At 34.9% G+C, this 72,089-nt stretch overlaps 5 protein-coding genes across 5 annotated transcripts; 3 read left to right on the top strand and 2 right to left on the bottom strand.

Annotated features, from left to right (window-relative positions):
• Positions 1–18,032: 18,032 nt before the first annotated feature.
• LOC101964962 (olfactory receptor 4S2) lies at positions 18,033–18,986 on the bottom strand. The gene has a single exon (XM_005329944.2). It carries the CDS (start codon positions 18,984–18,986, stop codon positions 18,033–18,035), a length of 954 nt encoding a protein of 317 aa, XP_005330001.2.
• Positions 18,987–36,126: 17,140 nt separating this feature from the next.
• On the top strand, positions 36,127–42,513 carry LOC101971421 (olfactory receptor 4P4). The gene is made up of 2 exons (XM_013360595.2): positions 36,127–37,025; positions 42,483–42,513. Exons 1-2 carry the CDS (start codon positions 36,127–36,129, stop codon positions 42,511–42,513), a joined length of 930 nt encoding a protein of 309 aa, XP_013216049.2.
• Positions 42,514–49,348: 6,835 nt separating this feature from the next.
• Positions 49,349–50,257, top strand: LOC101970838 (olfactory receptor 4C11-like). Its single transcript, XM_013360594.2, has one exon. It carries the CDS (start codon positions 49,349–49,351, stop codon positions 50,255–50,257), a length of 909 nt encoding a protein of 302 aa, XP_013216048.2.
• Positions 50,258–59,719: 9,462 nt separating this feature from the next.
• Positions 59,720–60,649, top strand: LOC101964673 (olfactory receptor 4C11). The gene has a single exon (XM_013360593.2). The coding sequence runs from the start codon at positions 59,720–59,722 to the stop codon at positions 60,647–60,649; it is 930 nt and encodes a 309-aa protein (XP_013216047.2).
• Positions 60,650–67,615: 6,966 nt separating this feature from the next.
• On the bottom strand, positions 67,616–68,551 carry LOC101970560 (olfactory receptor 4P4). Its single transcript, XM_013360592.3, has one exon. It carries the CDS (start codon positions 68,549–68,551, stop codon positions 67,616–67,618), a length of 936 nt encoding a protein of 311 aa, XP_013216046.2.
• Positions 68,552–72,089: the final 3,538 nt, after the last annotated feature.

Here is a 72,089-nt window from a genome sequence, read left to right as displayed (position 1 = left end):
CCTCCAACAGATATTACCTGTTGCTTCCTTCTAGTCTAGAATCCCATCACTACAATTACCTAGAAGCACAGATTTATGGAAGCACTTTTATCTATATCTATTACTAAGGGTCTCTTTATACTCTCTTCACCAGTAAATTTTTGTTGCATTATTGAAGGAAGTGTCTTCTGTGCTGTCATCAAAAACACAAACAATAGGGCATTCTCTGGTCATAGATTCTAACCTTCTCATCACTTTGAGACTTCTAATACTTTCATAATAGTATAGCAAAGTACTTCTTGCACCTGCACTTCATTTTGTTGAGGGCTACTGTTATTGGACATAGACAGTCTTCTAAATGGCAAAAGTGAAATTAAGGTTTTTAATTAACTACCTTTATATTAGGAGTTTAACCTCAATTAGTTAAATGGACCATATATAATCACAAGTTGTATTTACCCTCAATATCTATTCACATAGTGAAATGTTACCTTGGTTCAAATTTACACATATTATAAAAATCTTGCAAATTTCTCATTTATATCATTTTCCTAGGACAAGGTGGTGCTCTCTTGCTTGGACCTTCCTGAAACTTTGCCTTTTTAGAGTCAATAAGGGGCATGTAAGAATGCTCCCAAGGAAAACAAATAGCTATCATTCCATGAAAAGATGTTCCAGTTAGGTACTAGCATGGTGGTTGGGCAAGGGAAGACCTTTCTCTGTCAAGTGAGAGGAAGCTACTTGTGATAACTTTAAGGATGCAAGTTAATTTATGAGAGCATAGTTCTCATTTTCCTCCACACAATTGTTCCTATTTAAGTCCTCAGATTCCTAATCTTTTCCCATCGTAACACAGACTCCAAACAAAGAATGTGATGATATTTTACATACGGTCTTCTTTGCATCTTTATTAAAAAACTGGAATTGATTTAGAGTTAAATCTTTGTCTTTAGGAACAGTGATAACAGTAGATATGGAGCTCTGTATTGCATGAATGTCCAGAAGTCACACTGGAGTGTATCTGGGGGGGGGGGTATCTAGACTGCACCCGCTACACGTTCCTTTTTATGTTTTCTTTGTCTTGAAATAAGACACAAGCTAAAACTCTTGTCAACTGGAATCTACTACTGTGCAAACCTTACAATAGCAGAAATAAAGTGTAAATTCTGTGATTAATGATGAACACTTTGAAATGGATTTTACCTTAAAATTCACAGAATCTGAGAAAAAAACATGTGACATTTGTACACATGCACTATAGATCACACTGGAATTCACAGCTTTCCAGATAGTGAAATCCATAGCTTTCCATTACCACACAGAGAAACAAATTATAACTTCCTTATGTCAATGATAATGATATTTGTCAATGTTTCATAAATATGTGATAAATACAATCCCAGTGGGAATCATCCCAAGATTAAAAGATTGTTTTAGGACATTGAATTTCCTAGAGAAGTTCTGTCACTATTCCAGTAGTAAAAACATAATAATGATTTAGAGTATAATTATAAGAACTGAGATTACCACATGCATGAGCACGCACACACAAACACAAATAGTTGAATCTGTCTCACACACACACAGAGAGAGAGAGAGAGAGAGAGAGAGAGAGAGAGAGAGAGAGAAAGAGAGAGGAGTCTAGTACCTTCTTCTGAATTAAGAAAAATAAACAAATTGAAGGTCCATAATAAACATGATGAGAAAATAATGTCTAAGAAAGGAAAATCATTTGGAAGAGGGAAATGTCAGGCTCTAGAGGCAGATGGGGAACTCTTAGTAGAGAACACCCGAAATCAACATGAGGAAGGGCATGAAAATACTGGATTGAACCACAAGTATTATTACAAAGGCAGAGAGATATAGACACTCAGCAGGAACAGCAACAGGGACTTGTATTTGTATTTGTACCTACTGCTGTGTCTCTTCCTCTACATAAAAACAGCTTCTTCTCAACCAGTGTATATGCTCATATTGTGTATTCACCTAAGGAACTAATTCTCCCATCCCAATAAAGTACTATACTATATGCATAATAAGAAGGTAACATTCTTTTAGGACTTTAAAGTCAATACAAAAGGGAAGAAGGATTCGAAACCTCCATTCATCTCATGTCATCTGAGACAATTTCTTGCTCCACAACTGCTTCATGGCATTTTTCAGTTCTGCATTCCTCAGTGTGTAAATCAGAGGGTTGAGCAAAGGTGTTCCAATGGTGTAAAACTCAGCTATCAACTTATCTATGGGGAAGATGGTTGCAGGCATTTTGTATATAAATATGAAGGGTCCAAAGAACAAGATGACCATAATGATGTGGGAGATGCACAAGAGAGGGCTTTTCTCCTCCCTTCTGCACTGTGGTTTCTCAGCAAATGCAAGATGAATACATACACATTTCATTAGGTGAGTGCATGGTCCAAGTTTCCTCATGTCATTACTTTAGCTGCCTGGAGATCTTCATCCTCATCCTCATGGCTGTTGACCACTATGTGGCCATCTGTAAGCCCCTGCACTACATGACCATAATGAGCCTCTGGGTCTGTAGTGTGTTGGTGGCTGTGGCCTGGGTGGGGTCTTGTGTGCATTCTTTAGCTCAGATTTTTCTTGCCTTGAGCTTCCTTATTGTTGTTCTAATGAAATTTATCACTACTTCTGTGACTTGGAACCCTTGTTGAAGCTCACCTTTACAGACACATACATGACCAACCTCCTCCTGGTGTCCAACAGTGGGGCCATTTGTACAGTGAGTTTTGTTGTGCTGATGTTCATTTGATGGTGGTAATAATCAGCAAGTTACCCAGCAATGTCCCTGAGTATAAAAAAAAAAATTTTACAAACACTATTTTCTTCCCAACAAGGTCCTATGTCTAAGCAGAATGAACTCAGTCACATTATTGTCCAGATGCAGGTTTTCATGAGTGAAGAAAAGGGGAGAGTGTGAGATGGTTTTTCCATGAAAATAAAGAAATTAGTTCACCATGTGCCACATAATGTTATGGAATATCTTATGTTGAAATAAATGTTCTTCATCAGAGAGATTCTAGTTATGGTTTATTAAAAAGTTACCTCAACATTTTATTCTTCAAATTTCAATGACTACTTCATAAGGTCATTATTGGTCTGAAATAAGCTTATTAGTGTGATACATTCCTATAGTATTCTTCAAACATAAGCTCTTGTTAGCTTTTTTGTGACCATTTTTGCCCAAACAATGAATGGTTAAGTAAGGCATGCTATTCCTTTTAAGATGTTCTTCATTTCTTCCTGTTTAATAAATCTTGACCCATGGGGTATTACTCTACACTTAGGATATTTTTGATGTCCTTGCAGCCTCACGATGTAGATATAAAGTTACTCAATCTCTCTTACATAAAATGCCTTACTTGAACTTGTATTTATACATGACATATGCATTTTATACATTGATACAAATATGTTTTGAAAAAAACATATAATAGGCTATATTCTTTTCCAACTATGACTTTGTAAAAAGAGGAACAAGAAACAATGATAATTTCTAAATAATCTGCTGCTATCTTGAAATATCTTTTTGACATTTTGCATGTGACATACACTAATGGACAAAATTAGTGTTTTTTCATAGCAATATCTCACATCAATATCCCAATTTGTATCCATCTTCTAATTTCTGGAAAATATCCCATATCTCTGAGTCTCTGAGATTACATTAAAATGAAGAGGCTACTGTATACTGTTCAGTAGTTCATGTTTTCATGATTCAAGTACTTAGCTTATGATCCAAGGTAATTTAGAGGGATGTCATCAGGAAGCTGGTGTAGGACCATATCATGCTAGTAATATCTTGCGATTTTTATTATCTGGATGCATGAAAATATTATCAGGACAGAGCAAAGGCTCAGAAGAAGAAAGTAGATAGATCTTTACAGAAGGGAGATAGTGGGATAGATAGTAACTAATTATTTTGTTCAATTTATATTCTGTCCTGTGAAAATTTATGATCATATTCAACTAAGATTCTTTTCCCCCAAAATATTTTATTTTTTAAATGATGAAACATGTCATCATAGGCTACACTTTTTCTAGATCTTACTTGTCGGGATGACATTATCACAAAGAACTCTGTATAGAATCATAGCTATACACTGAAATGTGCTGTGTTTAAATACATTATGGAATATTTTCCTGTTCAATTGTGATCTTCCCAGTCCTATCCATTCCTTCAATACATTATATTTAGAGCCATTAGGTGGTCTAAGCACAGAACCTTGTAATTGTAATAGATTCAAAGTTCCATTCATATGTGTATTTTCTCTTTTCTGTAGTAAATATTTTTTTCCTCAATTAGTTTGAAACATATCATTCTTCCTCCAAATTAAAAACATTTAAGAAAATGTCTAATCAACTTATCTACTTTATGGTGCCAATAACAGAAATAAATTCTGTTTGAAATGTGTGATCTTTATCAAGAATCTTAAACTGCAAGGAAGAGTCTCTGAGTGAGCTCACGCTTGTCCAGCGAGGAGGTCCACAGAACATGATAGAGGAGAGTGTGGCTGTGGAGTTGCTGATTAGACCTCTGGAGACCAAGCAGGAAGCAGGTCTGATTTTATTGTGCAGCTACCATGTATATATACTCAGGCAGTAGCTAAGAAGATTACAAGCAGCTGCCAATGCAATGTCTGCTACTGTCCTTGCAGCCACAAATCAAGAAGTGGGCTGTGGAGCAAGCACAGGGACTGCAACACATGGCCTCACACCCAGGGCTGTGCCTGCGGGGCAGGCGGCCACTCACACGCCTAGCACAAGGGGAGTGGCCTGCCAATCAGATGCCCTTAACATATGCTAGGAATGCAGTACTTCATGCACTTGTCCCCACAAGTCTTGACAGCTACATAATGAAATAAGATCCTTCTCTTTTATTCATTTAAAAGAACTATCTATCATGAAGTAATTGTACTCAAATATACGGTAGTCATTGGAGGCCAGAAAATATAAAAGGATCTTTTGTCTACAATAGTTCACGACCTTAGCCATTCCTTTAACTGTATAATTTTGGTTTGTTGTCAACCATATTAGATTGTCCAAATTTACAAAAGGTTATTCCTTTATATAGTTCACCAGATATTTTAAAGATAAATTAATAATTAATAATGCTGATTACTAACATATTGTGAATTGTGGGTCTTCATTAAGATGTTTAATATTAATTTAAACAATGGTCTCATTTCTTCCTAGAATGCTTTTCCATTTCCAGTAACTTCAATTGTCTCAAAATGTTAGGATCCAGCTTCCAAGTAAACTTCTATAGGTGCCACAACTATATTTTGACAAAAAAGGAAAGAAATTTAAATAAGATTGATCTGTTGCTCTTGAAAGCCTTTCTTCACAGTTCACCTTATAATTTTATTCACTATGCTTACATGCAATTATGTGTGTACTTCTTTTACTTCTTTACCTTCATGGATTAGAACCTTGGAAAACTATGGATTCTCAGGATTTTATTCTTCATAGAGCCAAACCCCAATGTTTTAAACAATGTAGTAGTTAAGTAAGTAGTATTTAAAAATGAATCATCCTCCATTATCTCTTAAAATGAAATAGTATTTATGTGGTTATTTTGTTACCATTCAGATTACAAAGCCTTTTATGTATTATATATAGTAAAGTGACTAATATGTTCTTTATTTATAAAGCTAGAAAAAGATTGTTAATTAAAACAAAGACTGGTATTAATTTTTTTTTACTGTTACAATAATTTTTTAAATTTAATTTTTACTGGATCTTTTTAGTTATACTTGATAATAGAATACACTGATATAATTATAAAAGAATGAATTATAATCTGTTCTAATTCAGTCCCTAGGATTTTATCTTCCCCTCTCTCACTCCCTTCCCCTCTTCCCTTCTCTTCTCTTACTGATCTTTCTGTTATTTACTTATAGTCAGATTGATTTTACATAAGTTGGGGAATTAGCTCTGTCATTAATATCTATAAATTATCTGTGATCTGCATTAACACCATGCTACAACAAAGACACTGAAAGTCTGCCCCCATGGAAATTGTTCTCTTAAGCATTTCTTGAAGAAAAACATGAATCTCTGGTTCACAAGGGGCACAAAAAGAACCCTGGCATTTTTGTATACTGCAGCTGCTGATCCATGGTTTGTGCATGGCTGTGTGTATGACCTCTGTGTGATTGGGCCTGTGTGCGTGTCTTTTTTCCCAGAGAAGTGTTAACACCTTTCTTCAGATTCCCAAAGGAATCAAACACAAAAATAGGTTACAATGGGTAAAGGCAAGAGAACCGATTATTGTAGCACATCTTCTTGTAATTACCACACTTATACCTCAACATTTCAAACAAGATGAGGCAACTTAGGAAGGCTATACTGATCAAATCAAGAGTGAAAACACAAAGCAATGGAGAAGAACTGAAAGAAAAGCAACCAAGACAAAGTGAAGACTAGAAGAGAGTGGGATAGAGTGTCTGGTGGCTCTTGCAGTGCTCCTAGGTTGCCTTAGAGAGTCCTTAGCAAGAAACAGTGCTTTCTATAAGGACTCTCCCCCCACCAACCTTCCCAAGTCAATTACACTAGACTTTTGTCTTTGGAAGAATCCCTCTAACTTTCTTTGTGGAAGTTGCCTTATCCTGGGAATATTAACTGGCTGTCTCAATTTCTTTACTTTGTAAAGCTTGAAGTATGACATAATTGACACTCCTTGAGCTTCTCACTGTATGCAATTTAGCCTCATGACTCCTGCTATCCATCAGAGATGCCGTGGAAAATAGCCTGCACTGAAAACCAAAGGTTATCATAAAATTTAATATTCACTACCTATACTCTCTATATCCTGTTTCCCCAACTGTTATAAAATTAATATTTAATTATTATTCTTTCTGAACTTTCCTTGACAAAAAGAAAGAGCATCGTGGAACACTAAAGACACAAATGGACAGACAGTGAAAGAGAAGATTTCTATCCAAATATTTTCAGTAATACCCCTATCAATATTATCTTTCGTTTTCATTATATAAAGTTAAAATGAAGTTTTTACCCTCTTCATTGTCAGGCTACGCCTAGAGCAGGCCACGGTCCTATTCCTGATACAATGTGGGAAACGGTATCAATAAAGATATCATTCAATCTTTGGTGAACATTTGCCATTTTATGCCCAATATCTAGATGCTGCTATGGATGTATCTAGTCTGTGTCAGGGGATACAAAATTGAGGTTGTGAAAAACTGTCATAGTAAGCTTTGATTATATCTGACATGTGTCTGATTTTCATCTTTGAATAACTAAAATCCTTATTTTTCTTCAACTAACCACAGCTTTCCCATTTTCTGAATATAAGATTTGGGCATGGTCATTTCCCAAGTGTGAAAATATGGCTTTTGCGTATTTGATCAGAAAACATGTTCTTCAGATTTTAATGACTGGCTCAGGTATCTTTTGGCAAAAAAAAAAAAAAAAGAAAAGGCAACATTTTTCTTCAAATCACTAAAAACACCGTACATTTTTCCTATTAGAATTTCTGAGAATGCAAAGCCAGCACTTCTGTCAATATTACTCAGAGTAAGGAGGCAACAAAGAAGGAAGTCAACTTGGAAAAAGAGCAGAAGGAACTAACTCTATTAATACAATTTCAATTGTAGAGTTAACCTATTTCCAAATAATGTGACTATTTTTAAAAAATACAATTTATATATATAAATTGTACTTTATATATATGTATATATATTTTTTTCAGTGCTAGGGATTGGCCCCAGGGCCTTTTTTATGCTAGGCAAGCACTCTACCAACTGAATTATATTCCCAGCCGTACTTTATAAATTTATTAAAATGAAATAAAAAAGCTAACCTACCCATCCCAGGAACTAAAATATTACCAATATTTATACCTATTTTTATATCTTCCTTATTCTGCCCACTATCTCAAAAGTGATTAATATTATGAATTTTAAAATGTGTATTTATCTTGATGTTTAGAAATAAAATATATTTGTCATATGTGTATTTTAAAATTACATGTTTTTGAATTTTAAATACTTTAGCATACTGTATGTAGATTTTTAGCAATTACTTTTATTTTTATTCAAAAACAAATCACTAAAGTTTGTATTTGTTTTTGAATATAGTTGTGGATTCATTTTCACTGCTTTAATTGATATTCTGTATTGTTTATATTATTATTTCAAAATGTGTGTATTTCTTATCCTATCAATGAACATTTGACTCCAATGAATAGTATATGGTGGACAATTTTGAACATATGTTCTACAAGGGCAATTCATTGGTTGTAGATTACTTGAGTATTTGATTTTATAAAATACTATAATTCATATCCACCAGAGATCCAGAAATACAATTTAGCTTATGTGGCAAAAAAAGGAGAGCTGGAATATTTGAGAACTGACTTAACTTATACACTGAAAGACAGGATTAAGTAGAAAAGTGTTCTATTTTTTCTTGTCATTGTTTTAATTGGAAAGCAGACAAATAATGTCATCCACAAAATAACCTAAGCTAATATTTTCAATGTCAATTTCAAAATATCAATTCTTAGTCATTTTATTCTACCATATTAGAATACAGTGTCTTGAACACTAAAATAGGCTGATACCCTGAGGAAAATATTTTCCTTAAGGCATAAAGAGAAATAGATTTATAAAAAAAATTTATCTATGCTCCCATATCTACATTATAGATGACTTGAAGAAGTTAGCAGAGGCATAATAATGAAGAATCTCATGATATTTTATGAAAACTTATAGTTCCTTTTAGTTTGAATATAACCTGGACTCACAACCTACCCAAATAAAATAAAATCTCCCAGGGCCTTGGGTGTGCTAGGCAAGCACTCTACCAACTGAGCTGTATCCCCAGCCCCCATATCTCCTATTTTTAAAATGATAATGAGATATAACATCATTTGTCAGCTCAGTAAATAAATGAACTTCCAGAACTTTGAGTCCTAAATGAATTAAACAGCATCTAATGGCAAAGTGTATTTTCAGTGAATTTATCTTATAAGAAAAAATTCCGAAGAGTTCAAAAAGGCTATTAATAAAAAAGATTTACATTTACAGGATGGTCTCTGGGGTGGCATTGGACCACCCAGCAACCCCCAATCGTGAACACATACTTCTTGCTTGCAGTTCTCAGAATAACTGGAATGTGCTGAAATGGAACATTTTGAGCTAAGGACTTTGTATCTAGATTAGCTCAGGTTTGTTCTTTCTTTTTTTTTTTTTTTTAATGTCTGAAAACACTTTCTTCCTGCTAGGTAAATATCTGCTGTGGTATAGGACCTAGAGAAGACTACTTTGGGGGTCCCTCAGCTGTAGTTCAACAAGAGACAGGGGTAAGATCCCATCTGCCCTGTGCAGCTTTTCTGAGCCTCTACAACCAGCTTGCTGTGAACCCTGGGATTTTACTGCCCCTTGCTGGCATCTGGGATTAGCAAGGTCTCTTTAGTTAACTTCTTTCTTGGGTATTCTGTCTCACCCGACCCAGGTAATTGGTAAAAATTGCCGTCAGAGGAACAGTAGGCTGGTGCATTTGGACTCCTCTTCCTGGTGGTTGGCATAGTGATGATACTGCTACCTGCCATTCAGTAGGTGTCCCCCCTGGGATTGGTAGCCAGTGCAATGAATCTGCTTCAAAACATTCATCCTATATTTAAAAACCTACTGTGATATGTTAGAAGTTTGATAAAGGTTTTACATGCCAACTATTTGTTTAGGGTGTCATTTCTTGGGGTCATGAGCTATCCAAATGATAATGATGTATTCTTTAGATCAGCCCTATTTACAGTAACTTAGAACCCTAGCCCCTGCTCTGGTTGTGAAGTGAGGAAAGGAAAAGAGGATTTCCCAAGGTGTATGGCAATCTGAGGTCAATAGCTTCTTCCAACATGGATTCTTGGTCTTCCAGGCTGATGCTATTTTTTAATTTTTCAGAAAGTTGCTGCCAAACCATTTCCACACTAACAGGGACTGTTGTTTATAAATTCCCCAGTGATAATTCCAGCAGCCAATGTCTTTTTGGCAAGAAGTTTGAAATTGAATTCTACTACTGGGCCCAATTCTTTCACCAAAGTTGATGTTCTCTGAAGTCATTATGTCAGCAAACTGTGTGGTGTTTCTGCCTGGGGGTGGGAGGCTCACCTATAGTGATCAGGCAAGGCAATATTCAGAAGGGACCATGTGGACATGTTCACTTCTAGGATCCAAGTAAGAGAAACTTAATCAGATATACAGTTAACACCATATTCAGTGTTCTTCTGAATGGTGATTTAATCTTTTATAGAAAGAGAACTTAGTGAATTTTTATACACAAATAATATTAACATGAATATCCAAGATAAACTCTTGATAAGATATGTGATTTTGCTAACATTTAGATGTGATTTATTTCTGTAGACTTTGTTTCCTCATATGACATGAATAAATTGGATATATTATAGAGGAAAAATGATCAGAATAGATGCACTTTAACTAGTCCAGGGATGCATGCCAGTCAGTAGTCAGTACTGATTGTTCCATTTTTAGCTACTGTGATCATTCACTTATTCTGAGTTAGAAATAAATGCTGATTGTCTTTCTGGTTTTTTTTTTCAGATGATATAATTATTTTGAGAAGTTGACTTGCTGGATGCATTCCATAAAAAGATTAGACAATGTAACTGGACTCATTTTCCAGGGCCTTTTTCCAAACTGAAGAAGTATGTTTTGGAGTGTTCTCGTTTTTCTACACAGTCATTGCTCTGGGAATCCTCCCCATCATGCTGACCATTTTCATGTGGAATCTGTTGAAAACACCCATGTACTTCTTCCTCAACTTCTTGTTATTGATGGGCATTTGTTTCCCCTTCTGTCACAGCACCCAAGATGATTGTTGACATTTTAGCAAAGAACAAAACTCTCTCTTCTGTGGGGTACATGCTGCAAGTCCTTGGGGTGTATTTCTTTGGTGGCACAAGAATCTTTATCCTTATAGTAATGGTTTGTGACCTTTATGTGGCCATCTGAAGCACTATATGACCATCATGGACAGGGGGAGATATAGTAAATATTGTTGGGGACCTGGGTAAGTGGATTCTTCCATTCTGTTATCCAAGTGGCTCTGGTAGTCCACCTAGCCTTTTGTGGACCCAATAAGATCTATCACTACTTTTGTGATGTCAGCACTGTGCTCAAACTTGCTTGCATACAAATTTATATTATTAGTGTCATTGTGACAGCCAACAGTGGTACCATCACTCTGGGGAGTTTTGTTAGAGTCTGTAAACAAGTCAAGATGGCACCTGGCATTTTGCAGAGGGAGTGGTTTGTGAAGTAACACCAGCGAGCCATTAAGTGTGGAGATTCCTTATTGGTTGACTGCTGTATCTAGTTTATGTTAATGAAGATAAGCTGTGTGGAATGTATATATACCCCTCTGGTCCTACAATAAACGGCTCTCACTCCTGCTGTATCAATGTACATAAGTTGTTTGTCACCCCCCCCCCCGCCTTCCCCTCCCTCCCTGCAGCAGATGGTGGCCTGTACAGGGAGTCCCGGGACACTCGGGGGTAAGTGACAAAAAAAAAAAAAAAAAAAGCTGCCCATCCCTAGATAGGACGGGAGCAAATCTGCTCGTCCCTAGATAGGGCGAGAGGAAAAAAGGCCATTTCAAGAAAATGGAGAGGTTTAATACAGTATGTTTGTGTCTTGTTTTGTCTTGAAATGTTGTATTGTCTTTGTGATGAAAATATGCAAGGGGTGAGAAGTAAATTGATAAGGGAAGAGGCACCCCTGTGGAACCAAGAAGTTAGGTCATGTGTTGATAGAAGCCCAGGAACTCTAGTCAGAAAGAAAAAGAAAGTTCAGAGGAGGAAGGATTATCAGGAAAAAAGTTGCAGCAAAAGGCTATTGCTGAATACTTTTCGTTACAGGAGGGTGCGTAAATTGGCATGGCAGCAAGGACTTTCCAAGCAGTGGCAGCTCTTGCTCCCTGTGCCCAGAAGCAGTTTGAGTCCAGGACACTCCCCAGGGCCATCTGGGGCTGCCCAGGACTGGAACAGTCGGCAGAAGACGCTTCCCTGATGTTTGGTCATTTTCAATGCCAATAACTAAGCTACAATGGTTCTTAGTTATTGCTGCAGCTGGACTGCTGCAGAATAACAGGGGGCGGGGGTGACGAACAACTTGTGTAGATTGATACAGCAGGGGTGGGAGCCGTTTATTGTAGGACCAGAGGGGTATATATACATTCCACACAGCTTATCTTCATTAACATAAACTAGATACAGCAGTCAACCAATAAGGAATCTCCACACTTAATGGCTCGCTGGTGTTACTTCACAAACCACTCCCTCTGCAAAATGTCAGGCACCATCCTGACTTGTTTACAGACACTAACAGAGTTTTGTATTTTTACTCATTGCCTATAGTGTCTTTCTGGTGTCTCTGAGAAAGTAGTCAGCAGAAGGAAGGCACACAGCTCTGTCCACCTATGAAACCCACATTGCTGTGGTCATCATTTTTTGTTTTTTGGTCCTTGTGTGTTTGCATACAAGCGCCCCAATATTAACTTCTAGGAGGATAAGATAGTGGCTCTATTTTACACCATTATCACTCCCATGCTAAATCCTATGATTTATACAAGAAATATAGAAGTAAATAATACTATGAAGAAACTGTGGGGCAAGAAGGTGTTTTGGACCAGTGGCAAATGGTTGGGAGTAATAATTTAAGCTGAATGATCTTAAATTTTGTCACTCTTGCTTATATATAGTTCACAATGAACAAAATAATGACAAGACTAGATTTTCAGAAGAACACATGACAGAAAAAACATTAAAAACTAGAATATCACTCATCATTACTTAATATTAATTTTGTTATTTCTTAATCAGATGCTTTTCTAAAATATCAAGATTAAAGAAATCTTACTAAGCACAGAATCTCAGCATCATTATCTTTTCCTCAATTTTATCTTTGCTATTTTCTTTATATGATTTTAAAACCTACCCTAAGATACTTGAAGTTGTTTACAGGGTTAAGAAGTTTTCTGGTATGTATTAAGCAATTAATAGGTACTTAATTTTTGAATAGATATCTGGAAAACATGACAAATTAGCTAATGCATTTTGATAGCAGTCCTACAAAACACAATCACATTTCATTCCAGTAATCTTGGAGTGACTGCAGAGGTGTGAACAGCATATCAAAATAATAAAACTAAGCTTAAAGACAAAAGTTTGGTTATTTATTTAGACTGGACTTTCTTATCTTATTCCACCTGTGTGTTCTCAAAAGACTTATAGCAGACAAATATGTTTTTTCTTATGCTAAATTCTTGTGCCCTGATGATAGATTTCTCTTTCACATAAACCATGCATGACCTGAGATTTTTTTTTTGTGTGTGTGTGTATGGATAAGTGTATCTCCAATTGTCTCTCTGCTTCACTGTAATATCCAGCAGTGTAACAGTATACATACTGGTTCTTCCTACATTTGTATTAGAGGTTGAGAGAGGGATGGAACTATCACTCATGGATACCTGAGGGTTATAGCTCAGCTGTAGAGTGCTTGCCTAGCATGAGTGGGACACTGGGTTTGATTCTCAGCACCACATACAAATAAATTAAAATTAAGGTCTCTCAAAAAATATTAAGGAACATGAGTGATACCTGATGTTGGTGTATTCATAGAATTAAAAACAAAAATATCTGGATTATAATTTATAATAAATTTATAAACCATGCTCTAGAAACATACGATCCATTGTTATGGTCCAAGATTAGACATTGTAGGCAATAGATCCCTTTGTCCCATAGATCAAGTTACCAAACCAGGCTGGTGAATAAAATCACTTTACAATTTTTCTGACTCAATTAAGCTAGGATTAGGGGTCTTACAAATATTTGTGTTCTGAGTAGTTGTTTCTAGTAGCTTTCATATAGTTGATGGAATATCTGAATACTTGCACTTGGATTTGATGATTTTGATATTCCTAGAATCAGGAAATTTGGACTGTCCTCAGTTTGAAGAAGTATGATCAATAAGAGCTTTTTTATTCTATTAATACACAATCATAGCACTGACTGCCAGACTGATATTGTTATACCATTTCTGTAAATAAATGGGAAATTATGACTTCTTGTAAACTTTAAATGGAAAAAAAGACAAACATTCTCATTTTCCAGAAAAGTAGTTTTCTTAGTAGTAAAAAATATGAAAATTTTTCTCCTCATTTCTAATTGCTAAAGTTTATGCTTCTTTTCCCAGAATAGCATAAACAAATGTAAATACATTTCTAAGCAGTACTCAATGGATTGTATAAACAGATTTCGTGTTCATTCATATTTCATCTCTTTTTTCATATAAACATATCAATGAAACTAATATATTTATCACATTTTTAGGTGTCTCCAGAATTAAAGTACTTTGTGGTTTCTGAATGAGAATTCCTTAAATAGTTCAGTGTTTTAACGTAGTTAGTTCGTATTTGGTGATCAGCTGTGAATTTGATTTGACCAGAAGAGGAAGATAACTCTGCTATTGTATGCATGAGGGAAATGAGGTACATGAAGTATTACTGGGCCCACTATGAGTCTTAAATTAAACCCAGTCATTTCCAATCTAGGTCAGCTGAACTCCAGCTTACCTAGAGACCCATGAAAGAGAATTAAATGTTTTTTTTTTGTGGAAATTATGAGTGTCAGGGTGGACATTACCACAGCGTTTCTGAGTCTGTCGATCTAAGGAGAGTAGTATCAAATACTTGGGCAACTAAACCACTAATCTGCATCCTCACCCCTTTTAATTTTTGAGACAGGTTCTTGCTAAGATGCTAAGACTTTCTCAGTCAAGCTAACAATTTCCTAAAAAAGGACACAAAGACCAAAATATGACTTTTTATAATTGCCATTGTAAAATATTATGATGTCAATTATGTCTGGGGTCTAGAAAGAAAGAATAAGTTCCAGAATTTAAGATCTGGGAGAGATTTAGAGATCATTTGGACAAGGTCTTTGTTTACAGGTTCAGAGAAGTGAAGAAATGGAGATTTACTTTTTGTTGTTGTTGTTGTTAATGCACTGAATAGTATTGGTATGGGAAGTTTGAATCCTTCAAAACTTTTGTGAGATTTTATTTCTAAAATTGGCTTATCTTCTGATTTTCTTTTGTTGGTGATGCAGGAGCTCCTGTAATTAAACAAAAAAGCATTTTTAAAAGACTTCTTCCATTTATATGTTTAAAAATTGGAGAAATAATCATAGTAATAACTCTCACACACAAGAAAACTCTGAGGAGATTTTATGCCAAATATCAATTGCTAATATGGTCTTCACCAGTTTTTTACTTCATCTGATGGATTTTGTGTTAGGTCTCTTTTTATTTGTAATAAGTTGCTTATAATAACCAACAGCCCTCAAATGTCTGGGTATTCCCTTGCCCCCAAATACCATCATTTTGGTGAATAACACTCTCTCAATCATTTTTTCCCCCAAGGGAATCCCTGTGGCTTCATACCAACTGTGATGACCCATAGTTCTGTTCAAGTTTCTAACAGATGTTCATGGAGACTGGCCCCCATCAGAAAGACGACTACTTCTGTGACATGTTCCCCTTGCTGAGCTGAGCTGACATGAGGCTCCTGCACATGACAATCATTACCACCACAGGGATGATGTCTCTTTTGGTATTTGTTGCCTTTGTAATTTTTGTACCATTGCCCTGTTCACCTTGAGGACCTGCTTCTCAAGTGCCACCATCTGTGGCTCAGACATCACTGTTATTTTCTTGTTTTCTTGACCCTGTTCTTCACTATGTCAGGGTTGATTCCACCAGCGATGACACAGTGTTTGCTCTGTTCACACCATTATTTCCCCCTTGCTCAGCCCCCTCATTTACACACTGAGAAATACAGACATGAAGAAGGCCCTGAGAGATTGTGGGGCCAAGACAAGCTGAAGGTTATTGAAGTCTCTGGTGTTGGCGCCCTTTGCCTGATCCTGTTCCCTATCCAGAATCAATGTCATTAACACAATAAAGATGGGATGTGCTGTCACCCACAATAACAAACTTTGAAGAGAGAAAACCCCTGGCCACTCTCTTTCTGTTGCTTTGATTCTCTGAGATTTTACAAAAGAGAAGTAGATCAGAAGACCTCCTGGTCCCTCCTAGCTCTGACATTCTTCCACTTATTCTGTTCTTCCCGAGTCCTCACATATGGGCACTATAACACTGTTATCAGAGCAAAGTATAAGAACTGTATTTATGTCCTGCTTTAGAAACAAATATCTACATGGAAAAACCAGCTTATGTTGGGAGAGGTACTAACTTCTTCCATTCATTGGTTTCATTGCAATAAAGAAAAATGAAAGCAATTTTGAAACATGAGTATGCTTTTTATTTCAGACCTTTCAGTTAACAACATGTATTTCTAATATAAAAAATGCAATGTAATTTTACCTCTTGCATATTACTATTGGACGTTGCCTTATTTAATTCTTAGTACCCTTTAGGTGATATATTTCATTAATTAGAACTTGAAATTTGAAGATTAACATCTGTTTCTTTTGAACTTTCAAATTTGTCACAATGACAATTCTTATACGCTCATTTTTTCACCTTTTTGTTGGTGCATTGCAATTGTAGTTAATAATGGGATTTATCGTCACACATTCATACATGTACACAATATAACAATGCAATTTGGCCAATATTACTCTCATCGTTTACCTTGGCTCTAGCTCTCATCCCTTGATCCCTTTCCTCCATTCATCCCCCTTTGATTTTTAGAAGATCTCCCAACACACACTTTTTTTTTCCTTTGTCCACTTTGGCTTCCACATAAGACCCTTCACCTCCTTTCTGAGTTTAACTGATTTCACCAAACATGATGGTCTCTAGTTCTATTCATTTTTTTCTGAAAATGCCATGATTTCATTTTTCCTTATAGCTGAATAATACTCCAGTGTATGTATGTATATATATATATATATATATATATATATATATATATATATATATACACACACACACACACACACACCATATTTCCTTTGTCCATTCATCCATTGATGGATACCTAGGCTGCTTTCATAGTTTGGCTATTGTGAATTGTGCTGCTATAAACATGTGCATGCATGTAGGATGATAGTAAGATGACTAATTCTTTAGGGTAAACACTGAGGAGTTGTACGCTCATTTTAAGTCATTTTATAAGTGTTTAAAAGAACTCTGGTTTTGAAAATGTACAGCATGGAAAATTTCCCAACCTGTGTAATGTTTTGAAATTAGAAAAAGAAATGTAATGAATAAATGGATATTACTGGGGTGCAAATTGTTAATGTTTACATAAAACGTGGAATTTTTATTATAGCTTTCAAACTATTCAAATTTATGTCCTTTTAAACTATTCAAATTAATGTTCTGATCCTGGATTAAAAACTGGGACAAGTCAGTCACATGGGTGCCACCTGTAATCCCCATGGCTCAGAAGGTTGAGGCTAGAGGATCATGAGTTCAAAGCCAGCCTCAGAAAAAGAAGGTGCTAAGCAACTCAATGAGATCCTGTCTCTAAGTAGAATACTAGATAGGACTATGGATGTGGCTCAGTGATTGAGTGCCCTTGAGTTCAATCCCAGGTACATACACACATAAACACACACAAAAGATCTGGGGTGAGTCTGAGTTTTCAGGATTCTTTTTCATCTCCTTCCCAGGAATCACAAGTCCACCTGCCTCCTCCCACAGGGACTGACTCAGAAAGATAATTTCAGGAACAGGTATAGCTTTATAAAGTGGCTGGTGAAAACTTGAATACTCTTTTATATGCTTTACTTACTGGTCTCTGTGAATTAAAACAATGCCATCTACTACCTTCCCAGGGACTTGAGACAATCAATTATTTAGTGTAAAGGCATAAAACAAAAGGTTTTATAGAGAGAAGTTATCAAATGTGTGATATTTATTTATTATGCTGTTTTGCAAGCTCAGCTCAATTTTAGCTCTTTGTTCACTGACAGCATAACACAGGGGGAAACATTCAGTTTAAATTATTACTTCCAACTATTTCCCACTGGTCCAAAATACCTTCTTGCCCCACAGTTTCTTCATAGCATTTTTTACTTCTGCATTTCTCAGTGTGTAAATCAGAGGATTCAACATGGGAGTGATAATGGTGTAAAATACAGCCACCATCTTATCCTCTGAGAAGGTAGTGTCAGGTCTCATGTATATAAAAGTACAGGGACCAAAGAAGATGATGACCACTGCGATGTGGGAGCCACAGGTGGACAGAGCTTTGCATCTTCCTTCTGCCGACTGCTTCCTCAGAGTCACCAGAATGACACTGTAGGAGAAGAGCAAGATCACAAAGCTCCCTAGACTAATGGTACCACTATTGGCTGTCACAACAACACCAACAATATAGGTGTCTGTGCAGGCAAGTTTCAGCACAGGGTGGACATCACAGAAGTAGTGATCAATCTCATTGGGTCCACAAAAGGGTAATTGGACTACCAGAGCCACTTGGATAATGGAATGTATGAACCCACCTACCCACGACCCCAACAACATTTTACTGCACCTCTCCCTGTCCATGATGGTCATATAGTGCAGGGGTTTGCAGATGGCCACATAACGATCATAGGCCATTACAGTAAGGATGAAGATCTCAGTGCAACCAAAGAAATGTCCTCCAAAGAGTTGCAGCATGCACCCCACATAAGAGATAGTTTTGTTCTTTGCTAACAGGTCAACAATCATCTTGGGTACTATGACTGACAAAAAACAAATGTCTACAAAAGACAAGAAGTTGAGAAAGAAATACATAGGAGACTTGAGCAGGTTGCCCATGCAAACTGTCAGCATGATGGTGAGGTTTCCCAGAAGAATGACTGCATAGAAGAATGAGAACAGCACAAAGCAGACCTCCTCAACTTCTGGGTTCTGGGAAAGGCCCCAGAAGATGAATTCAGTTACATTGTTTATTTTTTCCTTGGGATGAGTCCATGAGGCCATGTTCCCCAGAGACAAATTACCTGAGGAACACATGAAAAGGAACATAATCATTTATTTTTAATTCAGAACAAATGAATAATTCTTGTAGCTGACTACAGAAAATGGGTAGATACTCCTGATTGGTATACACACTTGAAAATGAGTTGCATATTTTCCAATTTTCTTGCTTCTATATTATATCCATTTTTTTCCACTTCAGATAAAGAAACAATGTCCAGAGAGATAATATAAATCACCAGAGTCTCACTTGTTACCAGGTATCTTCCGTCCTTCACTCTTTATTAAGGTTTATTTACAAATTTACTTTTTTCTTTTATTTATTATTGATGCATATTATTTATACAGAATTGTGTGATTCATCATGGCATATTTGCATTTACATGAAAATATAATTTGATTCAATATAGCTTTTATATTGTATAAGGCAAACTAATTTTGAAACAACATCTATTTGAAAAAACAGTAATGTTTGTACAAGAAAATGTTTCTCTTTATTTTTGATGCATAAGTAAAAACATATGTCCTCCCTTTCCTTGCTGAATATTTCCATGCCTATTCACAATATCCACTCATGAGTTCTCAAATATTCGAGACTAGAGACTTTCACATGTTCTCCATCCTATGAACCTGGATCTTGACTAGATGGCTTCATAAGGGCTTTCTTTGACCCAAAGCTCCAGATATGATGTGGGTTCATAGAAAGAGAAACAATATTATGCAAATTAGATTTTGATATGATGCTGTTGTAATGTTGCTACATTGTTTAACTTCTCCTAGCTTCCATTATCTCATTTGTGAAATGTCAGAGTTTCAATCTCACTATCACTTATCACAATAGTATTTATTTCTACCATGAAATTAAATCACTTCTATAAGCATGGATTAGTCAAAACACCATTTGTCTCTTAACTGGATTAAGGTGAAAGAAAGAAAAAGGTCATATTCATTCCTTTAATGTCCACTTTTTTATGTATTCATTCTTCTGATATTTCATGATATTTTTATGGTAATTGCATTAGATTTCCCAGTTTGGGAGAATTCAGTCTTTCAGGAAGATATTGCCATTGAATGATAATTAAAAATAATTTAAGAAGAGGAGAAAGTATAATTTAAATAGATGAACACTCAGTGATGGAATTCCAGGTACTTTAGTAGAGATTACTTGTATGTTTTAGTGGAGACATGTATGTGGAATAACTGTAAAGGGTTTTTCTAGATTCTTCCTCAAATCAAGCCAAGGGCATAAACTGTTCCTCTCATTCTAGACTGTGCTACTGAGTTAAAGTACAGCCTTCAGATCTTCTGAGTTTAGTGTTCATGACTACTGAGCTGTATGCTGGGAGCCCACCCATTGCCTGTTGTGCTTGGTACTTCCAGCCTGGGGAAATTGCAGATCAGTGTTCTATTAAGTCTGTGTACTGGATTCAGTAGTCATTACAGTGCTGCCTTCTCTGGGGAATTACAAAATGTTGATAGTAATTACAGCAATGGTAATAGCAACAGTGTAATTCAGATTTGGGATCAGGCACATTCTCTACTTTTACATGTTCACACTCCTTTAGTTTTTCTATTGATTTTAAAAACAGCCTCTTCTCTACTAAGAGATCCCCTCAGTTTAATGCATAGCAGATTAGTCTTGGCAAATATACCTTGCTCAGTTCCCTAGAACAAAACAGGCACATACACACAAGCTGGAGAACCATTCCTCTACTATCTAAAACACAAGGTCCTAGAGGAAACCTTATCGCTCCTTAAACCAAACCACATCCCAAAGATGCTTTCCTCCCTAATTTGAGCATTTGAAACCTGACACCACAGTATTCTTTGATTTGATTGTCATTTGTCTATTTGTGGTACTCATGACACACTATCTCACAGTCATGTATAGAAAACAATTTATCTTATCATCATCTTAGTAATTTCATTCTCTTTACTTCAGAAAGCAGTGTATTGCAATTTTTTATAAATTCTAGCAGTTTAAATGAACTCCTCTTTCCAACATACATTCTGTATGTGTTTTAAAAGAAAAAGAAAATCTCACCTGTGTTTTCCAGTGATTGAATTAGCTTTATTTTTTAATCTCCTCCTTAGATAATGTGGGTGCAGCAGATCAAATTAAAGTAAGAGTGATACCCGAGAAATTGCTTTGTGAATGGTTAGGACCAGAGAATCCCAGACACCTTAAATTCAAAAGCTGGTAGAAGTCAACATTTGTTGTTCCTGGTTTTCTTACTTACTTAACTCTGCAGTTTCACAGTACCTTTGACAATAAATTTTCTTCTTTCTACTTCTTATAAGCCCTCCTTAAGGAGAATGCAGTAAAATGATAATGACCTTGGGGAAACCTTTTCCCCAACGTCTTCTTCCATAGTCAAAACCATATTATAGACCTAATGATGAACTTTAATTTCCTGGTTGACAGGGAGACTGCAGAGGAGAGAAAGGAGAGCAGGGGAGGTGTTAGGAGATAGAGCATGGGGAGGGGTATGGTCCCTCAGCCCACTTAACATCTTCCTATGGGGAGAAACTGGGCCATCTTCTGGTTCAATGAAGGAAGCAAGATGACCACAAGGGGAATTCAAGATCCTACAGGAAAACCCCCATATTGGGCTTATAGCCCTCTATACTGTGTTAAAGTTAAGTTGTTGCTAGGTAACATATCATTAGCATGGAGGATGGCTCCTCCTCTCTGCATTTTCCAGAGGGGGGGGGAAACATGCGTGGGCAGTGGAGAAGAAATTTTTTCAAATTCTTTAGTCAAACAAGGTGGCAGTCAACCCTAAATCACCTCCTTCCAACTGAGAAGGGAAGAACTACCATGGCCTAATAAAGGTGAGCACCATTATGTTTACCATGCTTAGAGCTACTTTGCAGCTCAGCCCACTATGAAATCCCAAAGTGTTAATAAACTTATTTTCCTGCTTGCCAATCTCTCACATCTCTCTCAGTTCTTTTTTCTGGGTTGTCAAGAATGTGGACCATGGCCAGGCCTGGTGGAGCTCACCTGTAATCTCAAAAGCTCAGGATACTGAGGCAGGAGGATAAGCAAGGCTCTAAGTAATGTAGTGAGACCCTAACTCAAAAAGAAAAAAAAAATGAAAGGACTGGGGATGTGGTTCAATGGTAAAGCCCTCTGGTATCACTCCCCAGTACCAAAGAAAAAGAAGAAGAAGAAGAACTTGGACTCTGGATATCCTGGGGACACTTTCTGCGCACCAGTAAGTAATGGTGATGAGGGAGAAGAGGAAAAGGGAGGCACTAGGAACTGAAATGGAGTGAATTATGTGCCATGCATATATGATTGTACCAAAATGAAACCTACTATTATGTATAACTATCATGTATCAATAAAGCACATTTTAAAGAAAAAGTCCTATCATCTACTAAAAGCACCACCCTGGGGAACAAACCTCCAACAAATGAAACTTTGAGGTCTAAAATTAAAACATATCTAAAAAATAGCAATAATATTTATTGTATAGATATTTTGTTTCACAGAAGGGAGGTTAACTGAATTTCAGTGAAGATGTTTTTAAGTCTACATACATTGTAGCTTTGCAGGTACTTTAAGGAAATTTATATTAATCAGAATGTAAGTGATAGCATATATGTGTATGTGTACATATACATGCATAAATATGTATGTGTACATACATATAAATATTTGTGTATGTATTCTCACATGTACATATATAATGTATAATGAAAATTTATTAGAAAGTTTAAGGAAGTAATGTATTTTTACTTCCTTAAGCTTTCTAATAAATTTTCAACAACATATTTGGATTCTGAGTCTATCTGCCAATATAAACAGAACATTTGTTTTTATTTTTATTTGTTTTTTTATTATGTGTTTTTTCTTTATGACTCAAATCCTAACCCATCCATTGCAGAAAAAAAGAGTTAATTATTGTTCTGTAGCCACTGATCCAGGATAATGGTGGGGAAGCAGATTATTGACTTATTATTTACTCTGATACATTTGTGCTTCTTTCCTTAATGTCTCTTTTGAGATTTTGAGTATCTCTCTGTTTCTCTTTGTTGCTCTCTTACTCTCCGTCACTCTTACTCTCTATCTATGTCATCTCTCTGTCTAACCATCAGTTTGTCTTCTATCTATCTACTTGTCTGTCTATCTGATTTTCTTTTCTCTCCTCTCCAGAAATACAGACCTCTCCTATGAAAGCCTAAAAGTCTGGTAGGACTGCCCAAATTTCTTCTTACTCTAAGAGGAGGAGTTAATCAGAACTAATAGAATTCCTGAGCTGCTATGGGTCTAAGTAACAGTACTAGCCTCCAGAGAGAGAGTGCATAGAAAGTGGCTATTGCCAAAATGCAAAGTAAATTTACAGTCCTAAAATTCCCAGAAGAATTGCAGAATATAACTTTGGACCAGCGAATAGATGTGTTTTTTTTTTCCTTAAATGAAATCTTTTGAAAAATACTTCTGGGAAAACAATTTCTCGTTGCTTTCATAATTTAAAAAAAACACCTATGATCTCTTCTCAATTTGTAGTTAGGTCTTGCAGTGCATTTTTTTTCAGAAGTGGGTATAAAACAGATGACTCTTAGAGCATACATATAGGCATGATGGTTTTGTTTACCTTAGAGCATCAGCAGGTGTAAGGAAGTTGTATGGGAATTTAAATCCTACATCATTTTCTTGTGGAATGAACATATATTTCACTGTGAATTCAGGACAGTTTTTGTTTGTTTGTTTGGTTGGTTGGTTTTGGTGCTGGGGATTGAACCCAGGGCTTTGTGCATAAGAGGAAGGCACTCTATCAACTGAGCTATATCCTTAGCCTTCAGGACAGTTTTAAAATTTTGAGCAGGATTGAAACTCATTTTACTTGCAAAATAGTGAATTTTTTCTCTTACACATGAAAGGAAAGCAATCTTGAGGATATTTTCTAAGAAATGGCCCAAATTTGTTTGAATCACTGATTCATAGTTTTGTCTTTTATTTCAGGTGTATATATCAAAGGAAAGTAAGCTAACTGTATTACTGAGGAGGGTAAATGCATGAACAAGACATTTTCTGGAGTAATATAAAACTAACTTGAAGAACATCCACAACTGATGTGCAGTTAATACCTTTTAGAATCCTTGTTTAAGATCACTAGATCTATTTACCATCTGCTCTTGTTATTTTATTGGTATGCATTCACATGTGGTCTATCAAATTTAATTGAGAGTAGAACACATATTTTGCAATGTTTGGCTTGTAAGCAGAGTTGGTGTTTTGTATATTATATTTAAATAGAATAAAATTCCCAGGCTGTGAGAGATCTTCCAAATTCTGATCTTTGCAAAAATTATCACCTTTCAAAACACTGTTTCTCAAACATTCTCTGGGTTTACTGGAATCTTGTAAAATAAGTTTATAATAAAGGCAAATTCTGATGTCACCAATAAGAGAGTATATATTTAATATTTGTAAGCTAGAGAAACTAGAGGAGATGCATTCTTTTAAGATTATTTTTTGTAGTTGTAAATGAACATAATGCCTTTATTTTGTTTATTTTTATGTGACGCCAAGTATCAAGCCCAGTGCCTCACACATGCTAGGCAACCGCTCTGCCACTGGGCTACATACAGCCCCAGCCCCAGGAGAAGCATTCTTAACATTGATGACGATAACTTGTAAGGGGTAAGCAAGACTGTTCAACAGCACTGAAAAATATTAAAATTAACATTTTAACTTAACTTTAATAGTATAGAAATTTACCTATTTAAAATTAAGTGTTATGAAATTCTCCATGTAAACAATAAAGTCCTCCTATTTATTTTTTTGTCAGCCAAACATTGTCTACTTCCAGTTTTGTTTGGATTGTTTGACAATCTTTATACATTTTATTTAAAGAAAGAACAGGATAAGGGCAAGGTAAGTAATTCTTAGTTAAGTACCTTTTATTCTACCAGGAGATTAGGCATCAGAATCTCAGATTTGCCTCATAATTTTACTAAATGATGTCTGTATTTTGATTGCTTAATCAATGTTGAAACTAAAACTTGGAGAAGTTAATTATCTTGCATAAATAAGAACAGCTTTTGTGAAAAATGGAGAAATTCACAATAATCATACTTAGGCTTTCTAAAATCCCTTGTAAATGGTAACAGAAAATAAAATACATAATACAATTTCTGGAGAAAGGATTTTTATATTGTATAAATCCAAAGTGGGTGATTGACTGCCATCTCCTTGTCTGGAAAGATGCCTGCTTTGCCTTGATGCCACATTATTTACAAAACAAACAAACAAACAAAACTAAATAGCTAGACTGAAGCAAAAATATTTTAAAAGCCATATTATGAATCGTGTATTTTGGAGATATCAGAGATAGCTAGGTACCGAATGTTCTATGTATTGTATCACAAGTTAACCAATTTATAGATGCTTGAATAAAAATGATTGTCATTTACTTCTTTATTTACTTGTTTATTTATTATTGAGTTCTATGATTTCTAATTAGTTCTTCACTGATTTTATAACATGTACACTTTAGTGTATAATGACTTCCTCTTCATTTACTTGTCTAATACTGGAAATTTGTTTTGTAAAATGTCATATCTTTTCCTGACTATCTTTTCTTGCACCTTGTTGTTTTTGTTCTTCCTGTGCCTCCAGGAGTGATGGTATCTTATTTCTATAAACATGCAGATTGGAATATTGCAGATTATACTTATAACTACAATTGTGTAGTTGACAGTGACCTCATGGTCTGAATGTTATGGTGGTAGTTCCTCCCACTGCTGTTACGTCTGATACATGGTGCCATCCTTATGAAACATAACTAAATAAGTTCTAGGACATCTATTTTCTTTAATATTTTACTATATTAACTCTCTGAACTGGAGAATTCACTGTTTTTCTTAATTGGTTCCTTCCATACAGAAACTAATATGGTTAACTTTGATGGGTATTTTAATTATCACTTCTGTTTTATGCAGGTTTATATAAAAGAAAGTTATATATTATTTTCAGAAGTGATAAACCACTTGCAGTGATTGTGACAAAATATTTAAAGAGATAAAAGTTATTAAGTTTTGTTGAAGTGCTATAACTTATACATAATTTCAAGGATAATACTTGATGTCTCCACAAAAAAGAGGGAAAGTATGAAGTATTACTGAGATATTGAAAGAATAGGGCCAGATTGAGACTTTCCCTTTTTAATATAATTAAATAAATTTAGCTAGAACTTAAAGTTTAACTTAATGTGTTATCCAAGGTGGTTCAGAGCTATTCATCTTTAGCACCTGAAATAGTGATATATTTGTGATATGATGAAATAACACAACTAATACAGTATTTGTCTTAAAAATGGTAATCTTATAACTTCATATGTTTCATTAACTATCTCTGTTATTAAAAAAAAATGGTGTTTGAGGGGCTGGGATTGTGGCTCAGTGGTAGAGCACTTGCCTAGCATGTGTGAGGCATTGGGTTCAATTCTCAGCACCACATATAAATAAATGAATAAAATAAAGGTCCATTAACATCTAAAAAATATTTTAAAAAGAAAAAAACTTGGTGTTCGTAGGATCAGGTACAGATGCCATATTTAATTTAGGAGTAAAGTAGAAAGTCTGTTTGGAAGCCATTTTATTCGTCCCCACTGAGGTGAGAAGGCAGAAGAAGCACATGCTGTCTATAGTTCACTCTTCCATTGACTTTGTGATTCCAACCCTGATCTTACAGGGAATAAAATAGTGAGTAAGCCAGGAAACCCATAATAGCTGAGAACTCCCTAAATACAACTTGCATGAATATTGTGTAAAATATTTTATTAACTCTTTATGTCCAAAATTCATTCTAATAAAACAAATGAAATGTACAAAAGTCAAATTACCTGTGAATTTAAAGTAGCCTTTCTTGTGTATTTGTAACATTAATATTAATAATGCTACAATTTAACTTAAGATATCCTGTTTTATACAAAATTTTAAATAAGGTATAAATTTTCTTATGATTTTTAAACATGTGAGTCATTGAAAAAAACCCATACATGTTTGCTCTATTTTTATCTATGTGTTGTTGTTGCATTATATTCAGGAAAAAATTGCTATCTTATGTTTAATATGCAGTGTCCCCAATCCCTAAGTCTTCATCGGGGATTCAAGGAATATTATTTATCAATCACAAAGCTCACAATTAAGGCGATTTTTACAATAAATGAAAATGTATTCCTTGATCATGTGTCTGTAGACAATTCAGAGAGCTGCTAGGGAAAGGGAATATTACCTAAAATGAAAACACAATCATGACTAAAGAACATAGTTAAAATTATAAAACAGTTTTTTTGTATTATATTAAATTCTTCTTTCTGATTATAAATGTTGTAAATGATTACAACTAAACATTTCATTTTAGATAAATGGCAATTTTAAATCATCACATTTCAAAAACCAATAAAATATGTTTTTAGTATTACCAATATGACAGAATACTGTAAATATTTTTTAAAAACTATTAGAGAAATAAGTTATAAATTCCAAGGAAAAAATATAATTAATACATTGGTTTATTAATTAACTAACTTGTATGATTTGTTAGACTGGATCCCAGGACTTGATGATAGTGTTTACATGATTGTGATCCTATTTCAAAGGCTTTTCTCCAAATTCATTTTGCCACAGGTACTCAGATGTTTGCACAAAGCATGAAATACATGGAAAGTCAGAGAAATGTATCAGAATTCATTCTCATGGGCCTTTCTTCTGACCATAACATACAAATATTTTGTCTTGTCTTCTTCTTATTCTGTTATCTTGCTGTCTTGGTGGGAAACCTTCTGATCCTCATCTCTATTGGCTGCAGTTCTCTTTTTCACCAACCCATGTACTATTTCCTCAGTCATTTATCTTCTATGGACATCTGCTATACGTCCTGTGTGACACCCAAACTGATTGGTGACCAGCTAGTGGGAAGAAATACCATCTCCTATGGTAACTGCATGTTGCAGGTCTTTGCCATGCACTTCTTTGGTCTGATTGAAATATTCATCCTGACAGCCATGGCCTTTTATCGCTATGATGCCATCTGCAAACCTCTGCACTATATGACCATCATGAGAAGAGCTAAGTGCAATTTCTTGATCTTGGCTGCTTGGGCTGGTGGAGCTGCCCACTCCTTTCCCCAGTTCTCTATGATAATTAAGTTACCCTTCTGTGGCCCCAATAAAATTGATCACACCCAAACTAATGACTGACATATGGCAGAATGGAAGAAGATGGTTTTCTATAATAACTGCATGATACAGCTTCTCATCATTCACTTCCTTGTAGGCATGGAGATTTTCATCCTGATGAGGATGGCCTATGACTGCTATATGGCCATCTGTAAGCGCCTGTATTATGCTGCCATCACGAGATCAGGGAAGGGAAGTAATTTCTACAAAAGACATTTTATAATTTTACTTTAGAGTTTAACTCTGAACCAGAACTATTATGGATTAAAAGCAAAATTACATGTAAATAGGAGGAATAAATTTAATATGCAATGACACAGTAGAGTGACCATAATTTACAATTATTTACTGTATATTTTTAAATAACTAAATGAGAGGATTTGATAATAAACATTCCAGGCATTGGATTACTAAGAACTCGAATTTGATCTCACACATGGCATACATGTATTAAATCATTACACTGTACCCCAAAATATGTACAATTATATATACACATATCAATTTTTTAAAAAATCATTCACATACAGTGCAAAACATGAGTCAAAATTCAGTCTTTACATAGTTTGCTCAGATCTTTCATTGTTGGGCATTATTATATATATTTTTGTGTTGCTTTTACTCTATTTCCACATATTTGCTTTAAGTTCTCCTTAATGTGCCATTTTATTTTGAATGCTTAATTATGTCTTTCCTTCTCTCCTCTTGGTTTCTAATAGATAGAGATGGCCTTTAGAACAATGGAGAGCCTGTGATAGAGGTAAGAGAAGGTGATGCTAATGTGGATCAACTAGGAAGCACTATTGGCAGAATGTAAACTGGTACAACCTACAACGAACTACTCTGGAACACTGCATGAAGGAACATGGCTGCACATGATAGATGACACTAATATACCGATTAATGTAAGACTGACAGAAAGAGTAAATATCATATACCTATATTTATATCAAATTGAAAATAGGTAAAACTGATCTATGGTAACAGAATTCAGCGTGGTGATTACCTCTGGAACTGAAAGGAAGGTAACCTCTGGGTGACTGCTGATATGCCTTGTCATAATCTGGATGGCTGTTGCATGGGAATGTTCCATTCTTGAAAACTCAGAGTATAATTTATGATTGTTCAATAAATTTAATAAAATAACTGACCATCTAAAGAAAAATTTAAAGTTTTAAGTAGCTACGTTAAAATTAGCGTATAAAGTTAGACGACCAATAGATTGTACAAAAGCAAGAAACAAATGAGTAAATGAACAAAATAGAAGATAAACATTTAATGTTACTTTTCAGTGTAAAATATGAACAAATGTAGCAGATTCTTATGTGTAGAATTTCATACTGGCCATTCTGACCTATAATTAAGAAAAAAAACTATCTGAAAATCATTATATCCATGTTGGTGGGAACACTTTACTGAAATAAACGAATGCTTCTTACAAAATGTATGCATCTCTCTGAATGTGAATAATCATGTATTTTGCTGTAGAAAATTTGCATTTGTGATTATAGAGGATTACTTAAGATTGTAGAGATTATTAAGATTTCACTGGGGAACAATGCAAAATATACTCTATGTAACTCATAACATTATAAAATATGAAAAATTCTGTATTTATGACTACTTGAGGAACAATGTGTATCATGAAAGAAATTAACAGATTTACAAGTAAAATTACAAGTACAACTAATGAAAATATTCAGATTCATACAAAATGAGGGAGAGTTACAAAGACACATAAAGTGATATTAAGGATTTAAGGTAGACATTAGAGATGCACAAGCAAATGAAATAAGAAATCACATTGAAAATGAATCTATGAGCTTATAAATAAAATATAAATTAAAACATATAAACAAAATATGAACCACAATTTAAAAGAAACAAGAATGGTTCTGTCCATTTAGAATAAAATTAATTAGTTATTTAATATAAAACCCTGGGTACAGAAACTTTTTAAAGCAAACTTTGCTAAACATTCTGGGAAATGACAATTCTAATTACATAAACTCTTATTCAGAAAATAAGGGTGGGAACTAAATTCATTGAATATTAATTGTGTAATCTTATCAAAAGCAAAAAATAAAGGGTTTTAAATCGCATCGCACACATGAATATTGAGGAGAACCCTATACACATTATAGAAAAATTAATCTAGAAATGTAGGAAATACTAAAACTCATCATAACTGACATTTGTTTACTAAGAATGCAATATATATATATATATATATATATATATATATATATATATATTAAATTAGTATGTGTTCATATATAAAAGGAGAAAACATATGTAATTATCTTAACAGAATTTTTTTATATTTATTTTTTAGGTGTAGATGGACACAACACAATGCCTTTATTTTTATGTGGTGCTGAGAATCGATCCCGGGTCCTGCCCATGCTAGGTGAGCGCTCTACCACTGAGCCAAAATCCCAGCCCCTCAACAGAATTTTTTAAAAACACAGTATAAATTCTTAGCAGATTAAAGCATTATAAGTGCTATAGGTTACATAAAAATGAATAAACAACATAATATTTAATGTTGAGAAGTGAAAATATTCCACTCAACAAAAGCAAGTCAAGGACCTCTGATATCTTTTCCATTTAATATTGTACTGTAGTTCCTAGTTAGTATACAATGATAAAAGCTTAAAGAATTAAAATCTGTGTGTATTTTATAAATGAAATGATCATTCACAATTTGCATGAATATCTACATTTAAAAAATGATGTGCTTGTAATCCTAGCAACTTGGGGGGCTAAGGCAGGAAGATTGCAAGTTCCAGGCCAGCCTCAGCAATTCAATGAGGCATTAAACAACTTAGGGAGACCCTGTCTCAAAATTTGAAAAATGGGGGATTGTGAATGTAATAAATATTTAAGCACACTGGGTTAAATCCCCAGTACCAAAAACAAACAAACAACTTCAACTATAAGAAGCATTAAGGGATAATTTTATATTTTTTTGGTTTGTTTTCAGAATTATAACTAATAACAAAAGTCAAATTTATTTCTACATATTAGCAACTAGCAGAATTCATAATTTCACATAAACATAAGTTTAAATAGCAAACAAACATATTAAGTACTCAGGAATAAGTCTCAAAATTCTCACAAAATTATACATTTGTTTGGAAGACATTACAGAAGAATTTGCAAAATGGAGAGATGCTTGTTGTATAGGAAACACTTCCTCCTTAACTGGCATATAGAGTCTATGAATTACAATTAATAGTTCAGTAGCATACATATATTTTATGTGACTCAATTAATCAAATATTATTTATGTTCATCAGTGATATTCTTATATATTTCTACTGACAGCAACTTCTAAAAGTGTTTGGATGATTTGTGTGAGTTAGTAGAAAAGAACAGAAATCAATAATTCAAGAATAGAGGAATATTTAAATCAATTTTATATTTTTCATACAGTACAATATTAAATAAAAAAAAAATGAATGGATAGACTCATTATTCCTATTTTACATTTCAAAAAAATACAATTTTGAGGTGACAGCATTATCACTCACAAAAGATTCAAGTTCCCAAGTTGGCAAAATCAGATAATACATGTATTCAGGTCCTGTGTGTGTGTGTGTGTGTGTGTGTGTGTGTGTGTGTATGTGTTTGTGTGTATACATTCTTTTGAGGAAAAATGTAAAAATTAAGAGAATGTATTGGAGTGAAAATTCGTTTTTGTTTTCTGCACACATATACACAAGTCTAGGTATATATGAAACTGCACCCTATAGTCTAGCCCCTGGGACTCCAGACGTCAACTTGATTCAGGGCCAAGTCCAGAGACCCTAGTGCTGGGTTAGTTCCCACACATATAAGCCCCAGGATCACCTTTAACTAAGACTTGGATGCTAGGACAGAGGATTAAACTTCTGAAATTTTTTGTCACTGAAGGAATGAAGCAAGAGGTGAGTTCATTCAGATTTTTTAAACAAAAAATAAATTTTTCTGGGATAAACAGTGCTGCAAAATCTGGTTCTCATTCCCTTGACTGTAGGTTTATTTGGTACTTTTTTAATTTGCCTCTGCTCAGATCTTTGTTTCCTACTGTTTACTCAGAATTGGTTTCCACAGAGAACTCAGGCTTTAGGGCTTAATATCGAATGAAAGTGGACCCTTGGGTTGTCAGACTTCTCCTAGCATAAAGGATTGCTAATCGTGGAATAACTATTTTTAAGGAACTAAGAGAAATCAAATTATTTTTAGCTGCACATTGCCCAGCTTTTCTTCTGGGAGATGTCTCATGACATAGAAAAATAAGGGAGGTTTTTGGTTATTCTTGCCCTGGTAATCCACTTTAAATGATACTTGAAAATATAAGTATAAATGCTAAGGATAATTTTGTTTCCTTTTGTTTAAAAAGTCAGAGAATATTTTCTCTTGAAGGAAAACTGGAAAGTCCTATAACCAGGATGCCTCATGTAGGCTGATTAATCACCTGGTAAGTAAAACCAAAATCATATGAAAGGAGATAAATGCTACTATGGAGAGAGAAAATTAAAAGTCCATACACATATGATGTATAAATGCATTTTTATTTATAAGTATGCTATACATACATTTTCTCTTTAAGCATTTACATTTTATAAACCATTGATATTTAAGTCACATGTATTGAATAATAGTTGTCATATTTCCTCAGCATCTGTACAAATTATGTGGCCATTATTTCTTGCAGTATTGGAACATGAAGGGAAAAAAAAAACAATAGTATCCAGTGTTCCATATAGGATTTCTTAAAGAGAAGAAAGAGGCATTGACAGATAACTAAGTAACTACAATTTTATGCAGAAAACACATAAAGAAAAATCAATTCAGTTGAAAAAAATTAAGAGAATGTATTGGAGTGAAAATTCATTTTTGTTTTCCTGCTGGCTTTATTATTTGTGATAAATATACTGTGAGTATACTGTGTAAAATATTATGTTTTAGAATAGCAAAATATCAGAGAATCCTGAACATCAATGTGAATCAAATTAGATGTGTACAGATGATGATAAGATAAATAATAAGTGAGAAAAGAAAATAAATATAAAAAGAAAAGAAATATAATTAAGTCAGCTGAGATTTTTTTACTTTCTATAAAACTCCTGTGCTTTGGGGAAAATATCACTTTGACTTTGACTTTTTGAGTAAGAAAACTTGTTTGAAAGAAAGAATTAATAGAACAGGAAAATATCCCTACAATAATTTTAAGAATAGTTTGGACCTGTCAACCACTCTATTGATATCCAGACAGCAAAAAAATAAAAATAAAATATGTCAAAAATAACCATCAGTTAGTGTTTAACTGTTTAATAACCATCAGTTAGTGTTTACTATCAGTTAGTGTTTACCCAAGGTCTACATAATACTTGCTTCCTTCCTTACAAAATAGAGAAAGTAAAAAAATCACTAGGTATTTGTTGGGATCATTGACCCAATACATATGAAATAGTTAAAACTCCATCTTGAACACAATCAGCACCAACTAACCATTAAGTATTTTTTAAAATATTTATTTTAGTTTTATAGGTGGACACAATATCTTTAATTCATTTTTTAAGTGGTGCTGAGAATAGAACCCAGCTCACACATGCGAGGTGAGCATGTTACCAAGTGAGCCACATCTCCAGCCCAACCATTAAGTATTATCATTTTTCTTTTCTAGATCTGTGCAAGGTCTAAATAATAATCCCTTTGATATGAATGGTAATCACTTTTATTTTTTTTTCTTTTAAATTTTGTGTGTATTTTTGTTGGTTCCTGTCTCCATTGTATGTTGGTTGTCTAATCATTGCATAATAATATGAGAAAAAGTAAAATAAAAGAAAAAAGAATTAGTGTCTATAACCTAGTGAGCACTGAGTAATCCAGTCTGTGCAATCATGAGAGATTCCTAGTGGAAATGGTCATGTCATAAAGGAGGAGATGAGTGTCAGGAAATTTCATAGTATAGATCAAATGGCAAAGTCTCTCATCTGGTCTCTCCTCTGAGTCCAAAGTGCCTAGGATTCTAAATCATCGAGGACTAAAAGGCACTCTGGTCACCTGTCTGAAGAAAATCCTTGAAAGAATTAAACAAGGACTAGCAATCTGCTACTCAAAATTAAATGTCAATAATTATATTAATGGAGTATTTTAGGCAGGATTAAGGAGATATAGATCTGCATAGTTTGAAGAGCCCAGAAAAACTTCCTGGAGGTGGAGGAGAAAGTGATGTCTTTTGAGCATGAATGTAAAGAATGGAACCCAATTTTTATAGTTTCAAAAGCATGGGATGTTGAATGAATTATAAGTGGGCAGAAGGCTATTTTAATAGAGATGGAATGTCTCTGTAACACTTGAGGAGGATGTCCTGGGAGCTGTTCTATGATGGCTTATTAATAGGAAGACAAAGAACTGAGAGCAGGAGGATTCTGAAGCACAACCCCTAACAGTTCACTTAAATTACCTGTTTGTGCAAAAAAGGCATGGGAAAAGCAGTCTGTTACCTTATGCATCCTTCAATCATATTCTGGAAATTCAGTTATCAACCATTAGTGGAATTTATGGAGTTCTGGAAAAATTATGCAATTCTTATCTTTTAAGAAATAAGATTGTGTAGAGTCTAGAAAAGAACTGGAATCCAAAGTATATGAATTCATATATCACAGTGTGTTTTCAAAGAACACTAACATAGGAGAAACAGGGAAAACAGTGAGTCATTTTATTATTTTCCTATTGTGTGGGTGCAGAGTCCAGTTGAAAGAGAGAGAGAGAGAGAGAGAGAGAGAGAGAGAGAGAGAGAGAGAGAGAGAGAGAGAAAGAGAGAGAGAGACTTTCAAATCATCCTGCTTATTAAGTAATGAAATTTTTCTTAGTATATATTTTTTCATTCCCATCCATACATGAATTATGTTATGCTTCAAAGTTATATGAACAAAATATTAAAGCTGTCATAAACCCATGGAAAGAAAGGACCCAAGTCATACTTAGAACTATAAAAGCATATTGCCAAAGTAATGGGAAATAAATGTACCAATAATCTGAACTGTGGCTATTTTTTAAAAGATTTCTTTCTGATTTTATAATTCTAAAAATAAATGTGATTTTCTAAAAAAAAATGTTTCATGGGATGCAGTATTTACAAAATCATTATTTCTAAAATCAATAATCTATTCATATTTATAAAATAAAACTAAAATAATTTATCAATTCAGGTAATCACTTATGTACCTTAAATAATTATTGAATTCCTGTCTATGCTATGACTTTATATTATTATCATTCCTGCCTCTAGAAGGCAGCACATATTTCTAAGTATTTAATGAGTACTACTTTTTAAATCTATCTGCATAAGTCAAAAGAAGTGTCATAGCTACTTAGACCTCAAATTGTATCATACTTTCAGTCCTTACCATACTGTTGATAAATGTAAATATTTTCTAGCTTAAGATCAGGGCTCAGAGAAGGCAAATGTAATACTCACCTTGGGTGAAATTTAATAAGCAAGATACAATATTTTAATATGATATTTAAAGAATAAAAATTTACAGTAAAAATATTAAAATCTTAAATAAAGATGGGATTCCACCTTGGGGTGCACGAAGCCCCTCGCTGACTGCTCTGTTCTGAAATAGTGAGTAAGCAAGCCTTAGGACAGGACATGTGTCCTCATGAAGCTGACCTTTGAATAGCATGTGGAAAGAGACTGCACATCTTTGTTTATGCCTTGAGCAAATATAAACATTAAAATCATTTCCTTTCAGTACAAAATACAACCTGAATGGGATGGTAAATTATATAGCTTGCCTAGCCAGATGAATTAATTACTTTATAATAAGGGATAGGGTTAAATAAATGAGTACTAAAATTCAGATTGTACTAAGTCAATATTTCCCATTTGACTTATCTTTTTTTTTTTCTCAGCTAAAACTATTGAACCTGAACTGCATTGGACCATGGAAAATATCAATAATATCACAGAATTTATATTGTTGGGACTTTCCCAGAACAAGAAAATTAAAAACTTGTGTTTTCTATTATTCTTATTTTGTTACATGGCTATTTGGATGGGAAATATACTAATAATGATTTCAATCACATGCAGTCAGCTGAGGGACCAACCCATGTATTTCTTCCTTAATTATCTTGCTCTCTCAGACCTTTGCTATACCTCCACAGTGACACCCAAGCTAATCACCGACTTGCTGGCAGAAAAGAACGTGATTTCATATAACAACTGCATGGCCCAGCTCTTTACCATGCACTTCTTTGGGGGCATTGAGGTCTTCATCCTCACGGTGATGGCCTATGACCGCTATGTGGCCATCTGCAAACCCTTGCACTACACCAGCATCATGAGCAGGCAGAGGTGCAATGCTCTGGTCACTGCTTGCTGTGCTGGGGCATTTCTACATTCCTTTGTTCAGTGCCTCCTCACTGTCAATCTACCTTTCTGTGGCCCCAATGAAATTGACCATTATTTCTGTGATGTGTACCCTTTGCTGAAACTGGCCTGCACTGACACACACACAGTTGGAATCCTGGTGGTGGCCAACTCAGGTATGATGGGTTTGGTGACCTTTGTGGTTTTGATGCTGTCTTACTTTTTGATATTATGGACCATCAGGGCTTACCCCACAGAGAGCCGCAGCAAGGCTCTTTCCACTTGCAGTTCCCACTTGATGGTTGTGGTTTTGTTCTTTGTGCCTGTCCTCTTCATCTACATTAGACCAGCCACCACTTCTCCAGTAGACAAAGTGTTTGCTCTTTTCTACACCATCATCGCTCCCATGTTTAACCCTCTGATCTACACGCTGAGAAACGTGGAGATGAAGAATGCCCTGAGGAAAGTTTGGTGCCAGAAACCACTTTGGATTGGGAAGCATTTCATCTGAAACACACATTCACCCCTCATTATGCAGACTGCTCTGGTGGCACTGGCTCTATCTTGAGATTATTCAAGCCTGGGCTTTCCTACAAAACTAAACTTAGCTTCTCATCTCACTCAGTGCATGATATTTGCAATTTACTTTGACTATTTTATTTTTTGTTTAACATCTGCCTCCAATACTCGAGTTCTCATTTCCTTCACCAGTCCTGGTAATATGTGTTATATATTTCTTTCCTTTGGGTTTTTCCACAGGTTAGTACCTGGAGCTCAGCTTTCTTATCTCTCTTATGTTTGGTTCAGGAGTGAATCTCCAACTATACATAACTGCACTCAACCCAATTACATCTGTCCTAATGGCCTATTTACCTTGCCTCTGTGTTTCACATCAAAAGGATTTACAAAGCATGTTTTTTTTTCCTTAGAGATATTTAATATCCATTTCAGAAATTTTAAAAGCAAAAATTATTTAAGTAAGTTCTTAATGATACATTATTTGTATCTGTAGCAATACTTATATAAAAATGGGATGAGTTTTTAAAAAAAAATCATTTTAATGAGATTATTTTAAAATTCACCAAATTTTATTAATGACAGAAATATTTGGCAAAAAATTCTCCTTTGTATTGTAATGAAACTGTGGTGTTGATATTAGGTATGGTAACCATGTAATTTATTTCCTAATTTGAATGAATGGGAAAAAAATTACAATTAAAGAGAAGACTAAAATCGGCGCTGTGTTTGGAAAGCAGGATGTCTATGTACTAGCAAATGTATAGGGAGTATTATTACTTAATGTCATGAAATTGGGAACAGAATGTAAATGCTACTGTTGAAAGTCATCCCAGAGTATGCCTAAATTAAATTTGTCCATTACCATCAAAATTAAATCTACATAATTCCAATTTCCTATAGAACTTTCATATATCTGGATATGCAGAAATGTCTACAGAATTAAATTTAATTTTCAGTGATTGTTTCTTCTTTTTAAATTTCTGAATAAAATAGGATTTATTTTTTTCAGATGAGGATGTGTTTCACTGGCAGAGCAATTAGCTACCATGCATAAGACCCTGTGTTCAATCCCCAGTACTGCAAAATTGAAAATAAAAATAAAAGAATTGTTTGGCATTGTGAAGAAAACAAGACTATGTGAAGTGAGGTATCATATTATCTAGGTTAGGGAGAAAAAACAGAGTCTGAACCTTTAAATTAATATATAAGTGAAACTTTTAAAAAATTTCATAGCACTGTGTGGGTAAACTTTTACAGGTGTTCAAATGGAGAAAACTGGTTGGAGAATTAAAGAAAAGATATGTCTTTATAGATGCTAAAATTTAAGTTTTTTTATTAGAGCAATTGACAGCATAGCTAAACCTTTAATGAAATTATTATACAGAGTACACCATCATGCATGCTAATCTGCAGTAATTCATTCAGGGTAACCTTTGAACTAATGAAAAAACACTCAACAAAAAGGAAGTCTCTTGAATAAATGGTGGAAGAATGCAGAAGGATAAAAACAGACTTCAATTTCTCATCATATAAACAAATCAACTTCAAGGGACTGGGGTTGTGGCTCAGCAGCAGAGAACTCACTCTACAATGTGCGAGGCCCTGGGTTTGATACTCAACACCAGATAAAAATAAATAAATATAATAAAGTTATTGTGTCAACTAAAAAATACATTACTGAAAAAATGAATATTTAAAACAAACTCAACTCAAAATGGATCAAATACCTAAATATGAGACATGAAAATGTTTGATTTTTAAAATATTTTATTTTGGGTTAACTTTTTAATTTTTTTTGCTGAATAAAAAGATTTTATATAAACTGTTAAATTATGAAGAAAGTTTAATTAGTGATTATTATGATTAAAATTATTTCTTATGCTTAAAGTTAATAATAATCTAAAATTGGTAGCAACTGATATTTAAATATGAAGATGGACAGAATCTTCCTTGTTGAAGGCCTGCTATGTTTTCTTCCTCCATAAGATAGTGATAATAGTGACTACCTCATAGGGTAATAGAATAAAATTAAATAAGAATGGTGTTTACAGTAGAGACAGCTTAAAATTGTTTTATTACTGTAATTAGATCTATAAGTCTATGTTGTTATACAAAATTTAGATTAAGAATTTTAACATGTATATTTCATTTGGATTTTTAAATCATCATAAAAGAGCTACAATTACAAGAGTTTTGTCCATATATGTTTAAGTAATTTTTAATAAAATACTATTTCAATCCAGAGAAGGCATTTGTGAGGATTTTTTTTCTTAAGAAGAGGACCCATAAACTCTAGTTCAAAATAATAATCTAGCTCTCTGCTTTATTCTACAGATTAGTAAAGTGAAACTCAATGGTATACAAATTTTCTTAGCATCAAGCTGTAATCTTGAGACAGTTAAGCAGTCAAGCTAAGAAGATTTTTAAACCTTATACAAATTTATGGCAACTTCTAAAGTTTTATGTCAAGGTTTCCAGCAAGTGGGAAATGTTCATGAATGATAGATCAAAAATTTTGTTGTTGAGATTGATATACAAAAGAGAAAAATTGTAAAGTGGAATAGGATAGGATTTTTAGACCATATTAACACAGGAATGTCTGGTTACAAATATTAAGCAGACCAGACACATCATTGCACAAGTTGGTTCACCTGTCTGAAGAGGCTCTTAATCATATTAAATTCCATCAGTGGACTGCTCAAGTGTTTTTTCTCCATCAAGGTCTCTGAAAATTGAGAAAACATCTTTCCATAAATATGAGTCAGAACTGTTTTCTTCCAGGTAATCTCCTTTTGAATGAGGTGTTTCTCATTGATGTTTGGTCAAGAAAAAGGTTTTCCTGCAGTGTGATTTTGTACTGAAAACATGAGATAATTCCTACATTTGTCTTCAATTTTAAGATTTGCATTTAAAATACACTACTGTACATTTCAAACAAAGCTAATGGCAAGAAGTTCACTGTTGTTTTCTCTCCTTCATCTTCCATAATTCTATTATCAATCAAGTATAAGTCTCACAGAACATTGGGATAACATAGCATGAACAGATTCTGTGGTGACTTTCCAGAGCAGTGGGCTTGTGGGAACAATGGGCCTGGGCTGCCCTTAATTCCTACTCATTTCTGTATGTTCTCTTCATTTAGATGCAATAATCAATCGTGACTCACAAACACACAGTACCCTCTGGCTATTTGGCCAAAAACTACAGGAATACAGGTATCAGGTCAACTTTACCTACAATTCCCTTCCAAATGGAGTTTTGCATAGGTGATTGTCTTTTCTCAGGCCTGGTTTTTATGGCTTGGTGCCTTTCATATTTTGCCATCAAGTAAGGAAATCTGGCTCATCTCCTTTAAGTTTGTCTGTCTGTGCCTGCTGGTCACTCTTCCTCCCAGGTCTTTCAATGTGTTAAAGATCTTGTCCTGCCCTTGACCATGTCAACTCTTTGACTGTCTCTCAGGCTAGGACTCAGTGACCTCTACATGTCCGGAGAGGGTCTGAAAGCATTCTTTAAGGGATAAAGGCAGTCTGCATCCTTCTAGAATGAACATAGCAAACTAAATCAAGTGAAACTTGTCTTTATATAAAGTATTTCTTGCATAATCAAAGACAAAACCCTTGTTTATGTAATTATTCCTGGACAAAGAATCACCCAGTATTGAAACTAAACAACCATTTTTCATCCAAAATAAATGGATCTATCATACTATCTACAGAATCAAGGTGGAATCAACCATTGATACTACTACAAATATGTGTACTTTGTTTACATTTGTAGATTTAATAGGAAGTTTAACCTAAAACCTTCTAGTAGAGTAAAATTTTGCTATTTTAAAGCTTAATCCATTGTAAAAATAGTCCTCCTAATTTTTGCAATAATATCTTAACCTTGAATGATTCATATTTTAACCTGTATTTCCTAGAAAACAAAGCCTGAAGCAACATTTATGTGCCAATACTTTATAAAGTAATGCAATTACAGGCAAAAAGGTATGAAGGAAAATGTAAATGAGGTAGAGATAGAAGAAAATCCAATACAAAACCAGGTATTACAGAGTTAACTACAACTTCAAATTTAATACAGATTCTTCATTGGGTTTAAAAAGACATGTTTAGAAAGGAATGTAAGAAAGTGCAAACATTTAATGAGACATGGTGTTGCTGAACTATAATAATAGCTACTTAGGAGGCTGAGACAGGAGGATCACAAGTTCAAGGATACCCAGGACAATTTTTTTTCTTCATTTTTATGCCTCTTTCCTTTATATTTTTTATTAAGATTTGCACATTTGCTCTTTCAAAGCAATGTTGGGAGAGAGGAAATTAGAAAAATAAGTTTTAAAATGATGGAGACAGGATATAGGTGTGTGATACTGTGCGTGTACATGTGAAATAGAAAGCTAAGGGGTGAAGGCCAAGGGCTGCAACAACATGCTACCTACATGCCAGAAGTTTTATCTAATGATCACTGAGTAGCATGGACAGTTTGCTCACTGATTCTCAACTGAATAGATTAAACAAATTAGTTATGAAATACCTTCTGTACACGGATATTACCAATCAAAACAGGAGAATACATTCATTACTAAGTAAATGCCTTGATATTCAAGTCATAGCAGAAGTATAAAAAACTCCAAATGGTGGTCTGTTACCAAAAGGAGATACCTGTGCTGAATTAACATGGAAGAATTATTTTCTTCCTTCTCATCCTTGTCCTCCTTCTTCTTCTCCTTTATCTACTCATTTTCCTCCTCCTTCTCCTCCTCCCCCTTCACCCTCTCCTTTCTCCTCCTTATTCTCCTCCTTCTTTTTCTTCTCCTTCCTCTCCTCATCTCAAATGTGATAAATCAATAGAACATTAATTCTTTAATTGGGATTCATAGAGATTTATAACGTGCATTCATAATCATACTGAACAGTGTAGCTTAATGTAAATTAGAGAGTCAATATATTGCATATTAAAGTCTGTAAATGCATGGTTTATTAAACACTTGAAACATTGCTTCTCCATTCCAGAGAAGTGCTACTAAAATTGTGTGTCACTCTCACTGGGGTGAGAATGGTACATATCCTGTTGGAATGAGATTAGCTCCTAGTTGAGAAGTCACGTGAGTATGAATTGTGTCTGTGTTTCTTCTGGTCCACCTCAATGTGTGTCATACATCTAAGATGGCTTGGTTGAAAGCTCAAAAGTCTCAGATGTATGAGAAAGCTCCTTACATAAACAAACTTCTGATCTGACCCTAAATATCCATAGTCCCTAAGTTGGGAAAACTTGACCTACAATAACAAACTGTATACATTCAGTTTTAATCAGATGAAACAGCAAGTGTACATGGGATACACTTACTCTGTGGGAAGAAAATCAAGAGGTTCTTTGTGAAAAAGAAAGAGACTAATGACCAGTGAGGTCAGAAATAAGCAGAGAAAGTCATTTGTGACTTTGTGGCTTGTGATTTTAAAGGGCTCCTCTGTCCTACTTAATATCAAGAGCAGAATCTGAGATAGTAATCAGGAGGATGCTGCAATAATCTAGAAAAGAGAATGGGATAGCAAGGGCCAGGTGAAAATCACTGCATATGGTGAGAAAAATTCCACTTGTAAATATGGTTTCCATGGTTGATGATAATGTAAAATGATATATTAAATAAAGTTCTGGGTTTTTGTTTGTTTGTTTGTTTTATTTTTTGTACTGGGGATTGAACCCAGTGGCTCTCAAACACTATGCCACATTCCCAGCCCTTTTTTATATTGTATTTATGCCGCAGTCCGGCTGCAGCAAAATAGCCGGGGGGTGACGAACAACTTGTGTACATTGATACAGCAGGAGTAGGAGCCGTTTATTGTAGGACTGGAGGGGTATTTATACATTCCACACAGCTTATCTTAATTAGCATAAACTAGATACAGCAGTCAACCAATAAGGAATCTCCACACTTAATGGCTCTCTGGCCTTACTTCACAAACCACTCCCTCTGGCATTTTGCCAGGCACCATCCAGTCTTGTTATATTATAGACTCTAACATATTTAGAGACAGGGTTTCACTGAGATGCTTATGGCCTCACTAAGTTCCTGAGGCTGACTTTCAACTCACAGTCCTCCTGTCTCAACCTCCTGAGCCTCTGGGATTATAGACATGCACCACCGTGCACAACTTCCAGTAAAGTTCTGACTGCTCATCAAGTAAGTAAATCTGCACTTAAAATGCATCTCAACAATACAATTCACAGCTCTTTATACAAGAAATAAAGTATGTTTATGAATGTACTGTACAATTTAGGCAGGTTTGTGAATAATAGGCAAAAATAAGAAGAGACTCAAATTACTATCAATAGAAAAAAATGAAGAATCTGGTATATATATAATGAAATACATCTCAGCAAGAACAAGGAGAGAAGCCCTGATCTGCACAATACCTGTAATGAATAGCAAAATTTTTTGCTGAGTGAAAGAACCCATGTATAAAAGAGTGCATTACTTCTGGTTTCATTTATATAAGTTTCTAGAAGAGGCAAAACTCATCTATGGTGTCAAAAACTTGAAAGCAGCAGAGTAGCGATGGTCTGTTGGGATGAGGCAGTGGTAATTATCTGAGCTTCAATCTCTCCTTCCTTTGATCTCCCTTCTATTTTCACACTTCCTTCCCCCACTTTCCCTCTTATTTTGCCTTAGCTTTTACATTAGAGAGAAAAAAAGTTAACCCTTAACTCTGGGTATGGTTTATTTAACTTAGCATGAACTTCTGCATTTCCATCCATTTGCCACTCAATAACATAATTTCATTCTTCTTTAGGGTTGAGTAAAACTTCACTGTATATATGTACCATATTTTCCTTATTTATTCATCTTCTCATGGATGCTTGGGCTGGTTCTATAACTTGGGTATTGTGAATTGCACTTGTATAAACATTTTCGTGCCTGTATCCCTACAATATGCTGATTTCGTTCTTTTAAATAAATACCAAAGAGTGGGAAAGCTAGATGGATGGTGATTCTACTTCTAGTCTGTAAAGAAATCTCCATTCCACTTTCTAAAGTGACTGCACTAATTTGCAGTCAAATTCATTGTGTGGATGTACCTTTTCCCCTACACCCTTGTCAGCGTCTATTATTATTTGTATTCTTGATGATTTCATTTGGACTGGAATGAGATAAAATCTCAAAATAGTTTTGATTTGCTTTTTCCTGCTTGCTAAAGATATTGAACATTTTTTCATGTACTTATTTTCCATTTGTATTTCTTCTGTTGAGAAGTATCTGTTTAGGTCTTTTGCTAATTTATTGATTGCATTTTTTCAAAACAAATGAATAAATATTAGTACATGATTATTAACTGAGATTCATATTTTATTCAGATATCCTTATTTTTACATCCTGCCCTTTCTTCCCCCCCCCCAGAATCCTGTCCAAGATGACACATTGATTTAGTTATTATGTTTTGGACAGTAAAAATTGACAGGGACAAATTGACACTGTCTTTGTTTTTGATGACTTTGACACTTTTCAGGAATGCAAGTCAAACATTGCCAGCAAACATCCTCAATTATTGCTTGCCTGCTGTTTTTCAGGCCTTGAATTGGGAGCTTTTGGAGGAAGGAATATTAACGAAGTAGTTTCATTTTCATCATGGCACATCAGTGGCTATGTGCTACCCGTGTGACTTCACACTTGCTAGGAACTTGATCACTTGACTGAGGCAGCCATGGTCACATTCCTATCTGTAGCCACTCATCCCTCATTCCATATTGTCTTGTTTGGAAGGAAGTCACTATGCACAGCCCACAAGAAGAAGCATAGGTGTCTTCTGAAACTTCCAGGACACCTTATTTCTGTAAATACTTCAAATTTATATTAGGAGTTTCTCTACTCCCCTCTATTTATTTAGTTTATTTATTCAATTATAGCACTGCGGACTCTTGGATGGATATGCCATACTTCAGGTTGTATTTCAGTATGGTTTACTTACTTATGTTGCTGCTATATTTTTACAGTTTTGACAGCTCTAGGCTCTATCAATAGACTCCGTGTCCCTATCTCACATACCCATCACTGTGTTTCAGTACATCCTCATTCTCTACCACTGTAAGACACTCCATTTGCTCTTGTGTATTCCCAGTCCAGATCTGGAAGCAGAAACTCTTTCAAGAAGGCCCTGACATTTTATTGGAGACAGTATTGGAAAGATAGATCCAGTTCCTACATTTTTTCCCAATCAAAAGCATCATTTATCACCCAAATTAATACCTTCATGGCAAGAATAAACAACCTCTTTATCCCATAATCTGAAATAAATTGAAGATTAAGTTACTCATCATATATGACTCATTTTTCTCCTGAGGGGGAAGGAACACTTGAGGGAATTTCTTTCCACCACTCCTATGGTTTGCATCATTCATTTGAAATACACCTCCAAGGTGGACAAAAGGGAGGAAAGTCCTAGTGAAAATCCTGTGTGGGGGTAGATTTCAGAAACTGCTGAATAGATTTTCAGCCAATTTAATTTTCCTTCTAGCATGCAGGTGAGAACATAAACTTCTTGGTGAGGCCAAAGACATTGCAGAATAATCAGGCATTGACTTAGAAGCACTTTAAAAATTCTCATTTGAATAGATAGACTCTAAATTACTTTAGAAAGAGGGCAGATGAACATTCATTCTAACCTTGCATTCCAATCTTGCCGAAGTTGGTAAGGTGGGCATGATTTGTATTCCAACTTGCAGAAAATGAATCAGATTAATGTCAAAGCCAGTATTTAACACACTCCAGGGCTTTGTTGAAGCATTAGACCTTTAAGGTATTTTATAGGAATGCTTTACAATCTAAAGTGAGAACATGATTTAAAAAAAATGTTAGATTTATTCTATTGTTTTTCTATTCCTATCCTCCCTTCCTTACATTCTTTCCCCTTTGTCTAATCTACTGAGTTTCTCTTCTTCCTCTCCTCCCCTTTATTGTGATTTAGCTTCCACATATCAGAGAAAATATTCAACCTTTGGTTTTTGTGGACTGGATTTTTTTTTCACTTAGCATGATATTCTGAAAGACAGTAGAATAAATGTAACATAATTTTCCTAAGTGAACTTCACCATTGGGTCCATCCACAAAAAATGGGGTCCTAATTAGAATAAGATATATCTTATTCTTGTATAATTTTATCAAAATGGATTCTACTGTCATGTACAACTAAGTACCAAAAAATAAAATTAAAAAAAAAAAAGAAAAAACAAACAAACAGATACTGTATATCCTGACAGAAATGGGCGCTAGTAAATATGATTGTTGATAGATGGGATTGTAAAATATAAATAAAAATAATATTTTTGATATTTTAGATGTTGCCATGGTTATTGTGGGATGTAGAAATACCTTTTCTTCAATAGCAGGTAAGTATAGAATGGTATGGAAAAATATCTATTTTTACCTATAGAAAATCTCTCAATTCTCTAATATTAGTTTACTCCAATGTATATCATTCTTATGCCTATAAAACACACACACATACACACACACACACACACACACACACACACACATGCGCAGTGCCATGTAAATGTGTTAGGATGCGTACCTATCTAAACTTATCTATCCATACAGATATGGAAGGAAAAAAGACATATTGATATAGATGAACATATTTTATATTGCTTTAACTCATAGAAGCCAAAAATATTCTCTTCTCTGTTTCCTAAAGGGCTTCTGTAAAGAATAGAAAATACCCAATGAAAGTGAACCTGTAGTTAATGCATGTGGTGGTTTATGATGTTTCACATAATACCTCTATACAGACTCAACATAGTAGTCCTGCTTCTGGAGCTCAGTGCTGTCTAAAATTAACATGTTCATCCTGTACACAGCAGAGGGCAGTTGTGATGGATCAATGACATGCTGATGCGAATAACACCCTCTCCTAAGGTAAGGTTTTTCCACTTTTTTATTGTGGCATGATTATAATATATTTTCAAGTACTATTAAAGTGAGTAGTTTAAAAATATAACTTCCTCACATCATGAGTGAGAAGAAAGCAGTATCCCCTGTGCAAATATTTTTATAGTCTTTTAGATAATATTCATTTATATAAGGATGTACATATATATAAGCATATTTTCCTGTTAATGAAGATTTTATCATCCTATGAGAATACCATGTCGAAATATTTTATTTTGGGGAGCGTAGCAGGAATTAAGTTTTAAACTCAAGGAAACTCAACTACTGAGCCACATCCCCAGTCCTATTTTGTATTTTATTTAAAGTCTCACTGAGTTGCTTAGTGCCTCACTTTTGTTGAGGCTTGTTTTGAACTTGTGAACCTCCTGTCTTAGTCTCCTGAGCCTCTGGGATTACAAGTTCACACCATGGAGCCTGACCCCTGTTGAAATCTTGAATTACAATTTACAGTGTATTTTAGAAACAATTGTGTATGTGTGCTTGAAAGTAATTAGTATTTGCTTAATAGTAATTAGTATTTGCTTAATCATCCTTGATTACTTCATTGACACTTTGATGATTCTTGATGTTGCTTTTAACTACCACTGAAAGGTGCAGTACTAATCTTGTTCCCTGTTGCTTTGTTGGACTTGTTTATCAGCTCTAAAATGATTTTTTTGTGGGTGCCTGAGTGGTTGTATCTATGTAAAAGCAATCTCTGGATCAATGTCTGTATGCAGGCATGAGATTAAGGCTTTGAGATCACTATCTAAGAGCTTGTAAGCCCTTAAATTCCCATCAAAGATACCTGAAATTGACTGTTTCTCACACATTTCTACACATATTTTGTTTAAATACAGTAATCAAAGTATTGCTTCATCGAACTGATATAGGCACAAAAGATATCCAATTGGAATTTTAATTTGAATGCATTAAACTCTGAATGAAATGGAGCATTGGTTCATATGCTGTCTCTATTAAATTGTGCTGTGGTTTTTAATACTGATCTGTGATCCATTTGTACTTGAAGAAATTATGGTTTTATATGTCAAATATAATATATATATAGCACACACACACACCATTTTGCCATATCTTTTGCTGTTGATGGGGCTATTATTTGGAATATATGACATAAAGTAAAAAATCAATGTGTTCAGTGTTTAATGAATGAAAATTAATATTGATTCCCTTTTTGTATCTATCTTTTCTTATTGGAAGTCATAGAATACTCAAGTATTTACTTACTAAAAACTCCATTGGAAGTTTAATTTATAAATGAAGCATCCAGAAATGATTTTTATAAACCCCTAGTGCCGCTCATAAACTTGAAAATTAGAGAAATGTTTTTATTCATGTCAGCTGTTCTCCCTCTTTTTCTCCATAATGTTCTTAGTGTCTGCTTATATTGTATGAAAACTTGCTGAGTACCTAGAAAAAAAATTAAATGGGAAATTTTAACTTTGAACAAAAAGTATAATTAAAAAATGTTTTAAAATAAAGGCTTAAGTTGAATTGAAAAGAACTAGAACATTCAATAATTACTTTTAAGGACATAAAATTAGTTCAGGGTTAAAAGTGCTCAGTGCTGCTAGACCAGACTGATTGGATTGTCACACAATGCTAATTTTTAATGTTTATTCTTTCTTTCCTGCCCCCTTCCCCCACCTCTATGCTTAGATTCTATTAACCTATTATCCCCAATATTACATGTAGATTATCTATAAAAACCTATATTTTGTAGAACACTTACAGAATTGCTCAATTCATCATTTTACAGGTATCCTACATAAAGGACAAAGGAATATAATGGGTTAAGTAATGTCAAATATTTAAACAATCACTATAATATAAAATAATATATATATATATATATATATATATATATATATATATATATATATATATAACTGTGTATTTTAATGGTATCTCTAGGTTCCAATAATGTGAAAGGCTATTGAAGGAAACTGTAAGTTTTCTGTAGTTTTGCAATGCACCATCCTGATATTGATAAGTCCTTACTGAAAACCAGTGAAACACATTTGGTTGGATATTTATCCTCTGATAACAAGTTCAATAGAGTCATATTTACTTTTCTTGAGGAAGCCCTTGCTTTTTATTAGTTTGTTATTTCCTTATTTTCACATGTAATTGGTAAATGCATTAAATAAATTTTAGAAATTCAATTTTATTCAGAAAAAATAAAACCTTAAATGATAATCCCTTGGAAAGTTTTATGTTTGATAATTTACGTTCAAAGCACATGTTTAGTATTTATTTTACATTTTCTTCTTTTCTCCTTTGCAGATTGAGGGTTTCCATCCATGACACCCACATATCAACTGAGATGATGCAGCAAAAGAACAATGTGACTGAGTTTGTATTGCTAGGATTGACACAGGATCCTCTGAGTCAGAAAATTGTGTTTTTAATCTTCTTAATCTTCTATATGGGGACTGTAGTGGGGAATATGCTCATTATTGTGACCATCAAGTGCAGCCGGATGCTTGGAAGCCCCATGTACTTCTTCTTATTTTATCTGTCCTTTGTTGATTCCTGCTTTTCCACTTCCATAGCTCCTAGATTAATTGTGGATGCTCTCTCTGCAAAGAAAGTCATATCCTACAATGAATGCATGACACAGGTCTTTGCACTGCATTTGTTTGGCTGCATGGAGATCTTTGTCCTCATCCTCATGGCAGCTGATCGCTATGTGGCCATTTGTAAGCCTTTGCATTACCCAAGGATCATGAGGAGGCAGGTCTGTCACATCTTGATTGTCCTTGCCTGGATAGGGTCCTTTATACATTCCATTTCTCAGATTATCCTGGCCTTGAGATTGCCCTTCTGTGGACCCAACTTGATTGACCATTACTGCTGTGATCTGCAGCCCTTGTTAAAACTCGCCTGCATGGACACATATATGACCAATCTGCTGTTGGTGTCTAACAGTGGGGCAATTTGTTCCAGCAGTTTCGTGATTTTGATGATCTCATACGTTGTCATCTTGCATTCATTGAGAAATCACAGTGCAGAAGGGAGGAAAAAAGCACTGTCCACTTGCACGTCTCACATCATGGTTGTTGTCTTGTCCTTTGGTCCCTGTATATTCATATATACACGCCCCCCAATGACGTTCACCATGGACAAAATGGTGTCAGTTTTTTACACCATTGGCACACCCTTCCTCAACTCACTCATCTACACATTGAGGAATGCAGAGGTGAAAAGTGCCATAAAAAAACTGGTGGCATGTTAAAACTGCATCAGAAAATACGGGATGAACTGAGGGCCATGTCTCATACTTATTCAGTTATGATTTGGTGATAAGTACAAATATTGAATGTAATCATGTCTGAATATTGTGGAAGTATCTTACTCTTATTGCATAAGTTTTAAGGTTCTTAATCTTTTAAGTTAATATATCATATTAGTTCATGTTTATTTGTGTGTCAGAGCTAGAGTATTCAAATAATCTTGTTGCAATAGAATTTTTAGAGACTTTCCTTTTCTACCATCCTGACTACCTCTTTGAATTGTAATATCATTACATTTGATTTCCTTACTTACGAGTTGTTCTCTTGACTCATATACAGAAGCTTCCCCAAAATATTAATTCTGGCTCATAGTGTTTCTGAGAGCTCAGTTCTAGCCTTGGTGCCTGTGAGCTACATCTCATGACACTGTCTGTATACAAGTTTGGTAAGAAGGAAGACATTTATAAAATTAAAACCTGTTCAAACTTGTGAGCATCAACAATAATGTACAGTGATTTGTATTTAATTTCTTCTCTATAACAGATTTCCAGCAAAGTACTGGGCTTCTTCATGAACATTTTAGGGCAAAGGAATGGATTCAGTGTATCAAGACTTCACATTTCATCTCATGGCTAGTTTCTGTTTGAAAAATCACATTCTTTTTAGTCAGATGCTTTACTTATTACATTCTATATTTGTTATTATTTATTGTTTCCTTTGGCTACTAAGATAAAATACTATATGGGATTCCTAAATGTGCTAGTGAAAAATCTCGAGATATTCAGGTACAATTAGTAGATTGAAGTTATAATAAAAAACTGTGTGACTCAAAAAATAGAAAGATATAACAATAGATGTTGCAAACTAAACTGAAAGTTTTTGTTTGTTTGTTTTAACTATACTGAAAATACAACATAGTTTTAGAGACTGTAAAGCAAAGATATCCAATCCAGTTGGAAAACAAAAATGGTATGATCTGTATTATTTAAAGTTAATCTGTATTATTTAAATCTGTATTATTTAAAGACAGGGTCTCACTAAGTTGCTTAGGGCCTTTCTAATTTTCTGAGGCTGGCTGTGAACTAGCAATCTTCCTTTCCTGGAACTCTCAAGATGCTGGGACTATAAGCATGCACCACCAGTTTATTTGTGCTATCTAAAAAGGGTTTGTACAGATTATTCACAACTTACAATTGTTAATGGAATTGTCATGCTCAAGTGCGAGGAGCACTCAACAGCTCCATGGTAGTTTTGCAAGCCCTGGGCTGTATCATGATAAGTCAATGCTCCTTAGTTTCGATTATCATAATGCACCCAGCCTCAGCTTTATTAAATGGGAAAATATGGCCAATTCAGACCATGTCTTATTTCAGAGATAATTTTTTAAGCCATTCACTTCCTAAAATGCAAAGGTAATTATAATTCATACTTTTTCTTTAGGTCAATCATGTTTAAGAATGGGCAGTCACTCCAAAATTGTGATTTGGATGGATATGGTATCACAGAACTTTACAAAAAAATATATTTTTCTTCACTTTCACAGTTTTGGTTTGTTTGTTTTTATTTGTTCTAATTAGTTACATGTGACAGTAGAATGCACTTTGACACATTGTTCATAAATGGAGTATAACTTATCAATCATCTGGTTGTACATGATGTAGAATCACACTGGTCATGTAATCATATATGCACATAAGGTAATAATGTCCAATTCCTTCCACTATCCTTTCTAACCTTATATTGCCCCCGACTCCCTTCCGCCTAATCAAGAGTAACTCTATTCTTCCCTAGCCCCTGCCCCCTTTTTATGAATCCACATATCAGAGAAAACATTCAGGTTTTGGTTTTTTGGAATTGGCTTATTTCGCTTATCATGACATTCTCCAGCTCCATCCATTTATCAGCAAAGGCCATCATTTCATTCTTCTTTATTGAAGAATAGTATTCCATTGGATACATACCACATTTTTTTTATCCATTCATCTGTTGAAGGGCACCTACGTTGATTCCCTTGTTTAGCTATTGTGTGTTGAAATGCTAAAAACATTGATGTGGCTATGTCACTGTAGTATGCTGTTTGTTTCTTAAGAAAAGGTCTTTGTTGCCCAAGCAACAAATAACTACCTGGTCATTGTAGTTATTTCATTTCAACCTTCAGATGACCGTGTCCTATAGGCGTATGCCACCATGCCTAGCTTATTTTCTCAGCTTTAATTTGACTACTAGTGCTTTTGATATTCAAAAACATCTTCCATTTCTCTTCTTTCCCTATGTAGCTTCTTCTTATTCTGTTTGTGTGTCCATTTTTGTTTGTTTGTTTCCTGAAGCATAATAAAGCCCAGTGCTCACATTGCTGTCCTACAATTGACACACCAGGCACAATGAGGGTCTCATATTCAATAGAGCATGGGAATATGTGTCCAGCATAGATTTGTTTAATCTTCTCCCTGCATAACACCAAGACCCATGCACACACACACACACACACACACACACACACACACACACATATACACGCACAAGCACACATACTCCATTACCCCAACAGAGGATTTTTCAACCATGTCTCCTATCAAAGATAATTTTCAAACAAATTAAGTTCCTAAAATGCAAGGACAATTAGAATTCATAATTTCTCTTTAGATCAGTCATGTTGAAGCGTGGATAGTGACTCCAAAATTAAGCTTTGCCTGGAGATTGGTGTCAATTTACATTTTAAAGGTGATTAACTTTTCCAATATCTCAAATGGTTTCTCAGATGAACTCACTCAATATCATAATCTAAATTAATATTTTAAACTAATTATTACGAAAACTAATTCTACAGCCCTGTCTGAGAATTCAGACTTTTAAAAAACATTCATCAGTCTTTAGGTCTTTATCTGTCAACTGAAACTTTTCTATTTGCATATCCCATGGATACCTGAATTTCAACATGACCTCAATAACTTACTATGGATTTTAAGGTCCACAACCTGAGGCCACATCACTCAGCCAACAGAAATGTGCTCTACAGCTTTCTAGAATTCTTTGCTTGTTTGTTTGTTGTTGTTGTCTTTAACTGGTATAGAAAAATATATGGAAGAGCTAGGGCTATAGCTCAGTGGTAGAGTGCTTATCTTGCAGGTGTGAGATCCTGGGTTGATCCTCAGCACCACATAAAAATAAATAAACAAAGATATTGTGTTCCATATGCAAATAAAAAATATTAAAAAAGAAAAATATGTGGAAATATTAAAAACCATGGAGTGAGACTATCATTAGTGCAAACCTTGTTACTGAATTTACTAAGCATGTAAGCTGAGCAAGCAGCTTAACATCTATGAGCTTCACGTTTTTCTCATGAACTACTGTGGATCTATACCTTATGGAATGTGTATGTGAATTGAAAATACAACTTATACAAAGTGACAAAAACATAATATAGCACACAAAAAAGTAGTCAATAAGTATTTGGCGAAATAAAATCATTTCAACACAATTGTCTTTGTCATGGGGTGTCTTTTTACTCATAGGAGTTAACAAGACAAGTGGAAATTAATTTGAAAATTATTTTGCAGTCCATGCTCAAGGTACTTATTAATTAATCCTCAGAATATTTGTTATGAATTTGTTTTTTTGTAGTGGGGGATATCTGGAGCCTACAGCATGGAACCTGTGGTTTCAGAATGCAACACAGACATTAGATTATACTTGCAAATGGAAAACTTGTCTTGTAGAGCAAGATGAGGCAACATAGGGCATTGGATAGGAAGAGTCCTGTCTTGATTATCCACTTCCTTTTTTTTGCTAATGATACAGTTCTCCTTCTCTTTCTCCTTCTCCTTCTCCTTCTCCTTCTTCTTCTTCTTTCCCATCTCTTTTTTCTACTTCTTTATCCATTGTCGATTTTTCTCTTTTATCCTGGGCCTTTGTTCAGCCTGAAGTACTTAACATGTCAAAACCCTTGTTTGTATCTGACTTTTTGTAAGGAAGTTTTACTTACTATTCTTTATTGGGTACTATGGATTGAACTCAGGGGAACTTGGCCACTGAGCCACAACCCCAGACCTATTTTGTATTTTATTTAGAGACAGGGTCTCACTGAGTTTCTTAGTGCCTTGCTTTTGCTGAGGTTGGTTTTGAACTCTCAATCCTCCTGTCTCAGCTTCCTGACTTGCTGGGATTACAGACATGTGTCACCATGCTGGCTGCTTGCTATTCTTGTAGTCAAAGTAGAAGCCCAAAACTTGGAAGTGTATTGCAGTTGAAATGCTGATGGGTAGCATAGCAAAGAGACCTTGGGGAATAATACTCACTTGCACACTAATAACTTACATCACTGTGTTTTAAAATACCCCTCCCAAAATATAGAGAGGAGCTTTTCTTTCCAGTGTTCTACGAAAAGGGCACTATCAAAAACGGATGAGCATACCTGACATTAATTCAGAGGTTCCTCTCACAGGTGAGAGATTATTATCTTTGTGGACAGACAGACATTAGGATAAACTAATCCAATATAACTTTCAAATTTAATTCTATAGGTTTCCTATAGAATTCTATATGACTATACTATCGACATATACTCTGGAAAGAAAGATATTTTCTAAAACAGAACAACACAAAGTGGCTTCTTTTAGATTAATGTTAATATAGGAAAAATTAATGAAAATAATTATTGAGAGAAAATGATTTTTTAAACTCAATCAATAATTTATGAGCATCGCATGTGAAAACCATCATTCTGTGGGGAAAAGGGATGCTGTCATTAAGATTTACCACAATTCATTCAAATGGAAAAACAAAAAAGTCTGTTAATGTTTAAGTTTCTAGGCAGAATACATCCTTAGTAGTTATGTGGGTACAAGAAAATGAGAAGAGATTATGCATGGTCAGAACTCAGAGAACTGGCTATTGGAAATAATGACTATGACAAGCTACTAAAGAATGCCTGCTTTTCCATCTCTGAGTGAGAGTTTTAAATACATATGGTTTATCACAGTACACGATTAGTATCCCTTGCATGTTTTGTAAATGATATTATAGGAGCATAGCTTGTACTTGACACATTTCTGATACTTACAAGTAAAATCATTATTGTTCAGAGTAAACATGATGATGTTTTATAGGCTAAACACAGGATAATGAAAGTGAAAGATGATAGAGAGATAGATAGATAGATAGATAGATAGATAGATAGATAGATAGATAGATAGATAGATCAAGCATGGGAGGGAGTGCCTGAAAATATTTTGGATTAAGAGCCTTTCCTTTTTCTCAATATTTACTCATGTCCACACTTGTTCCATGGGTTGTTCATTCTATCCTGGCTTCCCCACAATGCTCCTGCTGTCTCATAATGCTTAGAAAGAGAAATAACTGTATATTGGTTTGATTATATTTGGGACAGCCAGATACACAATGCATGGGCAATGGTCCTGAATTTTACCATGAGCTCTGGACCACATGCCAAGCTGTCCTCCAGAGCATCTCTTGGTCAATGAGCAGGAATCATGGTATTCAATTACATAAAGTCAGGAGCTCAAGAAGGGTAGATTATATTACTCTCAAATTTGGGTTATGGGGATGAACCATCATGGGAACATGTCAGATTTCCCACAAAGAATGGGAAATTCTGGATAGAAATAAAGTAGGTGCAGAGATTTTCTAGATGTATTGGACTAAATCTGGGAAGGTTGGGTAGTTCTAGAGAGAGGCCTGAAGGAGCAGCAGAGCTCCTCACTGCAGTGTCCCCTCTGTAGCATGGAATCATAGGAGACCCCTGGCGCCGTATTCCACCTGCCTCTGTTGTCCACACAAGGCTGTATCCCTTGCTTTCAGCAATCCTGGTATCCACCATGCCCATAGGTTATCTGTTTATTAATGTCATTTTGACAAATTTTTCCATTCTGAATTTGGCTGGTTTTGTCTGAGGATTTGAGGTGAGTACATTGGTTCTTAGATGATGTTTTTGCTGTGGTTGTTTTGTTTTTGATGCTTGGTTTTTATGATACTAGGGATTGAAGGCAGGAGCATTCTACATCTGAACTACATCCCAAGTCTTTTTTTTTTTTTAACAAAATCTTGACACAGGGTCCCCCTAAGTTGCCAAAGCTGACCTCACACTTGCAATCTTCCTATCTCAGCCTCCCAACTAGCAGGGATTAGAGGTGTGTACCTCTGTGTCAGGCATTAGGGGATGTGCCTAGCTCTAGTGACATTTTGTCTCCAAACCACATACATACACACATAAAAATATGAATTAATATCAGGAGGACATGTAAAACCTCTTCCTTTGACCTTAAGGGGAAAAGATTTGTGAAAATCAAAACAAATTTAAAAACAATACATGTTAAAATGATTGTTTGCGAGTTTTACATCCCCAATATTGTACATCACAACATAGTGCTTTTCCAGTTTAAGAATCTTCTAATTCAGGTTGCAGATATTTCAGATTTAAATATCAGTCTTAGTTTTTTCCCCCTATTTTTATAAATTAGCAGCATGTTTGTCTCTACATACAGGATAGATAGAAAGCCCCAGTTAATGATGTGGATGTGTTTGATAATCAGAGTAGTACTACAAAAGTGATAAATGCTATTGCATTTCAGAAGTGATAAAGAATGGTTGATTCAAAAACATTTGGAAGATATCTACATTGTACAGGTGCTGGTTTGGAACTTGGCAAATAATATCCTGAGAACACAATACTTTTATCCTAGGAAGGAAGCTTGTGTGGTAAGTAGTAATATGTGATGTTATTTTACAAACTGTAAAGAAAGCTTTTAGAGAGCACTAGTAGAATTTCCTTCATCGTAATACAATTATTAAAAGCTGCCTTGAAATCTTTCTCAGAATATAAATCCTGAAGTTAACCAGATAAAAATTAAAAGGCACATCTGGAAAAGAGAGAGCAAGATCAGCATGGATATCCTAACTCCGTATTTTTAACTTTTGGATTCTTCATTTCCCCATCATAAACATCCCAGGAGATGTCCATATTAACCTTCAGTATGCTTCCAAAGCAGCCGAACCTAACATGATGATAACACACTTCAGTAAATATTTGGCAATTTGAGAACTATTTTACCTATTATCTTGATTGAAGAGTATTATAGATTACAAAACAAGCTGTGTTTTAGATTTTAAAAATCCTTGAAATGTACTTGGAGTCACAGAAAAAAGTTTTCAAAGATATTAAGAAATAATACATGTTGGATATACTATGGTTTATGTGGAACATAAAATAATTAAAATGGGCTTCATGGCCACAGATGTTGCTACAAACTTAATGTCATTCTGATACTATTGATTACATTTTTGAAGAGGACCAAAAATTATTAAAAAGTTAAATAAGTCATGTATATTTAAAATGCATAATTTATTTTAAAATATATGTATACATGTAAAATAGAAATAAACTCTTCCTGAAAATGGATAGGCTAAATTTGAATGATGTTATATATGTTATATATATATATATATATATATATATATATATATATATATATATATATATAGTAGTTTTATATACTTACACACACACACACACATATATTCACACACTGACAGAGGTGGCTAAAATCATGGAATGACAGGCACTTTCACATTATCTTGCTTCCAGTGCCTACTTGCTTTTCAAATGTCAATAGTTGGGATGAATCCTTTTGTGAATGGGTAAAAGGGAAAATGAGCATATTATAATTGTTATGGTGTCAGGATTCAGGCACATTTTAGTTAAGATCCTTGCCCAAGATTATATAGTACAAAGGGTTTTGTTTTCATCTCAAAATCACTACATTAGATACTTTCCCAATTGTGTTTTTAATTTAGAGAAAGATGTATTTAAGTCTGTTGAAATTAAAATTTATCAGGGGAGAGAAAAAAAATAAACAGAAGTAAAATTTTGAATAAATTTTGTCCATTATACTGTGTGTTTTGATCAATTCATATCTTTCAAAATAATTTATCAGTATTATAACTGAGATATGGGGAATACAATAGATTAAGTGTATCTTCTATATGTTATTTAAATACATAGCATTTCAGCTTATGTCTTTACAGAACATTCCTTCAAACATCTTGACTAGATAGTTCATGATAATATTATTTTTCCAAATTCGGGAAAAGAAATCTTTGTTAAAAGAAGTGTACATACATATTTGAATATGCCACAATGAATTTCACCTTTCTGTATATCTAAAAAGCACTAATTAAAAAAATAGTAAATAAATAGAAGGAAGATCAATAGAGTGGAGGACAGGGGATGCGGGAGGGAGGAGAGGAGGAAAGGAAATATACCGAGGACTAAAATAGACCAAATTACATCCTATGCATGTATGATAGCATCAAAATGAACTCCACTACTATGCACAACTATAATGTATTAGTGAAAACTTTCTCTTAAAGTAATCTGAAAGGTGAGCAAACGTTGAGTACGACAAGAATGGAAAGAAATTGAATGAAATCAGTTACTGACTACTGTGTCTCTTTTTTTGAAGACAAATCCCCTGTCATTTCTGCTTCTATGGTGTGCTCCAGGAATGTGAGATTTGGGATGTGAAGATCATGATCCGATCCTAACCAAATAACTGGTAGTAACCACCACAAAAAAAAACAATTTATATCTAAATTTAGTTAAAAATCTGAACCATGAAAACATTTAACTATCAAGTAGGATAACACACCCTTTTTGTTAGAAATATCTTTTGGGACTCTGAGGGCTCTAAGATTGTTTTTCAGAAATGGGAGAAGTAAAAATAGAGTTGGGATCTTTAACCATAAAAAGACTTTCATTATAGTTTCTTTTATATGTCAAATAGTAAATGTCATAAAGATGCTTGATGGTTGAACAAAATCGTTGACAAGATCAAGCTGGTATATTGGGGAATATGCAGAGAAATAGCACATATTATATAGCTATAAATCACACACTTATTTTTGTAACTAAGGTTAATAAATATGTGATCTATTACACATACAGATAATTATATTAGTTTGAGAGTTGTATGTGACTTTAGGTTTCTTTCATGAAAGGCAATCAAATGGTTCCTAAACTCTAAGTGTTGCACCATGCAAACATACTGTCAGGATTTTTTAATATGAAAAAAATAAGAAATAAATAACAACATGGAGTAATATCTAAGGAGCAAAATCAATCAGAATCATGTCAAAGATAAGAGTTGTATTTGAAGAATTGTATAGGAAAGTATCATATTCATATTTTTATTTAAAAATAATATCCTACTAATTGTTCACTAAAAATTGAGGAATCTAGTGTTGAGATGACTCATTAAGATATCATATCTGAAAGGTACCTAGAAAGTAATGTTAATTTGCTTTCAATACCTCATAATCACATGCAACACCATGAACTATTTTTCTCAAAGTAGTCCATGACTTAACAGAACACAACATAAATGAATTCCATTCTCTTTTGCAGATAAACCATCTCACACTTGCCCTTTCTCCTCATTCATGGAATCATGCAGCTAAACAACAATGTGACTGAGTTCATCCTACTTGGCTTGACACAAGATCCATTTAGGAAGAAAATAGTTTTTGTCATATTTCTGCTTTTCTATTTGGGGACATTGCTGGGTAACTTGCTGATTATCACCACCATCAAGACCAGTCGGGCACTTGGCAGTCCAATGTACTTCTTCCTTTTCTACTTATCCTTATCTGACACCTGCTTCTCTACTTCCATAGCTCCTAGAACACTTGTGGATGCCCTTTCAGAGAAGACCACTATTTCTTTCAGTGAGTGCATAATCCAAGTGTTTACATTCCATTTCTTTGGCTGCATGGAGATCTTAATCCTCATCCTCATGGCCATTGACCGCTATGTGGCCATCTGTAAGCCCCTGCACTACATGACCATCATGAGCCACCGGGTCTGCAGTGTGTTGGTGGCTGTGGCCTGGGTGGGGTCCTGTGTTCATTCTTCAGCTCAGATTTTTCTTGCCTTGCGTTTGCCTTACTGTGGTCCCAATGTGATTGACCACTACTTCTGTGACTTGGAACCCTTGTTGAAGCTCGCCTGCACAGACATATATGTGACCAACCTCCTCCTGGTATCCAACAGCGGGGCCCTTTGTACAGTGAGTTTTGTTGTGCTCATGTTCTCCTATGTCATCATCTTGCATTCGCTGAGAAACCACAGTGCAGAAGGGAGGAGAAAGGCCCTGTCCACCTGCATCTCCCACATCATTGTGGTCATCTTGTTCTTTGGACCTTGCATATTTATATACACAAGGCCTGCAACCACCTTTCCCATGGATAAGATGATAGCTGTGTTTTACACCATCGGAACACCTTTGCTCAACCCTCTGATTTACACTCTGAGGAATGCAGAAGTGAAAAATGCCATGAGGAAGTTGTGGAGCACAAGAAATTGGTCTCAGATGACATGAGATGAATGAAGGTTTTGAATCCTTTTTAATTTGGATTAAAGTAGAAGAAGTATATAGGAATATTTAACTTCTAATAACAGATTTAATAGAATAGTCCCTAGGAAAAGATGTGTACACGTATACTGTCTTGTTTGAATTGGCTCTATGTTGAAAAGGAGACAGGATGAGGTGCAAACAGGAATGTAAGAGTTACTGCCTTAAATATTGTTTGCTTCTGTGTTTCTATCTGCTTTATCCTAATATATCTTTGGAATTTATCTAGTATTTTTCTTGCCTTTTTTCACATTAGTGCTTGGTTTGCTCTGTGTCTCATTACTGTTCCACATGCTCAAATCCACAAACTGGCAGTTTCTTACTCTTACAAATAATCTTATTTATTAAAAAATTTAAACTTAATTATATCTGATTATGTACCTCAAGTTATTTCTTCATTCTGACTCAGGAGAATGTATCATATGCAAATGATTGTAAAAATGTCTTCTTACCATGGACATTAGAGATAATCTAGGTAATTCCCAAACCAATACTTGAAGGTATATACTTTGGACTGGTACCATATGTTTACATGGAACCTTAGAGAACAGTGACAGAATATGGGCAGGAATTTTACCCTTCTGGAAGGTTGCTTAGATCTTATAAAGACTTTATTGTTTTGTTTTCTTTTGCTAATAAAATCATTCATTTTCAAAAATATATTTTATTTACTAATTTGATTCCTTCTAGTTTGAGGGATTGACATCAAGTTTCTTTAACTTATTTCAGTTGTGGAAATTTGCTCATACTATAGAGTTGTTATGATAGTGGCACAGACCACTCAATGAAAAATGATATTTTTACATGGACTAGAAGCTAGGAATATTAGCAGTTGAGTCAGATGTAGTGGTGCACCTCTGTAATCCTAATGACACAGGAGGCTGAGGTTCATACAGGAAGATTACAAGTTCAAGACCAGCCTCCTCAACTTAGCGAGTCTCTGTCTCAAACTTTTAAAAAGGACTATGAATGTAGCTCAGTGGTAAAGCACCTGTGATTCAGTCCTCATTACTGCAAAATAAAAAATATATATATACAACCAGTTGATGTTAATGAACTTTAAAATGTGAATGCATTTTAACAAAGTATGAAATACCAGAAAAGCGAATTTCAAGCTTTGTAGTAAATATTTATTATAAGTATATGAATTATGAAATTTCCTTCTGAAAATGGCAGAAATGAAGACAGTAACACAACAGTAAGTGGTTTTCAGGTGTTAAGGAAGAGAAGAAGAGTGAGAAATATGTGGAGCACATAACATTTTCAGATAAGTGAAACTTTTCTTTATGGTGCTATAATGATAGATAGATGACAACACAGTTGTCATAAAACTCTACAATACAAAGATGAAACAATCACATAATCTGTACATTTCATTAAAAATTTATTAACACTGGTTTAAAAATTATAACAATTCAAGAGGCCACAACAGGAACTGAAAGGGGCAGAGAACAGGTATTAAGGGATTCTCTTGTACTTTCTGTGTAACTTTCATGTGACCCCAAAACTGCTCTGAAATAAAGTATATTTTTAACTTGTGCTTACAACAGAAAGACTAACTTTCCAATGTAAAATTTTAAAATGCTTTATGGGAATTTTTAATAATATTTTAGTATAAATACATCTTTCATTAACATATCGATGTCCCCAAACCACCCCAAATTTTCCCTATTGTGCAACACAGATGACACTAGTGCCATTATTAAATGCACAATGCTATACTTTCTGTGTGCAATTATTTTAAATATTGAGAAGTATTAAATATTCACAAGCATTAATTTGAAAGTTGACACAAATCATGAATAATTTGCATTAAAGTAATTTACATTTCATAGGAAGATTTTAGTATGTTCAAATTTAGATAGCTAAAAAGTGCCTTTACTATGTTTGCCTTCTATTTTGCTTTTCTCTTCAAAAACACAACTTTTTATGGATATTTTATTGCGATAAATGTAGCCGAGGATAAATTTTGTAAGTACTTGAAAACTGCAATAATAAAATGTGACATGAGAACATGATGTTTATGAACCTATATAGAGACTGCAAAATATAAAAACTTCAAATCGTCAAATGTACAGAAGGCAACATCATTTACTATTTGTCACCTATAGAACATTCAATTTAACAAGCAGAATAGCATTATTTTCATATGTCTACAAAATACAAATCAACATAGATTATACGGTGAGACATAACGTTAGTTGATCAGTTTTAAAGAATTTAAAATCATACACAATATGCTCTCTAATTGAAGTGTAAATAAACTAGAAATCAATGACAGAATGATAGTAGGGAGTCTCCAAAGGCTTGATATTAAAGATACTCAGGAATACCCCTCAGATCAAAAAGAAACTCAAATTCCAAAGGAATACAGTGAATGAAAATGAAAAGGCAGCATACCAAAACTTGTTGGACACAGCTAAAGTAGGATTAGGAATACACACACACACACACACACACCCTAGGGATTGAACCCAAGGCTTCACACATTCTAGGCAAGCTCTCTACCACTGAGCTACAACCACAGTCCCAAGAAGGAAATTTATACTTTAAATACATATATTAGAAAGAAAAAAATCTGAAATAAGTAATAATCAGAAGGTATAACCAGCAAGACTTGGAAACTCAGAAGAAAGGGTCAGTTAAAGATTCATCAAAAGAATATATACAGAAATAAATTGTATTTTAAAATTTCAGAGCAAAATGTTTTTTAACCCATGAACTGTGACTTGATGAGTGACAAGTAGTAGGTCAATGTCAAATGACCTAATCTTATTATAAGTAGAGTCCTAAAAAGGAGAAAATGTATTTGAAGGAATATGTGAAATATTTCCATTTTTGATTGTAAGTATCAGTGATCTCCAAGAAGGAATATAAAAGTAAGTCATACATAGATACATCACATTGAAATAAGTATAAAGGACCAATGTTAAAATTAGAGACAAAATGTCATATTATACCATTATATACAAATGAACAAGGTAATGATGGCTGACTTCTTTCAGAAACTGTGGTGTTGATGCACAAAAGAAAAGCATATTGAAAGTAAGGAAAAGCAGTGTCAATACAGAATCCTGTATTAAGTGAAGACACCCTGCAAAACCAGCTAAAACAATGACCTTTCCTGCTAATCAAAAGCAGACACATGACCAGAGAACTACATCGTGCTCAAGAAAACACACATTATATGGAAATTCAAAACTCCAGGAAGAAATGGAGAGCGCTAGAATACGTAATCACGTAATATTTTCCTTTCGAATTTCTTGAAATATAATTGACTACTTAAATCCAAAAAGTAAAGAATGCTTTGCAAATTTTAAATCATACATGGTAGGAAAATATATAGCAATTAAATAAAAAATCAATATAAATAGAATTATACCTTTTAATGTTCTTATACATCCAGTAATTTTACTTTAATTCAAAATAAACTTTAACAATATATTTTAGACAAAATGTACTTAATTTCTATTTATTATGTTATTTACTAACTAGTCACAATAATATTTTATTATAATCTCAGAGACTAAAAAAAAAAAAAAAAAGAAAATCTATTAACAATAGTAAGAGCAGGAGCCATTTTACAGCCAAAAGTGTTCTGGTATCTAGCTCAGCTTGAAACCATCTGGGAGTCCCCATTGTATCCTAACAAAGGTAAATATATGAGTAATTTTTAAAAGTCAGCTCTTCTTGGATCCATAGGAGAAATGAGGTCAGAAGGCACACTACTACTCCAAAACTAGAAAGAGTAACAGAAACGGAATCATAAGCTACTGGAGCAAAAACCCAGGGGTGGTAGAAAGCTCTATATTAACTGGTGCTGGTGCAGAAAAGCATCAACTGTTAACTGGCAAACATTGGGAGGCTCAGAGTAGACAAGAGATTAATGTCAGGGGCATCTCCTGTGAGTTTTACCTGCTGGAACTCTATGCAGTTCCCACAGTAAGCATTTGCAGAAATTTTCTTGTCCTTCTATCAGAAAGATCAGATAAAGGAACCAGTTTGAAATACTAAAGTGCATTCTGTTTTAAAAGGTGAGCCTTTAGGAAAACACTAGCTAACAGTCTAACTTGCTGAGATGTTACCGGAGCCAACTGGCCTAGAGTTGAAAAAATCCAACTCCAGTCCCCTCAGCCATCCTGTCCAACCTCAGAAGGGGGGATTATGAAGCACTTGTGAATCACTGTCCAGGGAACAGGCTCACTGCTACACTGAGACCTACTATGAGACTATAGTACGCTTCTCCTATTAACAACTTAGCCCACAGTGCTAAAGAGCTATTTATATGCCTACAGAAAAATATTTACACAGTATAATAAAAAGTAAAAACAAAGAAAAACAAAGAACACAGTTTAAAAGACAATGTAGACAGTAGAACTAGAAGCAGATTGGCAGGGCTGTCAGTATTTTCAGACCAGGAATTAAACAAATATGATTGATATGCCAAGGACTTCTAGCCGTTCAAACCTCTTAGAACAAATACACAAGACTAGGTGGCTCAAATATTTATTTATCACAGTTCTGGAGACTAGGAAGTTCATTATTAAGGTGTCAGTTGATTTGACTGTTGGGAAGGGCCTCTTTCTAATTTTCAGGTGTCCATCCTCTTGCCAGGTTCTCTATGGCAGAAAGCAGAGAGGGAGGGAATAAGGACCCTTGTCTCTTGTTATCATGGCACCAATTAATTCCATGCATGAGGACTCTTCCTTTACTAATTGAATTACCTCCTTAAGCTTCCATCTCCTAATGGCATCTCAGCTGGGGTTAGGATTTCAACATGTGAGCTGTGAATTCATGACATGAAAACCTTGCTGTGGACTGAAAGTACAAGAAAGTACAAGATGGGAAATGTAAGCAGGAATTGGCAGGCCCCGTATCTAGGTCCATGAAATTTATCGTGAATCCTGGACCCACTGAGATGGGTCTCTTGATTATGTCAGGGTGGATGTGTCCGCAGGGGCCAGTCTAATCTACAGGGGCTGCTAAGTACTAGATTAGGCCTTGTTCCTCTACCACTGAGATGACCCAATAGCCTCAGTGCCTAAGACCTGGCCTGGAGACTGAATCTCCAAATGAGCTTGTGAGTCTGTGGTGACTGGCTTGGAGCCTGGGTTTATAGGGGTGATACTGGAATTTCAGTTCATGGGAAATATCCTGGCCTTGGGATCTGCTGGAGTAAACTTGGACCACTAAGTTTAGCCTGCATGTTGGGTATGTGGATGCTGATCAGGAAGCTAGTGCCCTTGGGGGAAAAGCTGGAACCTGGTTCAACAAGAATGGCTCAGAGGCCTGACATTGGGGGAGCTGGTCTAGCAATGGGGACCACTAGGAAAAGACTGGCCCCTTAATTTTCATTTGGTGTGGCTGAAGGGGCTGGCCTTCAGTGTGAGGCCATGCTGCTTATTGAACAAGGAGCCTGTATCCACAGCACCAATCTGTGCCTGAGGTCAGGGGGACTATCCTGGAACAGAAATGGGCCCAGAACCTGGGATCACAGGATCCTGTTTGGCATGAGGGAGGGCTTGGAAGTTCAGTCTATGGTACCATTCTGGAGTCTGTGTCTGCAGGCTTTGTCTTGGACTCTGATTCAGTGGTGCTGGCCTGATGAATAGGGTCACAGCAGCCAGCCTGGTGCTGGAGTGGGCCTGAATCCTGGTTTTGTGGGACAGGCTTGGATCTGGGGCTACAGAAGGTAGCCTTGCAGTAGGGCAGACTTGGAAGTTCAGTCCATGGCTGCCAGCTTGGAGCTTATACCTGAAGGGTCTACTTGGAGACTGAGTTTGTGGGTACCAGCCTGAACTAGGGTTCTCGGACCATTCTAGTGCTTGGGGCCAAGATCAGTCATTTGGTGGGATTGGTCTAGAGCTTAGGGCTACTCGAGTTGGGCTAGTGGTGAGTCAGGCCCCCAGATCTTCCAGGCAGGCCTGGAGTCTGGGCCTCTGGTACCATGGTGAGCAAGAAGCTCAGTCCACAGGTACAGGGACTAGAATCTGGAGCTCTAAGAGTCTGCACAGCACTAGATTTCACTGAGGCAGGCCCTGCTTACGGGTCTAGGGCAAAGTGCAGTGCTCCCTTCCCTCTTCTTTTCTGACAGAGAGAGTCTCTCTCTTCATGACTGAGGTGGGAAAAAGGGTTTCACCCATAAAGTAAAACTGTTCTTCCTGCCTTTTTCAATTCATCTTTTCTAATGTCCATGTTACACATTCAGGTGCTATAAACACTTACTTAATTACTTTAACTATTATGAAGAGATATTTGTACATTGATAGTTGTTCAAATTGATATTTCTATGGGAGGAGGAATGACAGAAGTTTGTATTTCATCCATTTGATGATGACATTACCTCAATTGGTAACTTCTGATTAATAAAAATTTCACCTACAGGTTATTAAGAATAGCTTACAATAATCTCCATCATTTACAATGTGAGTAGGAAAACTACATTGTGTCACGCTACTTTCAAATCTTAATTTGTTACAGATCTAAAATATACAACAGATACATTTTTTTCCACATTTCTTCATTTTTTAATTGCAATGGAAACCTCAGAAAAGAAGTTCTTCATTCTCTGTGTCTATAACAGGTGTCTCAGTTGAGATACCCATTTCCTAAGACAGGGCACAACAGCTGAATCATGCAGTGTTTCTAATTTGCTTCAAGATCAGTAACATGATGTTCCTTTTGTCTTGGGTTATGAAGGACAAAATAGCTTTTAGAATAGCAGAGCTGAGAAGGACCTAGGGATCATCTGGTTCACTTCGCTTGTGAACAGTCTCAGAAATGTAAAGCATCGGAAAGAAAGTGGCCAGGGTTCTTCTCTCTTCAAGGCTTGCAACTGTGGGTGACACACAACATCCCTCTGCACCTGATGTTTCCTGACATTGATTCAGTGAAGACAGCAAGATCAGGCAAGTGGCTCCCAAACCAGAGGCTTCAATTCTTTTCAAATAATTTTTTGGGGCCCCACACTTTCCTCATGGCATTCTTCATGTCTGTGTTTCTCAGTGTGTAGATGAGAGGGTTGAACAAGGGGGCAATCATGGTGTAAAACAGAGCAAACACTTTGTCATCACTGACAGAATCGGCCATAGGGACATAGGTGAAGATGAGGGGCAAGAAGAACATGAGCACAACAGTGATGTGGGAGCCACAGGTGGAGAGGGCTTTGCGGCGGCCCTCCGATGAGCGGGTCCTCAAAGTGAACAGGATGATGATGTAAGAAATTACCAAGGCAACAAAGGTCAAAATGGACAACACCCCTGTGGTGGTGACAATTATAATTTTCAAGAGCCCCGTGTCCATGCAGGCCAACTTCAACAAGGGGAAGACGTCACAGAAATAGTGGTCTATCTGATTGGGGCCACAGAAAGGAAGTTGAATAATAATTAATACCTGCATCAGTGAATGGGCAAAGGCTCCAATAACAGAAGCCATCACAAGAATATAGCACACCCGTCTGCTCATGATGACCATATAGTGAAGGGGTCTACAGATGGCTACGTAGCGATCATAGGCCATGGCCACCAAGATAAAGATCTCAGTGGCTCCAAAGAAGTGGGCATAAAACATCTGGGACATGCAGCCACTGAAAGAGATGGTCTTACACTGAACCAATAAGTCTATGATCAGTTTGGGGGCCACTGTGGATGTAAAGCAGACATCCATGAAGGACAGGTAGCTGAGGAAAAAATACATGGGTTGCTCACCAAGGTGGCTTCCCCTGATGGTGAGAAGAACAGCCAGGTTTCCTGAGAGAATTGCAAGATAGCAAAGTGAAAATATCACAGAGCAGGTAGCCTTTGCATCCTCATTACTGAATAGTCCCAGGAGAATAAATTCAGTAATGTTTTCATATTCCATTGTTTCCATGGGTTCGATTATTTAAAGGGAGAGGTTAATATACCTGAAACACTAGACCAGTGGAAATCATTGATTTATATTCAAAACCATGTGTTTGTTTAGTAAATGTATATATTGCTTGTTTATTATGAATCATCCAGAATAATCGGCACTATGGATAAAGCGATGGATAATATACATAGAAAACTTACAAATAGAATGCAGTTCATTAGGGCAGACACACTCTCACAATAATAGCACAGACAATAAATTAATTGTGATTGCAGTTAATTTCAAACCCTCACACTTACCATGGACATCAGGGTGAATACTTTTAAACACACAACACAATTTTCCAGTTTAATTTTAAGGTAACATTTCAGTATTACAGTTTAATGGTAGCTTTGAAATCTCCAGGGAGTTTTAAAAGTCAAGAGTTGTCTATTCTTCAAAGGCATAATGGATATTCAGTTCTTTTATACTGATAAATTTAAACATTGATCATGTCTAGTGACACTATTCTTCAGTTAACTCATTATGTCAAATATTAACCTTCTGGATAACAATCTCATAAAGTGCCATTATGAATTAAAATGAAAAACAACAACAATATTTTTTTCTTTTCTTTTTCTTTTTTTTTTCTTTTCTTTTCTTTCTTTTTTTTTTAAGTGGGAGAAGAAGAGAAACAAGCCAATATTCAGAGAAGAGGGTTAATCTCTTGTATGAGCCTCCAAAATTGCTATTGCTTCCTAGACACTAGCTTATTTCCAAGTTCATTTTACAGTCTCATCCAGGACTTCTCAAGTTCTCACCATGTTTGTCCTGTTGTCAGATTTTCTAGCTTTTCTTTTTGCAATAGGTCACTTGCAGAGAAACTTACATTCAGAGATTTTTCTTCATTTCATATTTTTCATTACCTTGGATCTCTGAATTCAATCACATTTTTTTTAATTCACCAGGCTCACTATATGTTCATTGTCAAATCCTGGAATGTGCCAGTAAAAAGAAAGAAAGAAAGAAAGAAAGAAAGAAAGAAAGAAAGAAAGAAAGAAAGAAAGAAAGAAAGAAAGAAAGAAAGAAAGAAAGGAAAGAGAAAGAAATAGTTATTTGATGCAAATTATCACACTACATCTCTAATTTCCTTTCTGCAACCTGGAGTAACATTGACAAGCTTGACATTTTATGGACATGTGATTCAAAGCCCATTTATGAACTTTAACAGATTCTGGTTTAATTTTTTTTTGTGTGTGGGGTGGCACTCTTTAGAAGTGTTGGAAAAGTGCAATTGCAATGGACCTGAATTTTTTGAGTAAAAGCTTGAAAATTGTTAAATCTATACCATCCCTGAAAATGGAAAATTATCCTTGAATATGGAATTTTATTGGAAATATAAAAAGATGAAAACCAGTAAATATATTTGTGGTTTATGGTGGCGAAAGAATGTAGTAAAAAAAAGTTAGTTTGTCCCAAATTAACTGATACAGTCAATAATTAAAGCCAGAATTGTGACAAAAGTTTTTAGTAAAATTTGAAAAGCATATTTCAAAATTCAGCCTAAGTCAATATTCAGCATAGATTAGACATCTTTTCAAAAATTGAAGTATATGAAAAATGTATGACAAGTAAAGAAGTGTTATTAAATACAGATGACAGAACTCAAACACAGGCAATAAACACTTAAATACATTAGATTTAATCTATGTTTAAAGTAACATTTCAAAATACTGGATTGCTCTGTAACTAATATTTAACAAGAAAATTTGTAATAAAATATATAATACTCCTAAATATAATATATGGCAGAATTCTACATGAAGAAATTATTTTAAAAAGTAAAAAAATGGTCTTGAACTTTTACTTAGTTATACATTATACTCCCTATTTGAGATCACAGTACAACAAAAAATCTAAATCTTAAAAGAGCCAGAGTCTAGCCTGTTTTGGAACCATTCTAACATGAAGTAAGGTGGGAGGCAGGGATCTTTACAAATAACATAATACCACATTAAATGTGAGACATGAATCAAAGAAAGGCTAAGAGAGCTCTTAACTTTCTGTTTATGGAAAAAGTGCCAGAATACTTCTATGTTTTACAGTGTCACCTTAAACATCTCAGGCTCTCTGTATTATCTTCCAAAAATGCATTTGAATTCCAATTCCAGTGTGAAGAGTAATGCAAAATTTGATGTATAACTTTTTATAACAGGTTACTTTATCTAGGTATAAAACATCAAATGACAGGAATAAATGCCAACCAAATTTGCCATTTTATACAAATCTGAAATTTTTCAACACATAATTTTAGTTTAGAGAACACCAACTTGGCAAAATCCTCTCCTAAACTTTACCTTTAACTAAGTTTAACGTTTAAAGTATAATTTAGAATCCAGAGTGTATTATAACAATAATCACAGGTCTTCTTAAGTTAACAAAATTCAAAATATAGCCTTAAATATTTTATACATTTATAAAACAGTGTTAATGATCAGAAATTGACTTACTCAAAGCAAACAGGTCTTCAATTGACAATGTGGCCCTTCTTCGTAAGATGCAATGTATAAAAGACAGCACTTATTGTTTATCTCACCAGTGAAATTGCATCAACTTTTTAAAATAAACTTTTACATAACACATAGAAAAGGCTTAGACAGATATAGTTCTCAGATCATACATATACCTAATAACATATATTTAGCAGGTCAACTATATTTTTTAACCTAAGTAACAGTTTAACCAGTTACAAAGTAATCATTTCAGACTTTGAAACAGGTACAAACCCTAATTCCTTTAAAACTTACTTTTCCCCAACTAATAAAACCTAACAAATGTAAGAAAATTATCTTGATAAGAGCATATCAATATTTTGATTTCATAGACTTATAAATCTTCCTAAGTTCCTACAATGATAAACTCAATCTCCTTATTCACTGATAAGGTTATGAGTTACTGTCTTCATGGTTTCCAGAAACTGACTGAAATACTAATCTATTTTCTGCTAATTGTTTATAAAAAAATTAATGTTTTGCTGCTTTGTTTGTTGTATTAGCATGATCCCTGTGCTATATATATGGCTTTTCTAGTCACCTGACATCTGCCACTTTTGCTCTACTAACTTCTCTAATACTGAATGGCCTTAACTGTGCAGAGAACAAGCACTTTGGGTTACTTTCCCCAACTTCTCCCCTTTTCAGCAGGAAGCAGTTTGGAGATGTCATCACCCATTATTCCATAAAAATGTAATGCAGAAATTGACAGTGGAGGAAAGTAACAGTGGTCTACTTTATGCTTTGAATGTAGCCCTTGCTGCTCTGCCACTGCAACTTATATTTAAAATGGTTTTGGTTCTTTATCTTCCTCTTTATGTGCCCTTCCCTAACCTTGCCCCCTCCTTAATCTCAGGGGCAAAAAGGATTACCTTTTTTCTCCATCCTAGGCAGTTATCTGTCCTCCAATACACAGCCACCATAGGAAGGAAATAATCCAGACTTTAGGGATGGTACTAGAAGATCTCAAAAATGACTATCTTCCAAATTAACCAGTAAATTATAACTCCAGGCAGAAAACACAG

This window comes from Ictidomys tridecemlineatus, chromosome 4 (genome assembly GCF_052094955.1).
Source record: "Ictidomys tridecemlineatus isolate mIctTri1 chromosome 4, mIctTri1.hap1, whole genome shotgun sequence".
NCBI classification, from domain to species: Eukaryota; Metazoa; Chordata; class Mammalia; order Rodentia; family Sciuridae; genus Ictidomys; species Ictidomys tridecemlineatus.
Note: the sequence above shows the minus strand (reverse complement) of the source record. Positions and strands in the feature narration are given on the sequence as shown.

Coding starts and splice junctions, on each gene's coding strand:
- LOC101964962 (XM_005329944.2), bottom strand. CDS start 18,986: ATGGCCTCATGGACTCATCCCAAGGAAAAAATAAACAATGTAACTGAA.
- LOC101970560 (XM_013360592.3), bottom strand. CDS start 68,551: ATGGAAACAATGGAATATGAAAACATTACTGAATTTATTCTCCTGGGA.
- LOC101964673 (XM_013360593.2), top strand. CDS start 59,720: ATGCAGCTAAACAACAATGTGACTGAGTTCATCCTACTTGGCTTGACA.
- LOC101970838 (XM_013360594.2), top strand. CDS start 49,349: ATGCAGCAAAAGAACAATGTGACTGAGTTTGTATTGCTAGGATTGACA.
- LOC101971421 (XM_013360595.2), top strand. CDS start 36,127: ATGGAAAATATCAATAATATCACAGAATTTATATTGTTGGGACTTTCC. Junction 37,026..42,482: donor AATGCCCTGAGGAAAGTTTG/GTGCCAGAAACC, acceptor ATGACCAGTGAG/GTCAGAAATAAGCAGAGAAA.